Source organism: Arachis hypogaea, chromosome 18 (genome assembly GCF_003086295.3).
Source record: "Arachis hypogaea cultivar Tifrunner chromosome 18, arahy.Tifrunner.gnm2.J5K5, whole genome shotgun sequence".
NCBI lineage: Eukaryota > Viridiplantae > Streptophyta > Magnoliopsida > Fabales > Fabaceae > Arachis > Arachis hypogaea.
In genome coordinates this window covers 3884303-3936601 of record NC_092053.1, presented here as the reverse complement: position 1 = coordinate 3936601, position 52299 = coordinate 3884303, and the positions used below count along the sequence as shown (strand labels likewise).

Below are 52299 nucleotides of genomic sequence, written 5' to 3'. Positions count from 1 at the left end.
GCCCCTGCCAGTTCCCGGCGCTCACCGGAAACAGTTCCTTCGTCGCGACGGAGCTGTCGCTCCCGCCTTCCACCTTCAGAATATCGAAATTGAAGGTGTACACATCGCCGCTGCCAGTGGCGCGTGTGGAACACGAGTCGTCGTCTCCGGCACCACCTCCGTTGCTCGAACCCTCCGCATTCACCACGGAGGAATTCGAGGTCCCGGAGGACGCTTCCGGAATCTTCTCCCCGAGCAGCACGGGCGAGTCATCGTGCTGAGTGGAATCGGCATTCAGGTTAAGATCGAACATCGTTCCTTCTTCAATCTTCAAGTTATATAGAACTCTTTCGATTTCTTCACAACACTTTATCAATTTCGAGCTAAAGCAGTAAAAAACTAATTGAACTTCAACATCGCCGGCAAGCAACGATTCCGGCGGCGATAACCGACACGATCGAACACAGCAAACATAAAATACAGGTAATGTAAGCAAAAACAGCGGAGTTCTAGAGAGAGAAATTCAAAGAGCTTCTTCGCGGAACAACGATTCTTCTGCATCGAGATAAAAATAAAAATTAAAAAAGAAACAAAACGAAGTAGAATATAAACAGAATTAGAAGCTCGTCCAGTCACTATGACTTTGCCGGAAAATTTCCCGGCCACTGGAATAGTGGAAACACTAAGAGAAGATGGAAACTCACAGAACAAATCGTGAGAAAGAAGGTTCGCGATCTGCGGTTGTTGCATTTTTTGTATAGTCGGCGATTAGTTCAGAGTCGGAGAGAGTGAAAACAGCGGCGACTATCGGATTCCATGGAACGTTAGAGAGAGAGAATAGAAAGAGAAAGAGAGAGATGAGAATGGTGAAGGAACACTTTCAGAGTTCGGACCCAATATAAGAGAAGATGGAATATATAAACATTTTCTCTCTCATGGTTGAAACCGGTGAGTTCGGTGACCAGTCATCGGAGATTTTTCCATGTATTTTAATTTGTTATTTGTTATTACTGTGTGACAGTGGGGTTGTGGTCTCGTGGACGGAAACAAGCGTCCACCACTATGCACTGGCTAACGGCAGAGCTTTATGTGAAAGAAGAGCATGTTTTCTTCAATACAGATTATGAATGAGGATGAATCTCATCTCATGACTTTTTTTAATGAAGTTTCTTCATTACGAGCTCACCTATAAGATTTTCCTCCGTTTTTATTGAGTAATCAGAGTATGTATTATTCCTATTACCATTAGTACTTAAGTTTAAATGTTAGTATTAATTAACCGAAAGCAGAATTAGTTAATTGACGATAAAAAGTCAGGTAGTTAGGTTTGTGCCAAATTGGGAAGAAAACGAGTTTTAATATTTTGACTTTGTTACAGAATATGGATGTCATAATTATAAGTTTCATTTTACATAAATACACATTATAGTCAAGGGAGCTATTCAGATAAAGATTTTTAAAATGTCTTTTTTTAAAGATAGTTTTAATAATTTTAAAGATAGTTTTAATAATTAAAATTAAAATATATAATAAATTATATCGTATTATTTTTGTTAAAATTAGGTCAAACAAAATAATTTGATTGAAAAAATAGTAAATTAAATTTTAAATTAGTCTAAATTAATATTATTTTTTATAAAAAATGACTAAAATACTTTTATTATATATTTATATATATTAATTTTGAGAATTTTAAATTCTAACTCTTTACTTCTCTGCCGTCATAGGATTAGAGTTTAATTTTAATATATATATATATATATATATATATATATATATATATATATATATATATATATATAATAGAAGTATTTTAATTATTTTCTATATAAAAAAATATTAATTTAGACTAGTTCAAGATTTAATTCACTATTTTTTCGGTCAAATTAATTTTTATAGCGTAATTTTAACAAAAATAATACGATTTTATCGATTATATATGTTAAATTTTAATTACTACAAAACATCTTTAAAAAAAAGACATTTTACACATCTTTATCTAAATGACTTCCTATAATCAATAGATGTATTAAAATGTTCAAACTTCTAATTTTCCAATAAAATCTTTCTATATAAAACTCCAACAAAATCTATAAAGTAAATTTGTTTTAAAGCAATTAGTCTAGTACATTATGTACGTCTTTAATATTTTAACTCATTTATTATCTAAATATCAAATTGACTCAATATTTTTCTTTTTGAATTATTACTAATTTGGATATTATAATTCAGTTAAATGTAAGATACATCTCGAATGAAATGATTACTTTAATGTTATAAGTCGAAACAAATAAAATAGTTCATAGTCTTCGTTATAATCATTCATTTCTACAATAAGAAAACGATAAATTTACTGACTATAAAAAAGACACTAACAAAAAATACATGAGATGTGTATTAAATTCCTTTTTTTAGAATTCACTAGAAAGTATTTTTGGAGCTAACTTAAATGTTGAAACATATTTTATAGATGAATAATATACAATTAAATCTTTTTATTAAATAAGTTTTACTAAATTAAATAATAAGATTTGAATAATGTTATTCATAACTAATTTTTGTTAATATTAAATCAACTTAATTAAATTTTATTAACAAAAAAATTTAAATTTATAATATTACTCTATATACATATTTACCTAATTTTTTTCAAAACTAACAATATATATGGTCCTTAAAAATGAAGAACAAAGCCTTTTTTTTTTAAAAAAAAACATATATTTTTTTTGTTTTTGAAATTGTTAAAAATTTAAAAAATATTTTTAAAATTTTTTATTTATATTAAACATACTTTTGATTTTAAAAAAATTAGGACTAATTCAGCAACAATAGAGCTGAACTTTACCAATGTGCATTACTTCGGCTGGTTTTTTTGTATATGGAAGAAATATTGGTATTTTTTTGGGAAATGAGATTATTTTGTGTAATTACAGATAGGTGGATTTTATAGGTAAAAAGGTCAACACGTGGGGGCGTGTTTGACACGTGGCAACATCCTGGCCAACACGTGGGAGCGTGTTGAATGAGTTCCACAATACTGTAATACACTTCAAATATCAATATTCAACCAAAACACTATCTCTATTTCCATATTAAAAATAATTTCTGTAGTATGGTATGGTATGGGATAATTAAGATTTAAAGGATGATAAAAAAAAAATTGTGATGAATATTGGAAAGCATGTATAAACTGAACTGGGCGACGTAGTAGGTAACTGGAGCAGTACTAAGTACATCCCCTTTTAGCCAAACGCAGAGGTAACTGAAGCAGACTCATTTTCTCTCTTTTTCGGCTTTTCTGCTTTCTACTTTTTTATGTTTTCAGTTTTTGCAACAACCAGTCAAGTCAACCCACAAAACAAATTAACAAATTAAACTTTCCTTCTCTCTATTCTCATTTCTCACCTGAATTAACCGGATTTTGCTCTCGTATAAAGTAAAAGCTTCTTGCATAACATATTTATATTGTTACTGTAACACAAATATTAGAAACTGTCCTACAAATCATATATAATTTACAGTGATATATAGTGTAAAAAAATTATTAATTTATTTAATAATAGTATATTTTTATTATATTCATACTTTTTTTTGGATGAATAACTCTTACAAGTAATTATAATGTTACTACATACTAATTTCATTATAAATTAATAGTCTCTTAATTATTATTATTTTTTTTTAATCATCAACAACGAGCATTTCAAAATAGATATACTATTATAGATATAGTATAATAATTAGTAATTTAGTATGTATGAAAATAATTATAAACTTAACCGTGACAGACCCTAAATTAAATAGTTTGTCAAATAATTACTTAATTAGCCCTTACATCTCTTTGACAAAATTAATTTCTTTTATAATATATTTTTATTAAAAAACACAATATAAAGAAGAAAATATACTTATGAATTTAAATTATTCTCATTCGTTAAAAATCAAGAACAATATTAAAATCTACCTTTTGTATCATTTTCTGGTGGGTGACTAGAAGAAATTTTCATGAGTTTCATATGGGATTTTCCCTGTCTTCCCCCAAAAACGAAATTAAAGAAATAAAATTTCATTTTCTTTAACTATTTTTTAGTCAAGTTGGTAATTGAAATGTAAATATATATTATATTAAATATTTAATTAAATATTTTAAATTACTTATTAATTTTATTTTTTATATAAAAATATTTTTATACGTTTGACTTTTTTTTCTTATAATCATTTGAAATAAAGGGTAAAGCAGTGTGGGTAGTTTGGTAATATTGCATTGGAACTGACAATACTCTGTCTCTAGGTCAAATCACGCATTACCCGTTTTCAAAGAACAGTATACTAAAAGGGCCTATTCGAACATTCACACCCAACGCCCAATTTTGTTATTTTGTATCCTTATCTTTCTCGTGGTCCCCAAAATCCAAGATTAAAAGATCACATGCTTTGGGGGAAAAAAAAAACTTTTGTACAAGCAATATATAAAAAATTATTTTAATTATAAGAATTTAAATTTAGTTAAAAGATAATTTTGTAATTAATGTCAGTTAATTTTTTAAAAATTATATTTTTATTGTAAATTCAAAATTTGTAATCTGATTCTAAATTTTAAAGTCTAATCTTTAAATCTTTTAAAAACTAAAAATAATATAATAAAATGTTACTAATATTAATTAACTAAAAATAATTTTCTATACTTTTATTTAAAAGAAATTAAATCAACACATCAAAAATGGAGTATAATTCAAAAAAAAAAAAAGAGAGAGAGAGAAATAAAAACAAACTACAATATTAGAAAGAACTATATCAAACGTGATAACACACGAAACTTGCACCCTATATTAACAACACCTGTCGCCTATACTTGTTCCGAAAATTACTAAATACTCTTCTTAGTTATTAGCACACATGTAGTATTAGCTATGGATAATTAAACTTTATAAATGTTTGGCACACGAAACACTTTTGTATTTTATTATAATTTTTCTCGTCATATTTTAATTTTTGTTTAGAAATTGTGTGTTGACTTAAGATTGGTTTTTAAGCAATTTAAAAGAAGGATTTGAGCTTAATCTAAAAGTCTAGTTACTAAGTAGGCCTCTAGGCTCTAATACAGTAACATTTTTGAGCAAGTAACCCTGCTAATGTTTTAATTTTCAATATTTATTAGACAAAACTTTATCAAATACCATTTTTATAATTTTTTCTTATTAGAAGCAATTTTTTGTTTTATTTTATCAAGTTAATGTCACTATTAAATTTTTTGGAAGTATTTTTTAAAGAGATTAATTTTGATGCACTAATCATGTAAAGTATTTTATATAATTATACAATTACATCTATTAATTTAGATGATCATTCATGTTAGAAAGAAAAAATAATAGCTAGGTGAGAGAAAAGAGAATGTAAAATATTTTTATTATAAGAAAAAAAAATTTCACATTCTCTTCTCTCTCACTTAGTTTATTATTTTTCTTTTTTTATTTTTACCGTGTTGGTACCTTTTATAGTATAAAAGCCACAATTTTTTCTTTGTGACTACACTTACGTCGGTTCAAGATGCTTAGCCCAAAGTATTAAAATTTAGTTCTTAATGACCCTAAATTTTGCATAACAAGTACAAGAATTCTAAATGGGTTCAACATTTCTAGGAAAGTGAATCCAGAATTTGTAAGATGGAAAAAGTAAGATGTTTTATTAAAATCGCAGTTGCTAGCCTTTATGACGAAGTCGTTCACAACGAGAATGGTTTGATGTATATACAGTCACCAAATCTGAAAAAAGACTGGGAGACCATTTTGCATTACAAATTAGAACGAAAATTTTGTAGTTTAAGAATAAGTTCAATTGTATCAAAATTAAAAGATCAGTGAATGTGTTAGAGAATCATTAGCATTAATTAGGATCAATTAGTATCGTCTATATTTATGTAGTATATCTGTATATTAATTATAGGATTCTATGCTTTTATTACTCTGATTCATTTAGCACCTATAAATACCTCTTGTATATTGTACTTTTGGCACAACTCAATAATACACTTTTCATATTATTCTCTCAGTCTTCTGTTTCTAACATGGTATCAAGAGCTTAGGTCTTTTTTTTTTCCCGATGAATATTAGTTCATAGCCCCTTTGTTTTTCCTTGTCGGCAGTGTTCTTTGGCCTCCTTTTTCATTCTCTTTTTGACGCTTTGGTTCGTCACCCCCATACCCGTCCTGTTCGTCTTGTCGCCGTGATTCCAACGCAACCAGAACCGTCGCCATCCGCCTCCGGACGCACCTCCACGCGCCGCCGAAAGACGCTGCCACGACCAGGTTGCTCTTCCCTCCAGCTTCCACCCGTGCCACTTTGCTCGCAATTTTCGAGCTGTTTCCGACGCTTTGGTTCGTCACCTCCGGCATCATCGTGTTCTTCTCTCCGTCAGCTTTCCAACGCCGCCAAGATCTCCTCCAGAGACCGCCGCACGCGCCTCCACGCGCCGCTGGAAGATCGCTGTCCACCTCCATTGATCCTCCCCCGAGATGCTTCAGTAGCCGTTGGATCTTGCTGTTGATCACACGATCCTGAAGCCGCCACGTGTCACGCCACCAGCCTTCCCTGCGACCCGCGCGCCCGCTCCTGACCCGACCCGGCCCGCGCGCTGACCCGGCCGCCACCTCGACGCCAGCTCGTCCTCCTCATCCTCTCACGGGCTGCCACGTGTCTCCTTTGCCCTGACGTGGCGCTGACGTGGCTGCTGACGTGGCGCTGACGTGGCAGACAAGTGGGACCCTCCCTAAGGTTTTTTGGTGAGCTCTTTCCGATTTTGCCATCCGTTTCCTCATTTTCTGCTCCGAAATTGCAGTTTTTCTCTCCTCTCCTTGTTCTCTATGACTACTTTTATGGAAAAGTCAGATGTTTTTGCTGCCACAGACAGAAAGGGGGTCTTCTGTCGCAACTGTAACCATTTTGGGCACCCGTTCTCCAGCTGTCCCTCTGTTGAATGTCGCACATGCCACCAGAAAGGGCATATTAGCTACCATTATTCACAGTTGTTCTGCCGTTATTGCAAGCTCTCGGGACATTTGCTTACTACCTGTCCTACTCGTCCACCACGTCCTGCGCCTGCTTCTGCTGTTGCTGCTACTACTGAACCTACCACTGTCTCTCTATCTGATATTGCATCTCTTCTACAGCGTCTTCTCTCTGTTTCTGGTAATACCCCTGCTGCTTTATCGAGCCCTCCAGGTACTTCTAAATGGTACTTTGACTCGGGTTGCTTTAATCACATGTCTCCGTTGCGTAATATTTTCTCGTCTATGTCTGCAACTACAAATGGACCTTCTGTCAATACTGCAAATGGCTCCCTCTTGCATGCAACACACAAGGGTTCTATATCTCAGTCATCTCTTAATCTTCCTGATACTTACTACATTCCCAAATTAAACTTCAATCTTATTTCTGTTGGTCAACTTGTTGATCTGGGTTTTGACGTCACCTTTTCTGTTTCTAGTTGTCGTGTACAGGATCCTTGAACGGGACAGATCATCGGGACTGGACGTAAGGTCGGAAGGTTGTTTGAACTCGAAAGTCTTCATATTCCTCCTGTACCAAATCTCTGTGCTGCTTCTTCTCCCTCTACCCTTCACTTATGGCATCAACGTCTTGCCCACACCTCCTTAGGAAAACTGCGTCCTCTTGTATCTCAGGGTGTTTTAGGTCAGGTTCCGAATGAATCTTTTGACTGCATTTCTTGCCAAACTGCCAAACAACCTGCTTTATCTTTTCACAATAATTCATCCCTTGCTTGCTCTCCTTTTGATCTCATTCACTCTGATGTTTGGGGCCCCGCTCCCACTGCCTCTATGGGCGGAGCTCGATACTTTGTTGTTTTCATTGATGATTATTCCCGTTTTACTTGGGTTTATTTGATGACTAATCGCCATGAGTTACCTCAGATCTATATCAACTTTGCTACTATGATTAAAACTCAGTTTTCCAAAGCCATTAAGGTTTTCCGACGTGATAATGCTATGGAATACCGTGATTCCAAACTCTTAGCCTTTCTTGCAGAACAGGGTACTCTGTCTGAGTTTTCTTGTCCTGGTACGTCTCAACAAAATGGTAGAGCTGAACGCAAACACCGTCACATTCTTGACTCCGTCCGTGCACTGCTCCTTTCCTCTTCGTGTCCTGAGCGTACTTGGGGTGAAGCTGTTCTTACTGCTGTTCATGTTATCAATAGACTCCCTTCTTCTGTTCTTGGTAATGTTACTCCCTTTGAGCGTCTTTATCATACCCCCCCAGATTACAGTTCTCTTCGAGTTTTCGGTTGTGTATGTTTTGTTCTTCTTCAGCCTCATGAACATAGTAAACTTGAACCTCGGGCTCGTATGTGTTGTTTTCTTGGTTATGGCACTGAACATAAGGGTTATCGTTGTTGGGATCCTCTTTCTAAACGTATTCGTATATCTCGTCATGTTGTCTTTTGGGAGCACCACATGTTTTCTCGGTTCTCATCCTTTGAGTCGATTCCTACTACTCAGTCACCTTTGTTTTCTAACCCCAATGTTGATCTTTTTCCTAGTGATGATTCTACAGGTCCTATCTCGAGTGACCCTCCACAGCCTCCTGTTCCTCCGCCTTCTCCATCTCCCGATGATTCCAGACCGGACGATGATCCTGCTCCTACCGTCATGCCTCCTCCTCCCGCTCGTTCTTCTAGGGTAAGGAATCCACCTCCTCATCTTCTTGATTATCATTGCTTTTCTACTATTCTTCATCAACATGAACCTAAGACATTCAGAGAAGCCTCCTCCAACCCAAATCGGCAACAAGCAATGCAAGAAGAATTACAGGCACTTGAAAAAGCACACACTTGGGATCTGGTTGATCCTCCTTCTGATCAGGAAGTTGTGGGCAGTAGATGGGTATACAAGATCAAGACTCGCTCTGATGGCTCTATTGACCGTTATAAGGCCCGCTTGGTTGCTCAAGGTTGTACGCAAGAGTATGGTATTGATTATGAAGAGACTTTTGCCCCTGTCGCTCGTCTTACGTCTGTTCGAGCTCTTCTTGCCATTGCCGCGGTTAAAAAATGGTCTCTCAGTCAGATGGATGTGAAGAATGCATTTCTTAATGGGGATTTGAAAAAGACAGTCTATATGAAACCACCTCCGGGATATCCTTGTCCTTCTGATAAGGTTTGTCTCCTTCGCAAGGCACTTTATGGACTTAAGCAAGCTCCTCGTGAATGGTTTGACAAGTTCAGCACTACCATATGCAGTCTTGGTTTTACTTCTAGCCCTCATGAGAATGCGCTCTTCATTCGTAAAAGCGAACGTGGAGTTGTTCTTCTACTTTTGTATGTTGATGACATGATAATCACTGGGGATGATGTTGATGGTATCTCTGCTCTCAAGGCCTCACTTCACCGTACCTTTGAAATGAAAGATCTTGGTTCTCTCAGCTATTTTCTTGGTCTCGAGGTCATCTCCACTGATGATGGCATCTATCTCTCTCAGGCTAAGTATGCTTCAGATCTTCTTGCTCGTGCTGGGATTACAGATAGTCGCACTGAGTCTACTCCTCTTGAGCCTAATGTTCGATTTACCCCTATGGATGGCACTGTTTTGGATAATCCGACTCTCTATCGACAGTTAGTTGGCGGTCTGGTCTACTTGACTGTCACCCGTCCAGACATCGCCTATCCGGTTCATGTACTTAGCCAGTTCTTGTCAGCTCCTCGTACTACTCACTATGCGGCAGTTCTGCGCATTCTTCGCTACATCAAAGGCACTCTCTTTCATGGTCTTTATTTTTCTGCCCATTCCTCTTTATCTCTTCAGGCTTACTCCGATGCTGATTGGGCTGGTGATCCCACTGATCGTCGTTCTACTACTGGTTACTGTTTGTTTCTTGGCGACGCTCTTATTTCTTGGCGTGCTAAGAAGCAAACGTTCACTGCTCGCTCAAGCACAGAAGCTGAGTACCGTGCCCTCGCTGACACCACTGCTGAAGTTGTCTCGGTTCGTTGGCTTCTCGAAGATTTGGGTGCTCCTCAGTCGTCCCCTACTGATGTTTTTTGTGATAATCGCAGTGCTATTCAGATCGCCCATAATGATGTCTTTCATGAACGCACCAAACACATTGAGCTTGATTGTCACTTTGTTCGGCAACGTATCCTTATTGATGCTATTCGTCTCATTGTTGTTGGAACACTAGATCAGACTGCTGATATCTTCACGAAAGCTCATCACCCGACTCGTTTCCGGACTTTGTTATCCAAACTCAAGTTGGTATCCTTAGCTCCCACTTGAGTTTGAGGGGGGATGTTAGAGAATCATTAGCATTAATTAGGATCAATTAGTATCGTCTATATTTATGTAGTATATCTGTATATTAATTATAGGATTCTATGCTTTTATTACTCTGATTCATTTAGCACCTATAAATACCTCTTGTATATTGTACTTTTGGCACAACTCAATAATACACTTTTCATATTATTCTCTCAGTCTCCTGTTTCTAACAGAATGAATATTTGCTTAACTAGAAAAAACAATTGATGCACTTGTTTCAATAAGTGAATCGATGAAAGAGAGTGACTATGTGAGCACAATTCCTCATGGATTGATGGAAGATTATGTGCCATTAATCACTTTAGTTGTTGCTGAATCTATTAAACTACTCTTTCATCTTACTCCATGACAACAATAAAGAAATCTCGTGACCCACAAATTCAATCCAACAGAATACATAAATTCAATTCAATTAATCAAGAAATACAAAGTATAATATTCTTTCTCTCTTCTTTTCTTATTCTTTCACAATTTTATCATGGTATCAGAGTCTTAGTATCCTCTTTAAAAAATATGCATAAACTATTATCTTTTCGGTGAAAAATCACTTTACTTCTTTTTCAACCTCCTCCCACAATAAATACTTAATTTTTTTAATTTAGCTCAACAACCAATCTCTATTACATCCATCCAAGTAAAATAAAAAATAAAAAATTTAACATTAATCTTAGTTACATCTGTTCTAAATAGAAAATAACTATCATTCATAAAAAAATTCAAAAAAAGAAAGTCTGGTAGAAAAAATAAATTTAATAATTAACAAGAATATAATTTAAGATTCAACATATGTGATTAATATAAAAAATAATTATTAATTATTTTTATTGATATAATATTATATAATTAAATACATGTAAAATTATTTTATATTGATGAAATATTAAAAATAATTTTTTTTATGAGCATAAAAGAATTTTAAAATTCTCTATATATCAAATCAAACTTAAAAAACATGTTACCTCAATGTTCCCACCTCATGCAGATATTAAGAGTATCTTTACAATTTATTCAACGCTTGGAATTTAGGATGATAGATTGATAGTTTGGAAAACGTATCATTACTCGAACTATTATGATTACTAATATCGGAAATGATTACTTAAAAATCTTATGTAATAGTGGTTGGTGACCGACAGTTACCATAGAATAACCATAAAGAGCCGTACCAGTTTTTTTCTTTAATTATCTTTAAATTAATAATAGTTTATATTTTTTTATAAAATTTTCTCACCTTAGTGAAGATTTTCCAAATTCATCTTTTATAATATCGGAATAAAGACCCTTAAAATATTAGAGTAGTAGGCTTGTTAAGAGTTTGTAGTTAAGCATACGAAGAAAATGAATCCATTACATCTGAAAGAATATAGAAACTAATATGATTCTTTCTAAGATAAATTCAAATAGAGTATTTTAGTTAGAATTAATATTTCGATTTGTTTTTGAAATTACACTGGTATCTTATATGATTTTTAAATTTTTAATTTATTTAATTTGATTCTTTAATTTGATATTTATAACTTACGTTAATCGTTGAATTTATTTTCGTTATAGAATCATTCATGATGTGTTGAAATAAATTGATACTAAACTTTCTAATGTTATCTGATGTAATAATTGAAATTTTTTTATTTCAATTTGCGTCTCAAAAAAAATTTAAAAGTGAAATTAGAATTAGAATTTTAAAAGTTTTCTATGAAATAATAATATTGAGATAAAAATTTTCAATTCCCACATTAGATTATTCTTCTAATGTAATAGTCGTCAATCCATCTCAGTACGTCACAGTTATGTGACGAAAATAACGTTAAGTTGAGAGACTAAAATAATAAATCAAAATTTTAGAGGACCATATTAAAGTACATATGTAATTTTAAAGACTAATATGAATATTAATTTAGTTGATTGTTATATTTTTCTATTTTTAATTGTGATAATATTAAAATGAAAATGTTTGGTAACCAAAGAAAATTAGCTAAAAACAGTTATAATTTGTCTTATTTAATATTTATTAATTGTTGCGATAATTAATTAATACTAAATAAGATAAATTTTAGCTGTTTTTTTTTTGTCTACCTAATATTACCCATATTAAAAAGACAAAAAAAAAATCAAAACTTACTTTATCTAGTATCTATTAATTATTACGGTATTTTTGTAATTAATACTATCATACATCCCTAATATAATTCGACCTTAATTATGTGTTCACTATTAGTTTGTAATTGACGACCTTAACAATAATCGTTAACTTAATAATTGAACTGTTACAATATAAATGACTTTTATAATGAAATCGCAATATAAGTCATCTCTTATGTCTACTTAAAGAATAAGTTCTAAATTTAGAATGATGTTACTATTTTAATACACTTTTTATATTAGCTTGACTATTTGAATATCTTTCATAAATACTTATGTTATTATATTTTTATTTATCTAAGTATATATCTTTTTTATAATATTAAAGATAATATTTAAAATTATTTTATATAATATAATATTTATAATTTTATATATATAATATTTATAATTATATATTTATTATATTTAAAATTATATAATTATTTTAATAATAATTAATAAATATTAAATAAAATAATTTTAAACTATTTAAATTAATTTTTTTATTATCTTTTAAATATTATTGATATTTTTCATCCAATAAAATAACAAAATTCTTACTTTCGTTTAAAATGAACTATCTATCGATGGGTCTTAACAATAGAGAAAAAGTACATACTAATATTTAGGATTTTTTATTTAAATAAATTAAATAAATATAATAATTATCAAAATAAATAATTTAAAAAATATTTATCGATTTGTATTCTCAAGTCATATCTTATTGACAGTGTAAACGAGATACATGAAATGTTCATCTCGTTTACAGTGTAAACGAAATATAGGGGTGAGCACGAGTAGCGGATATCCAATTACCCGTCCGAATCCGAATCCGAACCAATTAAATTGGTTCTAAAACCAACGGGTAAACGGGTTCAATCCGAATCAAATCGATAACTTTTGTTAATGATTGGTTCGGGTATCGGTTTTGTGGGTGTAGAACCCGAACCAATTCGTAAACCCGATTATATATTAATTAAATAAAAAAATATATATGTCTTTTAGTGGCTTTTAGTGAGATTATTTACTATTAATATGTTTGGATTTTAATGAGTTTAGTTTTTAATGTATTTAGTGTTTAACATGTTTAGATTATTTATACTGATGTTACATTTTATTGTACTTGTTGAATTTTTAAGATAAAAATTTGGTTTTTTTTATGAATTTCAAAGTCATCGGATACCCAATTACCCGAACCGATCCAATCCATTCTTAATCAATTTGGTTTGGTTCGGATACATGCACAAAAAAACATAAATCTGAACCAAACCGAACCAATTACATTTTGGTCGGTTCGGTTTTAATTTCACCTTGGACCCGAACCAAATCGACCCATGCTCACCCCTAACGAGATATATAGAAGACAATCGCAGCAGCTATAAAAGGATGTGTAATCCTTGGTATGCTTCACAAACTTTTCCTATCATTTTTGTGTTTCATATTTCTCACGAATACAAGCATCAATGGCCAGTAATAATTCATACATAGTTGTGCTTGTTTATTCCAATTGTCGTATGAGAAATAGTGACAACGGGGTGACATTTGAGTGTGAGGATCCAATATTGTTTCGCACTCAGCGTGTAAATACGTTGTCGGATTTGAAGAGTTTGATATTGTGCAAGGTAGGTGGTACAGAAGTGAGGGAAATCGAAAGGGTGACGTATAGGTTGCTGGCACCCATGCGTAACGGAGTCTTCCAGTTTCGACTATTCCGACTTCAAGGGGACGGGCATGTGCGACTGATATTCGACATCCATGGGAGGATCATGGTGGAGCATGTAATGGAACTTTCCACAGAGGTGGGACACAGTGGTGGTGGGAGTTCCGTACACTCGACCTATATACAGGACGACCGACCTCTTGCACCACCGCCCATTCATGTCGCCATTTCAGTGGATGAGACAGAGGAGGGCGAGGAGGAGTCGGACGAGGATTATATGGCAGACAGTGCGGATAGTGACTCGTCCGATGTGGGGGATGAGAATGAGTGTGTTTCGGAGACATCTGTACAGACACCTGTTTCGAACAGTGTAAACGAGAATACGAGATAAGGTGTATAAACGAGATAGACACATTGTAGTTGACCTGTCATGTCTCGTTTATATACATGAATTGTCATCTCGTTTATACTGTAAACGAGATATGACTTAAAAATGCAAATTAGTAAATATTTTTTAAATTATTTATTTTTGTAATTATTATATTTATTTTATTTATTTAAATAAAAAATTCCCAATGTTTATCGTATATTTCGTATTTGTCAAAAACATATTTTTATTAATTATTTTTATATGATAAAGTAAATATTAAAAATATAACATAATGATTAAATAAATATATTTTGAATGAAAAAGTTGGATCCCACATAGTGTATCTCTAGTATACTAACCAAGTGTTAACCAAATAACAATGCTAATTAAAACTTGACTCATAAAGAAAAGTAGAGAGTTACTAATGGTCGCAAATTTTGACTGCGTTTGTAGTTGTTCCAGGATCCAACCAATCTCTAGCCATAGGGGCATATGGCATATGGTAAAGTGGGGAAAAAAATAAAATAATGTGCTCTTCTCTTTCATAGGAAACATCAAATATAGAAAACTGCAAGATTTGTCCTTGTGGGGCACCCCCAACTTGTTTGCTTCCTTAACTATTAACCATTATGCTCTTCCACTTTTTACCATTCTTCTTGTTTCCTACGTATATTTATTCCTTGCACCTCCAAAAGTTATCCGTTTTCTACCTAGGATCAAATATGTATATTTATGTTCTCATCAACCACCCAAAATAATAATAATAATAATAATAGTATTACACTACTAATTAATTAAGATGAGCACCAAATGATATTTGCTAAAGTCTACGCCTCGTATCAAAATTTAACAATAATATATCTTTCTAAAGGGTTTTTATAATATTTTTTCTTAACTTTCAAACAAATAATTGAGTTTTTTTATTTATTTTAAACAAAACTGAAATTTTTATTAATATTACGATCAGAAAATACTTCAGATAGACTAGATAGTTTGGTAATAGTTGAAATGCTCGCAACGAGAAAGGTTGTAATTTAGTACTAAATATATGCACGAGGAATGTGTTGAGTATATACTATTTATTTAACGAGGAAGTATAAAAAAACAATGCTAATTGTGAACAATGAATTAAGAAATGAATATAAAATTAAAATTAAAAATTAGATTATTAATTAATTATTTAATTTTACAATTTAAAAAATTAGTATTAATATTTAAATTTATTTTTACACTACGTACGGTTATTTTTAATTTTATCATAACTTTTAATACACGTCTAAAATTTGTCATCATCTTTTTTGGTCCTCATATTGCATCGCTGCACTCTCCGCCAGCCACATCGATGCCCTCACTTTCACCGGTCCAGCCCGACGTGCCTCACCCTCTGGCGCTCAGTCCAATGCTGTTGCTGCTGTTTTCACGTCACTCTCCTGGTAACCATCGTTGCGGATGGCAAATCCTCCCCGTCGCGCATCTGTTGTGCTAAGTTTGTCTCTCTCTCCCGCACCGGAAGCCAACCTTAAAGTCATTTTCAATCACCGCTGTCTTTCTCTTTCCATACGGTCGTACTTCTCACAACTAAACTCGTCAGCCCCAGCGCTGCTACGCCATGCCCCCATCCATTGTCGTTGACAAGGGAGTGAAAAATTTTCTAAGAAATGTAGGACCCTTTACCTACAATCTTTTGTGTATATTTATGGAAGAGATTGAATTTGCATGCTTCCTTCATTATCATTGCATGGAGGATATTTAGACTTTGGAATACTTAAATGGCCACCGTCACAACTGAGCATATTATAGGATGGTCATTTTAGTAGGCATGCGGATGGTTATTTTAATTGTTATGTGGATGATTATTTTGATGGGATTGGATTTAGTTATATATAACTAAAATATGTTGAATGTTCAATTTATTAGGTATGCAGATGATTATTTTTATCCTTAAGTGGATGGTTATTTTCACTATGGGTGAGCGACGCTGGTGGCAGCGTGGGGCAAACCAAGCAGCAACGGTGAAATGGGATGATTATTGATGAAGGTGGGGTGGCAGCTGGTTGGGAGAGAAGAGGGTATTGGAGTAAAATGTTTTGATAAATTAGGGTTTGAGATGGTTATTTTTTTAGAATAATTGAGTGAGTTTTTTTATTTAGAGAATTTGTGAAATATTTTTTATTTTTTATATGTATTTGGGCTAAATCTGCAGCCCATTATTCACATTATTTAGATTCTTCATTGTCTTTCTAAGAAAATTCTTAATGAATTAGTAGTAAATTACAAATTTGTCTAATTTAAATTATCTTGTCAAGTCGAGTATATAACTATTTATTACTAATAATTTGTACAATAATTTTGAAGTACCGGAAAAAAATTTGTATAATTTAAATTGTCCTAAATTTGTTGAATAATTAGGCTGTGTTTATTTTGAAATTTTGAGACTATAATTATAGAATTAAGACTCAATATTATATTTAATAGTCAAAATTTAAAATTAAAATTTTAATCTCGAAATATAAAATTTTAATTTTTTTAATATTTTCAAAAAATAAAAATACAAGAGATTAAAATTTTTGGAGACAAAGACAAAAATTTTACTAATATTTTTTCTTAAAATATTCTCATTTAAAACTTCGTATGCCCCACCTGACCTTTCATTCTACCATCGTACTTTTGTCATTACTAATTCACCACCACACTTCTGCCATAATCATCTTTAATATGTTCTTCCTTTCTATTTCTTTCATCGGAACAAAAGAAAAAAGAACATGCATAGACAGAAAAAGAGAAACAAAAAAAAGAAGAAAGAAGAAGGAGAAAAAGATAACAATAGCGATAACAGTCTCTATTTTCGACGTCGTTTCTATCTTCCTCTTTTTTTGGGGAGCATCTTTCTCTTTTCTATCTTTTTTACTCGCTTTCTCTCTCTCACAAACACGCACACATACGTCTTCGATTCTGCTTGAATTTTTTTCCTCTTTTTTATCTTTTTCAATAACGACGGTAATAGTAGTGACTCCCACCAATACTATTTTTCTCTTTTTCTCTTTTCTCTTTTTTTTTTTTGTGTTTTCTACTATGATATTATAAAAAAAATTGGTGAGATTTATTTTTTTTATCAATATATTTATAAGTTTTTTTCTTACATCATTAAAGATCCTGATTTATATTATGTTTTATAATTGATATATGAATTAATTTAGCATTGGAATATATCATAGGTTTGTAAGTAAAATCAATTATGCTGCGTTTGAAATCAAAGTTTTATTTTAAATTTTATTTTTTAGTTAATAAAAATATTTTAATAAATTTATTTATTTTAATTATTTTAAATTAAATAAAATATTAAATTAAATATATATAAAAATTTAATTTAATATCTATTTATCAGCATCAGTTTTTTTTTTTCTTCAAACGAACTCTTGAATATAGTCTTCTTCGGAATACAACCCTAAAAATGATTTGAAGAAAATGTTTAGTTTATATTTTCCTGTCCGATACTACCTGTAATTGGAAATGTTGCAAAATTGTCAACTACTGTTCTTAACAACGTGTCGCATGTTGTACCATATAAACGAGGCAGATCTGTGTAATGTAAGTGGGCTCCAAATAGATATATGATCATTTATATATCATCACATATTCACATGTGATCAAATGGTATTATTATAGTGAGATTTTTTTTTCCCATCAACAGAGTTTATTTGATTTCGTATATTTATATATGCTAAAATCATCAAATTTTGAGAACAAAAATATTTTATTTTTTTAAATAGACTTGCAAAACACTTGGTCAAAATTTGATTTTTAGAGTTTTTAAAATATGTCTCTTCATATTTAATGTATTTTTATCATACCGAGAAGATAACTTCTGGGGTTAAAATATAATTTCATTTTGTTTGAATTATTTTATCAAAAATTAAATTTTCTTAGAGGTCAAAATGATTCAGCCGTATTTTTAAATAAAATAAATCTATCTTTATATATCATCTATGGACTACATTAAATTTATTATTCAAGGGATCGCATTGATTAAAACTTTATTAATTAAAATTTATTATTTGATAAAATTGTGAAAGAATAGAAAAAGACGAGAAAAGAACTTTTATTGATTGTTGACTGATTAAATTGAACATAGAATTATGAAGGTAAAATTAAATATATATAGTACATTGCCTACGAAAGATAAAAGTAAAGATAAGATAAAATAAGAAGAGAAGATAACATAAAGATAATATAAGATAAGATAATAAAGACTAAAATTGTAATTGAATTTATGTATTCTGTTGGACTAAATTTTGGGCCACGAGACTTTTTTATTGTTGTCATGGGCTAAGGTGGAAGAGTAGTTTAATACGCTCCCGCAAGCTGATAGATAGAAGATGTCAATAATCCACAGCTTGGATAAATTCTGATGAAATTGTTGAGCGTCTGACGTGGTGATGCGGAGGAAGATACGTGCGGCGGAACTTGAGCTGTCGGCGGCAAAAATATAAAAGGAGATGCTGTGCTTGAGCAGCGATCTTAAAAAAAAAATGCGTGCGGCGGAGCTTGAGTTGCCGGCGGCAAAAATATAAAGGAGATGCTGTGCTTGAGCAGCGATCTTAAAAAATGAAAAAATAAGCTCGTAAAGCGCAATAAGATTGATTTTTAGAGGGCGCGTACGACGCAATAAGAGTGGTCTTCAAATGGCGCATATAGCGCAATAAAAGAGGGTGCGTAGAGCGCAATAAGAGAGGACGCTTATAGCACGATAAGAAAAGAGGGCGCATAGAGCGCGATGAGAGTGCAGATGAAACTGCTAAAACAAAATGCAAATTAAACTGTTGAGACAGAATGCAGACGGAACTGCCGAAAAAAGGCGCAGATGAAACTGTCGGAAGAAGGCGCAGACAAGCCATAGTGACTATTCCATAAATGATAGTTGTTTACTGTTAGAACATGAATAACCAAGACTGATGTTGGATTTTTACTTGGATGGATATAATAGAGATTTGTTGAATTTTGAGCTAAATTAGAAGATTGATTATTCATTGCGGGAGGAGGTTAAAAAAGAAGTAGGGTGATTTTTTACCGGAAAGATGATAACTTATGTATTCTTTTCAAGGAGGATACCAAAGCTCTGATACCATGAATCTTTCCACTCAGCATCAAGCAAAGATAACGTTCCACCATTTTTTGTTAATTAACCTAATACAACCAAACCCTAAATATGTGTAGAAAGCCAGAAAGATGAATGAATTTTTTTGGTTCCATCTTGAATTGCAAAGCCAAAGAGCATGGCACATGTTTTGCCTTCGTCAAGATCAACAAAAAAATATTTCTTTTACACTCGTAAAATAGGGTTTGATTCCCTTAAATAAAAGACAACTATTGATTCTTTGATAGACAATGATTCCATTTTGATTTACCAACATAGCATATATCTTTGTTATTGCGAGTATTCGCGATGGATAATATTTAATGAAATGTTCTCCTCTTTTTGATTCTGAAAGTGAGTATGAAAGCATCACACTGTAGTTAGTGTATTCTTCAAGACCTGTAACATTGGACACTAATAGATGGGGCAGCAACGGCCGCAGTCCATCTTCATCATATAAACATAAATGGAAAGATGTGAAGCAGTCAAGTTCTTCCATTGTCCATTGCCGAGTTTGTAGGTCGAAACAACACAAAACATGTTCGGACTTATTATAATCTTGAACCGAGGAAGGAAGAAATAGCTTCTTGTCAGAATAGAACCACTGTGACTTTTGAATCTGATAAGGATGGTAAACACTCAAGGAATCTTGAGTCTCCAGGAGAGTATTAAGCGGCAAGCGTTCCCACTCGCCGCTGCAATCCCAGAGAACCCAAAAACACCATTCTTCGTCGTTGAATATAAGAAAGTAAGCTTCGCCGAAAATGCAAGCAATATGAGAATTATAAAAGTCAATGTATGCCGGCACCTTCGAAATTGACTCGCACGGATTTAACTCTGTCTTTCTATTCCCGTCGTCGTCGTCGCCGGCAGCTACATGGCATTGACTTGAGCAAATTGGTATCCAATAATGAGGACGAGGTCGAGGTCGTGGAAGATCTCTACTCCTTGGAGGAGTATTGGGAAGTGAGTAGACTGTCGCCTCCGCCACTACCACCACCTTCTTCCTTCAATTTCACAATAGATCTTCCAGTTTGGGACATGCACATGTTCTCTATGGATTCTAAGATTTTTCAAGGAGGATACCAATGCTCTGATACCATGATAAAATTGTGAAAGAATATGAAAAGACGAGAAAAAAACTTGTATTGATTGTTGACTGATTGAACTGAACATAGAATTACGAAGGTAAAATTAAATCGAAAATATTTGGTAACCAAAGAAAATCAGCCAAAAACAGCTATAACTTGCCTTATTTAGCATTCATTAATTGTCGCAACAATTAATGAATGCTAAATAAGGCAAGCTATGGCTGTTTTTTTTTTTTGTCTACCTAGCATTACCCAAATTAAATATATATAGTGCATTGCCTACAAAAGATAAAAATAAAGATAAGATAAGATAAGATAAGAAGATAACATAAAGATAAGATAAGATAAGATAATAAAGATTAAAATTGTAATTGAATTTATGTATTCTGTTGGGTTGAATTTGTGGGTCATGAGACTTTTTTATTATTGTCATGAGTTAAGGTATAAGAGTAGTTTAATATTATTAATTCTAACAAACAAAAAAAATGAAGGATTTAATTTAAAAAAACAAATTAAAACTCAACATATGCCTAGACATTTTTAGCACGTGCATGGACTCTTTTGTGAAAGAAAATATAAGATGTTAACCTGTCTTAATCTTTTACTCGAGGATTCTATAGCTATCATGGGGTTGGTTCAGATTCATGGACGAAAATAATTAGAGCAATCAATCAATTGATTTGTAGTTTTTTACTTTGTTGCATTTTGTGCAGTATAAAATCTGCGTGAATGCTTGCTTCATCTTTATTTATGAATTTGCTTTCTATTCACACTTGGCATCCCTTCAATTCTATGCAAATTGGCAAAAATCATTTCGTTTTCTTGACTCTTGAGGGCCAACCCTCCTTGTCCCACTTAATTAGTCACTGCTGTTATTGCATAAAGCATATATTAAAGTTGATTTAAAGTGGGATTTATGTATACCTTATTTATAGTTGATAAGAAAATAAAGAGTAAACAAAAAGATAAGAAATAAAATTGAATAAAAAAATACTGAAATTGAAATAGAAAATAAAAAGAATAGATTGAAATTGAATAAAAGAGAATTGTTATATTCTTTACCTAATTTCTTGACCCAATAAAAAAATAACTCATCAACTTAATTTGTCAACGTCATAGTTTGGGAATTGAATCAATGGAATTCACTCAACCTTTTACCCAATTTTATGGTGTAACAAGAAAGGAACTCATTTAACCATTTACTCAATGTCCACAAGAGAATGACTCACTCAACCCTACTTATTTACATCATTGTTTCGTTACGAAATTAAAAAAGTGGTTTTTAAACCTCTAAATCACTCAATGACGACTACAATAATTTGTGAAATATTTATAACTTCTTATTAGTTTAAAATAAATAAAATCTTAAGTTCATAACATAGAGTTCAATTTAATAACTAAATAAATAAAATTAAAATAAATTAAACTAAATTGAATATTCTAAAAATATAAATTAATAAATTTTAAATAATATTTAATTTTTTTATAGTACGAACATTTAAAACACGTATTAATAATACTGTAAAAATATTTGTATTTTTATTTATTTATAGGAGAGATATTATATTGAGCAATTAATTTGTGACGATTATTCTATCTTGAGGCTATGTAATAGCATTCTAGAACTGTTTCACATTAATATTACATCATCAGAATTTTAAAATAACTGTACAAATATAATTGTATGTGGAATAAAGGTACATATTAAAAGCATAACACTATTTTCATGATCAGAATTCAGAATTCATCATTATAATAAAGTATTAATTTTGTAACCAATGAAATTAAAGCTTCGGAATAATAATACAAGATATTGAGCTCAATTTTTGTTTAAATATTGTCTTATTAATTTATTTTTAAGACTTAGTAGTTAACACATTTCTGTATATATTTTGAAAGGATTGTATATTAATTAAGGGAATAGAAAAAAAATTGTGATAAACATACTAAAATTTCAAAAAATAAAAAATTACCAAAAAAATATTTTTATTTAATGTTTTTAGTAAATGCCTTAAAAGCATTAGTTACACACCCAAACTCATATTCTAATTAGATCCTCGTATTATCATGACCAGAAAAATTAAGCTATTATAGTCCAAAATTGGGTGTAGTTAACCTGAAGTTATCAGGCACAGTTAGGAACAGTGTTTTGACAAAAACAAACATTAATTAGCATTAAATTGAAAATTTTGTTGTTAAGTGCTAGGTCAAGCATGACCTATCATGTGATATTATAAAAATAGAAATTTTTTTAAATATATTCAAAACACTAATATTTCAATAATCTTAATTATTAATTTTAATTAATATATATTATATATATTTTTTATAATTAAAATTAACGATTAAAATTATTAAAATATCAATATATCTAATACACTTAAAATTCTTTCAAATAAAGTAATCCATAAATAAGGTGTCTTGTCTAATCATGGAACAAAATAATGGTTGAAAGCTACATGCAGGTCCCCACATTGTTTCATGAACTTTCCTCACCAGTAAGGTTCTAATATGGCCAAACACACAAAAGGGACCCCTAACGAAATAGCAACTTGCCCTTTCGTAATGGCAATAAAATATATGGGAAGAAGAATATAGAAAGAGAATATTATATAATTGCAAATAATAATAATAATACTCTCTCTTTTTGTTAGTCGCATAATTAGTAGTACTTCTTCTTAGGGTAATCTTCCAACCTTAAAACCTTTTGGTAAACAATGTTTTCCAATTTGGGTAACTTGACCATGAGGCCCAACCCCACCTATCTGATTTGACATATTCCAACCGGTTATAGCCGGTTTATGTGGGAGACAAAAAATGTGCCCTTTTGGTGTCTGCCTCCGGACCAATCATTGGGGGACACGTGTCTTGCTTTCCTACACACATTCCTTACATCATACCCCCACTTTGCTGGTCAAAATTGGGCCATCCAACGGTTCTTATTTGATTTGCCTTTCCCTATGGGCTATGCAATTCGTTGGATATGTTGGTTAAATAAAACAAGGTTGCCAAAGGTAGAAAACATTAAACAAACGCCGTTAAGTAACGATAGAAGATTTGTTCGTTGTTCTCTTTCCCCACTAGCGATACAATAATTAAATGCATCATAAATCCTTCATTTCTACTTGCTTCACTCACCACACATAGAAGAAAAAAATCTCCAATATTTTATAATTCTTATGATATTGTTATTTAATTTATAGAAGGAAAAAATCTCCAATATTTAATTCTTTTATTGTTACCAAATATTTATATTGTTCTGATAATGATAAAGAAACAAAAAATACAACTCAAATTTATTTTATTTAATATTTATTAAAAAATTAATAAATATTAAATAAGATATATATTATCTATTTTTAATTAATTTTTTTGTTGCCAAATATTTTTATTGTTCGACATACAAAATATCAATATCTAAAGTTGAAAATGAATATAACATCAAGTTTATTTGTAAATTAAAATTAATAACTAAAATCAGTCACTATATATTTATGTATAAATATATATATAATTTAACTTATTTATAGTGTGTATTTTATATTTTTATATATATTTTAAATTGATGATTGATTTTAATTTACACTTAATATAATTGATTATATGTCATAAATAATAATTTAAAATTAAATGTGAGATTTGTCACTTCAATAATTAGTTTTAATTCAATTTAAATTTTATATAAGGTAGTAAAATTTAATTAGTTTTTCATTTTTTCACCAAAATAAAATTATTTCTCTATACTAAAATTGATCTCATTTCATCAATCATGTAAAGTGAAATTTGAAAATAATTCACTTGTTGTACATGTTAAATTTAAAACACTAAAAATACTATTTTATTGGAGTTGCTCTAACTTGTTAATTTATAATTATCGGTTACCGATTAAATCCTGAATGATCATAATAAAGAGAATATATCGTTTATCTGTTAAAGAATTATGATATTTATTACAACCATTTATATGAGTTAATATTCGTATATGAACTGTAATGACCAAATCATATGTAGAAGGCTAAAAGCATAATTATATCTTGAGTTCTTTCTTAGCTTCTATATATTTTGTTGAAATAATTTTCAGAATTTGGTGATATAGAAAGGTGGTTGATGGAATATTTTCGGGTGTGCGTAGGACCCTAAGTTTATTGCACCCTCCACCTTGCCATATACTATTATATAGCCACCAATATTATTGTGTGTTAATTAATTATAATGGTGTTAGTCAGTTAGTGGAGTTGAACATACATGAACTGGTGAGAGTGCTTGGTTAATTAGTAAAATCTTGACTATATTTTGTGATAGATTCAATCATTCAATTTATATATATTACAAAGCCAGCCAAGCACCACTATATATATATAATTAATGGATGACATTATAGAATAAAGTGATTCTTTTTTTTATATATATTTTAAACTTTAATTATTTTGCACTATCAATATATCATAATATAGAAAGTTTTATGATTAAAAATTTAATTTTCTTATGGAATTTCTATTGACGAAAGAATTAATAAAAAAAGAGCTAGCAGAGAGTACAACAATAGTACACACAACATAGCTATGGATGCATGTCATTGGAATAGTGTGGACCTTCTTTTCAAAACTAGAAAACTAAACCTTAGTGTCCCTCTTCATGAACTTGTGCCTGTGCCAATTTGATAGTAAAAAATAACAAGTAAAAAAAAACATGTTTTGCATGAACCTAAACTGAAACTGCTTTGCAAGTTACACCTTTTGAAAAGTTTTCAAGTATACCGGTACACCAGTATTTCAGTAATTTTTAATCGTTGATCTTAATTATATATATTATATATACTTTTTATAATTAAGATCAACGGTTGAAAATTCTTGAAATACTGATATACCAGTACACTTGAAAATTTTCCTAATTGGTTAAATATAGAAGTATCAATTTGTACATTTGTGTGTGTCCTTTCCGGACTCCAGGTAAAAATTATTGTCTTCAATTTTTTTTTTTTAGAAAAATGACATTTCTTGCTTGATTGGTGGTAAAATATAATAAAGCCTCTCTCATTTTGTGTTATGGTAGTTATTAATTAGTACTTTTGATAGATCAATTCACATACAGTTGCATTAAAATGTTCTTTACTTCAATTGAATGTGTGTATTGTATGTATTGGTCTAATTTCCAAAATGTGTTATTCGTAGTTTAACTATTTTACACAAAAACAGAGTATTATGCAAAGTATATTTATGTTTACTTATTTTGATTTCTGAAAGCTCACCAATGTTTTTGGAGAAATAATTGGCACATGTCTAAGATATCTAATAGTCCATTATACCGTTTTATTTGTGGACCTTTGTGTATTTTTGTGTGTGGACACAATCAGACAATACCCTCCAAATACATCATCACTCACAAGCAAGTGTAGTTCATTCTTGTTTAACTTTTTGCAATGATCTTATACAAGTTTGTTAGCAATATCCCCACGCAAGAAAAGCTTTTTGATTTAATTGAAAAAAAGGTAATAATTGAACAAAAATCAAGTGGCAAGCATGTGCAATTATAAATGGAAATGTTTTAATTTATTAAAAACTTTGTTATGTATGACTAGAGAGGAATCCAATTCAAATAAGATTAGTTGAAGTGGAATAAATTTTGCATACTGGTAATTTAATTTAAACTATAAAAATAATCTTTTTTAAATATTATAGAAATAATAAAAGATAACCTACCAACCAAAGGCATCTATCTATATAATCATGTAACTCCAAGACAAGAAGATAAATTTAGGTATTCGGAGCTGGATTAGTCCACCAAATTAAAACCACATCCCTTTGTTGCAGGGTACCCTCCTAATAAGTTAGTTTGTCAGATTTGTGTTTATAATTTTTTATTATTTTAAAATCACAAATCTAAAAGTTAAATTTGTATACTCATAAAATTTTATTATAAAATTTAACCCTCAAATTTCTTATCTCTACGCTAAAAAAAATTCAGTCTATTTAGAACAGTAAATAACAGATTATGTTTGTCCATTTCTAAAAAAATTAACATTACTATGTTTCAAAGAGTCGTAATAATTAATAGAATTTAACTAATATATATCCTATCTTTTCAAAATTATTAGTAAAAAAAATTTAAGTATTTTATTTTAATAAATATACAAAAAATATATTAAACTTTAAATCTTATTAAAAAATTTAGTAATAATATTAACATACCGTCTAAATCAAATTTTAGTTAATAAGCATTGATTATTTAAATGTACAATGTGAAAGATATTTACTAATTTTGTGGTTATCAAAAAGTAAATTTGCATATTTTATTATGGCAATTGGCAAGAAGGCGTTACCATCTCGAATTCTCGACGAATATAAAATAATGGACTCGGCAAAACGTGCAAGAATACAACTACTATTATGGTTTGGAAAAATGAATAATTTTCATTTTTTTAAGAAATAAGGATTAAGTTTATGAATTGAGTAATCCTAGACATGTGTATTAGGTTTGGGCTTGCTTTTGGATGTGTACCTTGTCGGCAAGATGTACGAGGTTTGAGCTATAGGGGAGACGTGGATGCTTCTTCTCCATTCATGGAAAAGCTTACTTCAACATCTTATCTCGTCGTTTTGTCAAACTTTTCCATTTCTGCCATTATTTTAGTTATAATCATTACTATTATTTTATTCTCTCTCTCATAGGAAGTAGGGTAGTACTTCCGTATTATTTGAATATTTTATTTTTTTGGCCCCTCTCCTTAACCCCAATTATTGGTCTAAGAATCATGTTGTTTATGTGCCTTGTATTATAATAATAATTGATTGATTGATTCCAGTTGTGCCGTGCAAAGTTAGAGAGGTGAAGATAAGGCGCAGTCAGTGTCAACATACCAATAAAAGGAAAGGACACCTGGCATTATTTTCTTTGGATTTGGACACACAATAAAATTTCAAGGATTTTGAGGATCTCGAGTCTCGACTCTCACAACGTTAACCCACCTTTTGTTATTGTTATTATCATGGGATTGTCAATTTTATCAAATTTACACTACTGATAAGTGACCCCCAATTTCTCTTTTATGGGGGACAAATCACAAAACTCAAAAGATACCTCATAATTTTATTTTGGTGAAAAAAAGAAAGGAAACCAAATACTCATGGATGATTAAGATGGCCAAACTACTACAATGAAAGCTATTGTATGAATTGAGATCTCCCCTTTTACTGTTGGTCAAGAATAAATCCTTTATTAGGCAATGATGATCTTCCTAAACTAGATTAGAAAAGAATAAATAAACTATTTGACTCTCACTTATGATTCCTTAAAACCAAAAATTAACAAAGCTAACAATGTTTATTTTTAAGATTTGCCAACAAATTTGAAACAGTATTCTAATAGAATTGTATTAATGCTTTTCAATGCACGTGACAACTAGGCTGCTGAGTGCTGATTGCTGACCTTCATAAATACGGTTTTACCAAAAAACTAATTAAGGATGAAGCCAACTTTAGCTAACTAATTAAAAAACATGTTTGTTTAGGAAAAAAAAAACTCTCACTATTCTAATTTTTTGAATTTTAAAATTAGAAATAAAAGAAAGTTGACTTATATTGTAATTGATTCTTAATTTTTTTTTTCTCATAAATATCATTATTTGGGTGAACCTAACACCATACACAAGCTGCCAACTCATAATATTGTTTTAATTATTCTATCCAACTACAAACTAGAACAGGTGCAGTTGATAGGAGAGAGAAGAGGGGGGGGGGGGGGAGTATAAAAAAATATTGGAGACTCGGAACATGATCATTTAAAAAAGATCTTCATTTTTATATTTTTATTTTTCTATTACGTCAAATTTCGATCAATTAATTCAAAAAATCAGTTCAATTATAAAGAGTTTTTTATTCTAAAAAAATATTGTTACATTACCGAAGAAGATAGGACGCTTTTTAATGTTTTCGTGAGACAAACAAGGCTTCAGCACATGATTTTTTCCGTGAACCTGAATTTAAAACTGATAAAATAAAATTCTTCAATCACTTGTCAAAGACTAATGACTTCTTTTGTTTGATCAGTACTGCAATACGCGAGTATAAATTTATGTAGGCACAAATTAGAACGTTAAATTTGAAAATGTAAAAAAAACAAAAAAAAAAACAGATAATTATTGAGATCTTTTAATTGAGCAAAGATGTTCAAAGTTAAAATGCTAAACTCGACGCGACACGAAAGTAAAAAAACTTAGTGACTGAATACAGCAAATCTCCAGCTCTCATTTCTGGTTCAGAAGAAAAAAAAAAAAACCCTTAAGTTTTCAATCCATTAAATACAGTGAAAGATTAAGACAAAATTCTTTCCTCTAGAGTGCTTATTGCTTAACTAGCATCATGGAGAGCAAAACCCAAAAAGTAGTTGTGTTGTTAATCGTTAATTCGTTATGAGTCCTTATTAATGCAATTGAAAATTACTAAAGATATTTATCAAATTATGACATGACACTATACTTTGAATTGAATAGCAGTTATGTTCTGAATGCTTCATCCATCAGATTGAACACGTGTTTTTTTTTTTTTTCACCAGAGCTGTTCAAATGAACCTGGTGGTATACTACAGCCCACAGGACTACAGGAGGCATGGCCATTATAATTCTGTTGCCTCATGAAATGTTACTAAACAAACGAAGGCACAAAAGAGACTTCAAAATTTGACAAAGCTTGGGAGTTGGGTCATTCCTCATTTGGAGCTATATTAAATTGTCAATCTAGCATGATTCAGGCCATTCATGTAGCTATCAGGCGGTGTTGGGTTATATAAAACCTAAGAAGAAACAAATTTTGACACGAAAACTTATGCCTACCAGTCTAAAATTTGCGACTGTCTTTTTTAGAATAAATTTCTTTTTCTTATTTTCGATGTTTAATCTCAATCTAAATAAGAAAATGAGTTTGTCCGTCACTCAATCAATCGACATTATCTTAAAAAAAAGTTTGATATGATTAAATGACAAACTAAACGAAGATCGTTTAGTAAACATCATTCGCAATTAAGTTCTGATTTTAAGTCTCTTAGACTATAAAACACAGACACTGAACAAATGGATAATATAAAAATGCTATATATACATGAAAAATCAGTCACTAATTCACTATGAGTATATGTATTATTTAATTTATTTTTATTGTATATTTTTTTATTTCAATATATATTATATACAAGAAGCTGATTTAATAACTAAATTTTGATATACATCTAACATAATTGTAGGTATATATAATATCTTAAAATTTTATTGATATTAGAGTATAAACTTATTTTTAAAAAATATTTTTATTATATACATACTATTTTTAAACTTATTTAAAAAGTATATAACAAAAATAAAGTTAAACACAATGACACAATATTATATATGGATTTGATCAACCGTGTTTAAAAAGGTATTTTTACATTTTATTAAAAACATAAATTAGACACAAGATATACACATTGAAGAAATATCCGATGCGTGTTGTGTCTAAAATTTGGCCAACCCAAACACACAATACACACCTCAACGAAATGTCTATCCTCTGTAATTCTGTTGGAATAAATCTAAAGTAACAGGAAAAATAATTTAGAAAAGTGTTTCTTTTTCTTTTTCCTCTATCCTTAGTTCCTAGGTAGACCTATAAACTACTTAAGGGTAGTAAGACTTTATGTTGAACTAAATAAAACAGAAATGACCGGAAGTAAAACATCGATTTCTGTTATTTAAGGAAGTGGGAAATGCTAAGTGGGAAACAAAAAAAGTTCAGCAGCAGGGGTATTTCTACGAACCTGGCCAAGTGAAATGCACCAAACGTTGGCAACTAACAAAGTACGAAATTAACTAAAGAAAGCGTCATCAGGCGAGGAAATAAAGAAGTATTAAAATGTTGATCATGGGCACTGGATGTGATGCCACTAGTAATATTATAATGAGATTTGAACAAGGTTGTATTCCCTTTAAACTATTTAAGAACATAATATTTCGAGGAGATTAAGATGCCACGTTTATAAATAAACAAAAGCAGCCCAACCATCAGCGCAGAGTCATCAGTACTATAGATTAATTATACTGATGTTTATTTCGGAGATCATTGTACTATTTTTTTAATTCTGACCAAGTCAGGTCGTTTTGCGTGGTACATGATTCACATTTTGCAACCGACATAGGAGCATATAAATTATTAAGGGACACCCAATTTGTCTAAATGAAATCATGTGATTATATTATACGGATAACAAGAAGCAAAAAATAAAAATTGAGTGGAATCTTTGGCTTGTTGTCACAAACACTTTCTCTCGATTAAGAAACCAAAGCTACTAGGTAGTATTCTATATTGTCCTCTTTATCCGTGGACAAGAAACTATGTCCCAAATATTTTAGTGTTATTAAGATTGAAAACGTTCCTTTCCTCGGTTCTTTAGGAAAAGAAAAGCTACTTGTAAGCTGAATCTGGATGGAGTGCATGCCAAGATATTCTTGTTAAAATTTCTGAATCAAACTAGATAGTCTTAAAAAGTTGCATCGTGATTCATATGCGATTCCTAAGATATCAAAGATCAATGTACAGGGTAGATATGGACCTTTGATCTAATCGAGAATCACGTGCTGCACCTTCTAGTTTACTACTACTATATTGGTATTTCCCCTAGGATTGTGTATTTGGGAACTTGATACCTAGCAGTCTTAAATCAGATGGCAATTGATCTTAATAAATAATAATCTATTGCCCAAATGGCAAAATGCTAGCACTAATGGTGACTGAAAGGTGGGTAAATACTATATTATCCTGGATCATGCATATATCCAGTTCTGAATCGAAATCGAAATCGAAAACTTAAATACTAGCTGAAATGGTAACATTAAGATGGATAGAAAGTAGCACTAACATGTTTGAGGGTATCCGTATGACCGTATCTAATACATTATAGGTTCTGACTAAGAAGTAATTACAACAGTAATTATTTGTATTTGTGCAATGAAGATATTGAGAATAAAAATGAAACATCAGAACAATGCATTTTTGAATATTTTAAATTTAGCATGTTTAATCCAATAAAAAAAGGAAAAACTTTTATATTGAATTTCCAGTAATACCCAAAAAGAATTGTAAGTTAAGAGCTTAAGTTGAGGTCTATTGAATTTATAATTTAGTATATGAGTATGAAGTAGTTTGAAAATAAAGGAAATGAATTTTGATTAAAATCATAATATATATCAAGAAAGATAATGTTAACAATTTTTTAACAATTCAATATTGAAACCTGAGTAATGAAGTAAAAAACAGAATCCTACTTTATTAACGATTAGTGACTCCTACACATCAAAAAGCACACACATTACGCCATATAGCTATTAGCTAACATATAGGGAAACAATCGCAATAATAACAATCCATATGCTAAATGCCATGGACCATGGTATTCAGAAAAAGTAAAGCTGTTTTACCAATTTTTATAAACTTGTGGGTTATTTTCATTTAAAATCCCTTTATCATCTTCTACAGCTGAATATCCATAACCATTTTCTACTTTATACATTTTTTCCAATACAAATATTTCTTCTGTTCAATTTCACTCCATTTTAATATCCCCTAACTAAATCTTGGGTTTGGATATTTTCAATTTACTCGATGTATAGACTATGCTAAATAATATATAGACTGTTATAAAAAGGATTCATTTTTTTTTACAAGAAATAAATTTATGGCAGATACTTTAGAACTAGACTTGTTGAAAGTCCATATTTTATGTTTAAAAATAATTTGATTCCATTGAGCAAGAAATTGATTTCTAACATGATTACCAAATTCTTGACAGGTAACTTCTTGCAAGTTTATAATCTGAGTTTGAATTCTTACGAGTTCATCATCTTAGCTTTTCAAATCGAATTAACTTGCGTAAAAACTCAAATATGAGTAAAGTAAACTCATAAGCTTAATATTTTAATAAAAATTTGTTCGGTAAAACTCAAAGTTTGATATCCTGTGCTACAATATTAGAAATCTAGAATGATCACTTTTAAGAATTGCGATATAAGTCTGAAACGTTTGACCAACTTCATATACATGTCTTCATTAGCAACTATATATTATGGTGCATTGAATATGCTACTTGCAGCTTTATATAAAAGCAGAGTTTCTGCGAGCAATCTAAGAAGTCAACCATTCTTTTTTCTTGGCGAGCCACACTTAAACATGATACCTAAGTTATTAGTCCTAGTTAACTTGACAGGTTAATCATCTAATCACGTTTTCAGTATTTTATAAGACCTATTCCCTAAGGTTGCATTGATGGTCAGTTTATCACAAATTCCTTTGTGAAAAGTATAAAACTAACCATGTCTAAATCTAAGTAAAGAATAAAAATCTACAATATCCGATTTCAGCAGAGCCAAGATTGATAACTGAAGTCATTAAACTTGTTGCGTTGCATTTCTTAGAAATTATCAATTAAAACGAACTCCAAATATTTCGAAATGCTATAAGATAAATTTCACTTATCCACCCCAATTAAACAAACCAAAAACATGAACTAAAATAACCTCAAGTATGAAAGAGTAGTCGATAATATATACACCACAAGCAAGAATTTTATATCAATTAAACCTTGTAAATTAACACAAAAAACAAATAAAAATAAAACTAACCTTGTAATGTCTTGGAGAAAGGGATTAATTGAGCAGGTTAAGGCAACTAGTCTACATTCACTGAAAAATGAAGAAGGATATAGGTATAACTAAATCAAGTGACATGACATACACTAAGATACAACCGACTGATCATTTGGAACCTTACCCATTCAGAATTGAACAAAGCTTTTTGGCCTGCATATTTGCATGAAAATTTGAATTTTGGTAAGTAATTATTTGAGATTTAATCAATTAAAGCAGATAAAGGAGAACTTAAATCCTAGGGAAAAAGTGTAACTTAAAAATTGCAATACTCAGCATAATTATTAGAATCTTGAGAAAACTAACTTCAGCAATGCTTTGACCTATGACTATATCTTATTTACATGCAGGGAGACAATTTAGACATCATGTTCAGCACATCAATCCATGTAAAACTTCCTCCAGAACGAGAAAACTTTTTTCATGGGAATAAAGCTTATTTTTGAGTTCCACACTTCCACTTCATATTTTTTACTCACTTAAAATGAATTCAGCAGGGCCTAACAGATTAATAGGAAGCTCAATGACAAACCTTGGCAGTGGATAGTGTTTATTTCTGATCCTTTCATCTCTATCCCATCATCATCCAGAAGAACCAACCCTGATGAAGTTATGTTAAAAGGGAAAGCCAAAGGAGGAGAAATCGGAGATTTTGCTAACTTGATAAATCTTTGACCTGCAAGAAAATGAGCTTCTAGAATTTAAATTTGTATGACAACAATCACATATTGCAATATTCAAATGGTGACTGACATATTTTGTTAGAATATTATCGATCATGTGTTTCTTGAGCCAGGTTATATTGTGTTAGTAAGGTTAGTGCTATGCATCACAGTCATTCAGACTTTTGAGTAAGATATAGTTATCTTGTACTCCAATCCTATCTCTCATTGCCCTTTTCATCTAATTGCTAAAAGTTTATCAGACCTTTGTAATTTTCAAGTTCAAATCACGTGTGAAGTTTCTAGCCAAAACTTATGAGAATTTTAACTGAGTATAGAGACATTCAATGAACATTCATGCACAAAATTCTTCTTTTACAAACAGAAGGGCAGATTACAAACCAGTATTGATTTCTTACTTCTTCCTCTTTTGGCTAAAATAATAGGAAATTGTAAGTCATCAAATAAAAAAATATACAATAGATGCTTGAAAGTTGGAATATTGATCTGGAAGTCATAACCATAACTTGAACTTATTATCCCTACTCATATCCCAATAATTTGATTCATGCTGAGGAGCCATCTACATGCATTTGTTACAGAAAAATGCTTTCGAAAATCAAGTGAGCACATCTACAAAAACACAGCCAACCTGATCTGGCCTCAAGTACAAGACGGATGGTCACAGCATGAGCCCAGTTAATGCCCAGAGCAGCAACAAGATGAGAATCATATGCAGCACGATCTTCTTTTTTTATAGAGTGGCTTCGTACTGCTTAGAAGGGATAGTTATATGTCAATATAGGAGTTGAAAGTCTCCAAAAGATAGTTTGTCCATCATACCTTGAAAGGAAAACGTAAGAGGTTCATCACCAATTTGAGATCTTACTTGATTTGTCACTACTATTGGAATTCGTGAAAATTCTGCAAGTGACCTAGAGACATGCATAATCAGTACAGCCTCAGAGGAATTATTGCATTACAATCTCTCTTCAGAATAATATCATACATGTAACAAGAAAGATCGTATTGGTTCATGGTTCTTACTTGATAAAAGAAACATGCCAACCCAATGCTTGTTGTCTAGAAGCTCCACAATCATGCTCACTGGATAGAAAAACCAACCAATTTCTATGCATGAGACATCCATGAAGAGGAGAACACTATATACTTAAAATTTTGATGAGAATATTTGATTCCATTGTTCACATTATTGTCCAAAAGTCAGTCTCACCCTAAAACAAGGGCAGCCATGCTATCAATGATGAGCAACTTCACTTGTTTCTGGAGGAGTGATACTTGGACATGGTGCAAACTGGTAGCATCAACACATCACACAGTACATAAACAATTTAACAGGAGCAATAAGATATGGCAGACCAATTTGCAAAATAACTAAAAAATAATATTGTGGATCAACCCACACGGTATCAGGCTTTCACCTTTGATCCTTTTGATTGTGTGTTCATGATCACTAAGCCTTGTTGTGCAATCATGAACGGACCAATCAGAATGATCAGAGGAATTTTCAGTCTTCCGTGAAGGTTAATCATGAACACCAGACCCTTCTGAACGAGGTCTAAGCTAATAGTAAAACTACTTAGATGCACAAACCCTGTCTAAATTTCTTTGTTTTTTGTCCTTAATGAGAGCTTTGTATTTGTTATGTCATCGTGACCTTCCTCTACTGTTCAGTCTTCTCCAAACTATTGCATAATCTCTTTAAGACTACACAGGTTTCTTTGTACATGAACAATCATCAGTATGTTTCTTTTCTTTAAATTCACTACTCCGGCACCTAAAATTGAACATCCTTGCTAAAGTCTTAAGGAAATTCACACCTCTCAGTGAACTCAGAAAGTGATGTGGGACGCAGAATAACGATTCTACCAGCCATCTGCAATAACTCAAGCAAAGATAATTTTCATCAGGCTCATAGAGATTATCAAGTTCAATTGGGATGAAAACGTAGTCCAGATAAGAAAAAGAGAAAGAAATAACCAGCATACCTCCTGTGCCATTCCTTTCTTGAGAAATATTTCAGGAAAATTCTCTATTCCAATCTGTATCAACCTGGAAAAAAACAATGAAATTCACAGATAAAGAATTCTGCATTTTATTCATATGATTCAGGGCAGCTAGACAGAGCTCATGTGCTTCAAATACCTTGTTGAACTAAATTTGGATTCAACATCAATATATATGACACGCCCATCTAAGCCTCCACAATTTTCCGGCAAAGATGCCAGCAGGGAGAGCTTCAAGCAAAACTGCAAATAAAAATTCACCCATCCGATTAACAATAACTGGAAAAACAATACTTTTACAAGCCGGTGGAATTGCTGAAAGCATGTAGATGCCCATATCCATATGCATAACCCCAAGAATATAACAAAGGACATGCGATACACATCTTTTCTTATAACTTAGAATAGGCACCAGATTATAATATAATGCAGGTGCTCTTTCATATGATGAAAGCATTTCCAATGGACAAAACTTCAGTCAACTTGTACAAGTGCTACAGAAAGGAGCTAAACAGATAGTGGGAGTTGAGGCAATGATTGAATTGAGCTGTATAATGGTAAATCACAACTATGCAGAGAGTTGTATGATTGTATTTATGTTTTTATACAGTATATAAGTTATATGTTCATAACTAACTGATTAGCTATAACCTAGCTTGGCAAACAAACATGTCTCACTCTGGAAAGCTCTTTCTTTTGGTACAAAAGTCTTGGCCGATCCAACAATGACAATTTAGAATAAATAAATTCATACACACTAATGAAGTCACTTATGGATATGGATATCCTGACATTGATAAAGCAGGTAAACAAACAAATAATTAAGCCCTAGAAACCCTAATAATGTACCTGCGTTTTGCCAATTCCAGCAGGACCAACCAACTCTGTCACAACACCAAAGGGTATGCCGCCACACAAGGCCTCATCTAATCCTCTCAAACGAGTTGGAAGATGACCGGCCGATCTCTCATCGCGCACTCGCTGCTCCATCAGAAGCAATGCCTAACACAATATCCACCAGTTTTTCAACAAATTGAAGAAAAATTCGTGTAAAATAATTATTAAAAAAGAAATCTAAAGGGAAAATGAGCAGCTAGGAGTACAGTTTGACAAGGCGGACAAACAACTTCACTGATATGTGCCATTGCAGATTTTACTTCTGCCATCCCAACGTCCAATTGTTCCATCAACTCAAATTCAGTCAGAGACAATGCATCCTGCAATTTATTTATTAATTAGTTACTTATTTAATTAATAATAATAACGGAGAATAGGAAATGGAGGACCTCGATTCTAGTGAAGGGGAACCGAAAGAGCTTGAAGCTAACAGAACTAAAGAATGATGTAAATTAGTTGTTCTACGAAAACAGAATCTGAAGAGAGAGAGAGAGAGAGAGAGAGAGAGAGAGAGAGAGAGAGAGAGAGAGAGAACCTTGGCGGTGATGATGTTGCGAGCAGTGAAGATGTTAGCAATGGAATTTGGCAATCCCATCTGCTTGATGAGCTTGTTCGCCATCTTTCACTCCTTCACTCTCTGCTCCTTCCCGCCAAAACCACAAGCCTCTTTTCCGGCCGCAAAAACTGAAAATCAAATATTTCGCCACTGCTGCCTGCCATGGATAAATGAGAACAAAAAAGAGGGTTCACTAATATATATTATTTTTAAAAAATATATATATTAGCGAATAGTCTAATAGCATAGATTTTTTATTCGATAAATTTTTTATTAATTTTATTATAAAAATTTAAATTTAAAAGATTATTAAAAATATTATTTAAAAAAAATAAATCAATTTATCTCACAAAAATAAATAAATATTAAAGATTTTTAAAATAATAAAAATTAATTAAAAATTAAAATATTCGATTTAAAATTTGTTAGAATTAATTTAGGTGTTTGTTCATATTTTAAGTTTTTAACGGTTTAAAAAATGTCACCATATTTTATTTTTTGATAATATGTATAAAATCTGAAATTTATCATTTTTTAGGTCTTGAAATTCAAACTTCTTTTTTTGTTATGGAAATTCAAACTTTGCTATCTATATAGGCCGTAGGTCTGTAATATTATAAAGTTTTTTTTTTGTCTTTTCGATCGGAAGAAACTTTACCCTTAAAATATTTTTTTCCTTCGATCTTCGGGTATTGATTTTTACATTTTGTCTATATATGAACCTCGTAGATATAGTAGTTATTTATTTATTTTTGGAATCGTAATAGGTTTTTCTTTCAAGCTCTCATTGGTTAAGAAGTCAACCCTCTATTTATTTTTCTGAAAGTATGACCGATTCCAACTTTCCACTCTCTGGTGAGTAAATCTGCAATCTTCCTCACAATAGTTTCAGGTGCTTAGTAATAATGTCCGGATTTTTTAGAAGTTCAACCACGAAGTTGGAGTTAGTTTTTAGAATAATTTTCCCGAAATCTAATTCTCATGTTTTTAGGCCATAAAAGATGCTCTATAGTTATTTTTACTCTCATACGAATATTATGAGGCTAGTTTAATTATAGACAATACACGTTCTTTTTCGTGTTTTTTTTTTTTTTTTTTTTTGGGGTGAGTAGTTCTTTTTCATGTAATCATTGCTTTTTTGTCATCCTCTCTTTTGGATTTAGAATTGTTTGATATTTTATTTGACCCATAGAAAGCAGTAATTTTTTTTTTCTTAAAATATCTTCTAATTCTTTATTGCGGATAAAACAGTATAACTTAGAAGTAGAATATTGGTGAATTACAACATCAACATGTAATAGTTCTTTTGTTTTTAATTATTTGGTATATATTTTTGAACATATATTTTGTTTTTGGACACACCAATGGGACAAAGTCCAAAGAAATTACAAACTGTAATATTGGTTATTGGATATCATCAACATCATGACGATAACGTATCCACACCTTTTTCTTTGTTGGGCCTTGGCCCTTCCGTGTATAAAAAGGGGTTAGGACCTCCTGCAAAACGTTTCTAATCCTTAGAACTTATGTCAATGTGTTTATTTATGGATTGGCTCATTTGAATATTTTTGTTGTTGTTCCTCATGACACCAATCTTTAGAATTTTTGTTCTTTTGCATCAACTATTGTGACTAATTAATAACATCTGTGCAAGACCAAGTTATCAAGTTAACAGATATGTTAGTCTGAGTTCTCCTGAAATTGTACTCTACTAAAAAGTTTGGTCATTTGTAATTTATTAATTTTTAAATTAGATAATCTCAAAAATTAAAGTTATAAAAAAATTGACGATTTTAAAGAGAGAACTACTCTTACAATTTTAATGTATTTATTTATTTAAACATATAAAAATTTTAATATATCTCAAAATATTAAAATGATACTTATACTAAACATATTGTGGAGAGCCAATATACCTTACTATGCTCAATAGTGAAATATTTCAGATTAAAACATTAGTATATAATCCTTGTAACTCACAACACTAAGGCAATCACACTATCTTGGAGTTAATACTTTGTGGTTTATATGACTTTATTCACAATTTCACATAAACACCGCGCACAGCATCCAGTTGGTGTTGTCATGAACAACAACAACAAAAATATTCAAATGAGCCAATCCATAAATAAACACTGACATTAGTTCTAAGGATTAGAATGTTATGCAGGAGGTCCTAATGCCTTTTGGTACATGGAAGGGCCAAGGCCCAACAAAGAAAAAGGTTTGGGTACGTTATTGTCATGATGGTGATGATATCCAATATTACAGTTTGTAATTTCTTTGGACTTAGTCCCATTGGTGTGTCCAAAAACAAAATATATGTTCAAAAATATATACCAAATAATTAAAAACAAAAGAACTATTACATGTTGTAATTCATCAATATTCTACTTCTAAATTATACTGTTTATGTCTATGATTGGGGTTGTCCAATTCACTTGACTAAAAAAAATTATACTGTTTTATCCACAATTGATCTTTAATCTATTGAAATAGAAGATACTTTAAGGAAAAAAAAAATTACTGTTTTCTCTGGGTCAAATAAAATATCAAACAATTCTAAATCCAAAAGAGAGAGTGACAAAAGCAATGATAACATGAAAAAGAACTACTCACAAAAAAAAAAAAAACATAAAAAAGAACTTGTATTGTCTATAATTGAACTAACCTCATAATATTCGTATGAGAGTAAATATAACTATAGAGCGTCTTTTTATGGCCCAAAAACAACATGAGAATTAGATATCGAAAAAATTATCCTAAAACCTAACTCCAACTTCGTGGTTGAACTTCTCAAAAATACGGGCATTATTACTAAGCACCTGGAACTATTGTGAGGAAGATTGCGAATTTACTCCCTAGAGAGTGGACAGTTGGAATCGGTCATAGTTTCAGAAAAATAAATTAGAGGGTTGCCTACTAATTAACCAATGAGAGCTTGAAGGCTGAACTAAAAAATAAAAACAAGGAAAACCTATTACGATTCCAAAAAGAAGTAAATAACTACTATATCTAGCAGGTTCATATATAGACAAAATGTAAAAATCAATACCCGAAGATCGAAGGGAAAAAAGATTTAAGGATAAAGTTTCTTCCGATAAAATAAAATAAATAAAAAAAAACTAATGTTACAGACCTACAGCCTATATAAATAAAGTTTGAATTTCTATAACACAAAAAGAAGTTTGAATTTCAAGTGACCCAAAGAAAGATAAATTCCAGATTATATAAATATTATCTAAAAATAAAATATGGTGACATTTTTTAAACTGTTAGAACAAACACCTAAATTAATTCTAACAAATTTTAAATCGAATATTTTAATTTTTAATTAATTTTTATTATTTTAAAAATCTTTAATATTTATTTATTTTTGTGAGACAAATTGATTTATTATTTTTTTAAATAATATTTTTAATAATATTTTAAATTTAAATTTTTATAATTAAATTAATTAAAAATTTATCGAATAAAAAATCTATGCTATTAGACTATTCGCTAATATATATTTTTTAAAAATAATATATATTAGTGAACCCTCTTTTTTTTCTCATTTATCCATCGCAGGCAGCAGTGGCGAAATATTTGATTTTCAGTTTTTGCCGCCGGAAAAGAGGCTTGTGGTTTTGGCGGGAAGGAGCAGAGAGAGGCAGAGAGAGTGAAGGAGCGAAAGATCAAAGATGGCGAACAAGCTCATCAAGCAGATGGGATTGTCAAATTCCATTGCTAACATCTTCACTGCTCGCAACATCATTAGAGTAAATATATCAGCACATAATTAAATTAACCTTTAAAAAATAATATATAAGATATCAATTTGATTATTAAACTCACATTCAAAAATAATTTTAGCTTATTCTAATATATATTTTTATACTAAACTAATTTTAATTACGGCAAACAAATTAATTGATATATTTTTTTCAATTAAATTATAATAACTAGAGATCAGAAACAAATCAAAACTAACAAACCCACCAAAATTAAATGACATTTTTGAAGACAACCATTTACGGATTTTTAATATATGGACGCAAATGAAAAGGACTACCAAAAAATAAGAAGCTGTAATCCACTTAACTCAAAATATATGCTATTGTTTTCTAAATTGCTAGTTCAATATTCAGAGCTTCTACGGAAAATTGAGTTAACACATGTATTGAGTTTTTTCAAAATTGCATTCTAGGGAAAAGTTAAAAGCTGGTTGTGATTCATTAGATAGAGTTTTTGTTTTTGTTCTTTTGCCTAAACTATTACAACTAATTAATGACACTAAGTTGATACATGTGTTAGTCAAATTCTCTTAAAATTATATTCTACTAAAAAGTTCAAAGTCTTTTTATCATTTATTAGATCCAAATTTTTGTTTTTAAAAATAATTAATGACACCTGTACAAAATTAAATTAACACATATCAGTCCAATTTTCTGAACTGTATTTCACCAAAAAATTCAGTCTTTTATAATTTATTAGATCATCATAGTTTTTATTTTTTATTCCTTTACATAAACCACTATCACTAACTAGTGACACGTGTATAAAATTAAGTTAACACGTGTCAATCCATCTATACTTTACTGAAAAATTTAAAGTCTTTTGTAATTCATTAGAGCTTTTATTTTTTATTCTTGTGTATAAACTACTATGACCGAAGTGACACGAGTACAACACTGAGTGTTAACCACTATCACTAACTAGTGACACGTGTATAAAATAAAGTTAACACGTGTCAATCCATCTATATTTCACTGAAAAATTTAAAGTCTTTTGTAATTCATTAGAACTTTTATTTTTTATTCTTGTGTATAAACTACTATGACTGAAGTGACTAGAGTACAAAACTAAGTTAACACGTGTCAGTCCATCTGTATTCTACTGAAAAATTCAAAGTCTTTTATAATTTATTAAATTATTAGAGTTTTTATTGAGTTTTTTTTTAATTGTATTTCATCAAAATACTCAATCTTTTGTAATTTATTAGAGTTTTTATTTCTTATTCTTTTGTTTAAACCACTATGACTAATTAGTGACATGTGTAGAAAACAAAATTAACATGTATCAGTCCAATTTTTTCAAAATTTTATTCCACTGAAAAATTTAAAATCTCTTGTGATTCATTAGTTATCAGATTGGATAATCTCAACGATTAAAGTCATCAAAATAGACAATTTTAAAGGAAAAAAAATGCTCTCAAAGTTTTAATGTATTTATTTATTTAAATATAAAAAATTTAATATATCTAAAAAGGTTAAAATGACACTTATACAGTTACACTAAATATATTGTAGAGAGTTAATACATTTTATTATGCTCCATTGTAAAATATTTTTTTGCTAAAGCATTTCATATTAGTGTGTATTTAGTTTGTTAGTTATTTGGTACATTAGAGTTTGAATTATCATAATTTTATAATATTAATTTTATATTAAAATTAATTTTAATAAAATAAATATTATCTAAATAATAATAATAATTAAAATAATTTTTAGATAAATAATTACTAAAAAAAATATGAGATTAAATTATAATGTTATCTTTTGATGCATGGTTAATTTTTTTTATATTTTCTTAGTATTTTTTTATATAATAATTTGTTTGAGTATTTTTAGTATTTTTTTTAATACGCTGTAATTTTTTACTATTATTGTTATTTATGATTAATTTTTTATTTAATTTATTCTATCTAATAAAATTAATAAATCATATTATAAAAAATATAATAATAATAATAAATATAATACACAAGAATTATAATTATAAAAATGTACAATATCAAATTAAAAAAATATAAAACAATAAATAATAAAAATGATAAAATTAGTAGGAAGAAAATAAATTTTTAAAGTTTAATGATTGAACGTTAATTAATGAAAACAAAAGTCATATTTTTTGCTTATGGTAAATCATGAATTTGAGTACAAATTTATATTTACGTTCATAAGAAAAGATGATCAAACAAAAAATTAAAACTTTTAAAAAATTTGAATATACTTTTTTATGTTTCAACCACCAAATCATATATACCACCATAAGGCAATCACACTATCTCGAAGTTACTATTTGCTTTGTAGATTTGGGATTTATATGCTATTCCTATCAATTTTCAGAATTTTTGTTTTTTGTTCTTTTGCATAAACCATTGTGACTAATTGATAACACTCATGTAAGACTATCTTAGAGTTACAACTTGTGTTGCGAATTTGCAGTTTATATAAGAGTTTTTTTTTTACATAAACTATTGTGACTAATCAATGACACCCGTGCAAGACTATTTATCTTAGAGTTACTACTTGTATTTGCAGATTTACAAATCTGTAGTTTATATGCTACTATTTTTTAAGTTTTGAGCTTCTGTCAATCTTCAGAGTTTTTGTTTTTATTCTTTTGCATAAACTATTGTGACTACTTAATAACACCTGTGCAATACTATTTTGGAATTACTCCTTGTGTTGCGGTTGATATATTACTATTTTCCAAATTTTAAGTTTCTACCAATTTTTTTTTTTATAAACTATGGTGACTTATTAACTATACTCGTGCAAGACTAAGGTATCAGATTAACACATGTATCAGCTGAGTTCTCAAAAAGTATCAAGTTAATACATGTATCTGCTGAATTTTTTTGAACGGAGTCACTCAGATAAAGACGACTAAAACGTCTTTTTTTAAAGATATTTTCTATTAATTAAAATTTAACACATATAATCGATTAAACCGTGTTATTTTTGTTAAAATTAGGTCAAACAAATTAATTTGATCGAAAAAATAGTGAATCAAATCTTGAACTGATCTAAATTAATATTTTTTTTATAAAAAAAGACTATAATATCTTTATTATATAAAATGACTAAAATACTCCTATTATATATATATATATATATATATATATATTAATTTTGAGAATTCTAAATTCTAACCCTTTACTTTTCTGCCATCATAGGATTAGAATTTATAGTTTTCAAATATATATAAAAGTAATATTATATATCCAAATTTTTTTTATGAACCAAGTCCAACGAAACTAAACAATAAAATTTAGAATAATGCTAACCATAACTGATTTTTGTTATGTTAAACCAACTTGGTTGAATTTGGTTAATAGAAAAATTTGGACGTGTAGTATTATTTATAAGATAAAAGTATTTTTTTGTTTATTTATTTATTATGTGAAAAATATATTTTTTAAAAAAAACATGTAAATTGTAGCTTCTCAAAATAGATATTTTTTTCTAGTGCTTTTATTTTTTATTATTAGAAATTTGTTAAATATACTAAAAAATAAAAAAATTAATTTTTTATTAAAAAATTTTTTTTTATCGATTTAATAATGCTAGTTAATAAACACCAAGTAGGATACCAGTAAAAAAGTAAAAAGATAGAGTGAAGACTCTGATATATAAATGTTGTGCATCTTGCCGGATTAAACTACTAATTAATTAATTATGGTTCATTACATTAGTGAACTCATTAATTTGAAGGAAAGTATTTAATCATAGTGCTCAACCGCTAGAAACTGTTATAATTTGAAGATTTAACTGAAACATCTAATAATTATGACTAGAAAATAGGTTAAATTAAATACACATTTAAAATTATCAATGACAAACATGTTTTGTTTATTTATTTATTGTTAATTAAGAGTAAACTATAGTACAACATGTCTATGATAATCTTATGTGGTATGTATTATTTATGAGAACACTTGATAAAAGAAATTTAAAAGAAAACTAAAAGAAGAAAAATATATCTACCATCCTCAATAGAAGTGTTCAAATATAAACCAATTTAAATTAAATCGCATTCAATTTAATTCAAATAAAAAATTAATTAAAATTATACTAATTCGGATTTGATTGGATTCTATTTTTGTAAACTGTTGGATCGGATCGGATTTTGGATTTATTTTTCATAATCCGATCTAATCCAATCTAAACCGCATAATGTGTTATAATATTATTACTTTATTATTATATTTATAATTATACTTATAAGTTATAATATGTTCAATTTGTTATACATTTTTATATTATTCATGTATTATAATTATTTAATAAATATTTTGTGTTCAAAATATAATTTATTTATTTATTTTAACTAACCTATAATTTTATTTTTGTTATTATGTTATTATTGACTTTTTAAGATATTGTTAAAATTTGTTATATCATTGTTGATTATTTAAAATGTGATGTTGAGACTTATTATATATATTTAACTTTTTCTAATTTACAAAACCGCAAATTTAATCCAATATAAACTGCTTAAAATTAGATCGAATTAGTTTTTTTTTTAAATCATCCAATTTAAACTGCTATCACAAATAAATTTAGTATTTAAATCAAGCGAATTTTTTATTCAAACCAATCAAAACCAAACCACAACACTGTATCTTTACGTTTTTACAGTTCAAAAGACAAGTAAAAGTACATCTTACTTGTTCAATAAACACTTTTAATTATTTCACATCATCATCACTAATGAGCAAAACCCTTCGTATTATTAGTATCTACATATTTGCTTGTTTACTTGATGCTGGAAACATATATTCCACATAAGCTTTCAAGGTTGTGGTTTCTAAATTAAATAACAAGGGTAAAAGTTAGAATTGCGGCAGTTTCTCCATTGTTTGAACTTAGTCGCAAATTAAAGAAGCTAAGTGGTGCTTACTTCGTAACTCTAAAGAAGCTGCCAAGCTTGGCTTATTAGTTATTAGGAAACAGTAGTACTAGAAGACTAGTATATTTTATGATTTATAATAATTGATTAATTATTATTAATATTTTAATAATATAAAATTACATTTAATAATATAAAATTATATATTTTTTTATAATTCTGACTAAATTTTAAATTTTTAACAAAAATATTGACTTTTGAGACTTTTTCATATTCTTATTAGTATATTTGAGAATTAATTTATGAATATTTTACTACTAGGAAAGTCGCTTAGTTCTTCTAGAAATTAGAATTAATTCATCTATCTTAATTAGCCATTATAATGCAACAAATTAAAATAAAACATACTCCCATATCTTGACATGAGGCATCACGCGACACTCTCTAATTCCAGTTTTAACCTCATCTACTTGGTCTATCATAAATTCATAATAATTTATCCTATTTAAACAGTACTAAATATATATCATCAAAAACTTAACCATGATTGTTGTTTAGATATATCCTTATGTAACATGATATTGACATCTTTATAATTAATTGAAAAAGAGAAATTAAAGTGTACATGAAAAAGTGAAAGGAATTACCTTAACCTCACCACGTACTCATAAGAAAAAATATATAAAATAATGTGTATGTGTATGTGTGTCACTTTCACGTTTAACCCCCTAATTTTCTCTCATTCAATAAATAAAAAAATATAATATATGCAGATAAATATCCCTACCATTTCTCTTCCGACCCTCTTCCTCGCTTATTCCCACCCTCTTCCCTTCCATCTTCCTTATTTTCTGTATCTTCAAATTTGTATCACATACTCCTCTTAAAAATTATTTTACACCAAATATTGTTTGGTGAGATCTATAAGAAATAATTAAAATGGCAAGTACACCTGAAAAGAAGAGATCAAGCTTCCCCCCAAAAAGAGGGCAAATCAAAGCCGAAATATTTAACGGCTTAGCGAGCTCCGTGGTGTCCACGGTGTCCAAGGTGGGGGAATCGCTTCGAAACGTGATTGGAAACGGTGGCACCTCACCATCTTCTTCCTCTACTTCTACCCCACCACCAAGTGCCTACAATTCTGAGGGCAACAACGACGATGTCTCCTAAGACCACTATTACAACATCTCATTCTACATATACCTGTGCTTTATACCAATGTTTTTGCTGGTTGAGCAAACCACACTTTTATTTGGTTTTCTCTTTTATTTTATAAATTAATGGTCTTGTTAAGTTTTTATATAAACAGTAGGTCTTGCCGGAACTCTGCTAGTTTAGTCTGTCTTCACATATTTTAGAAATAGATCGAGGACCTGGCATCTTCTATATTATCTTTAGGACCCTTGTTGTAACCCCTTTTCTTCCCTTTAAGGTTTAACGTTATCATATATGTGTTTTACCTTGTATATGAAATATGTACTACTACAGTTTGTGTTGTTATATGATCCAAAAGGATAAATTATTTTTGTTGGTTCTTTATTCTAATAATCTGGCTGTTGTGATCAATTTTGGATATACATCAACAGTAGTGTGATCTTCAAATTTATTTGGAAAATTTAAGAAAGAAGGTATGATATATCTTATTGGGAGCCACGCACTTAGATAAAAACGTTGAAAATGTCTTTTTATAAAGATGTTTTTTATAATTAAAATTTAACACATATAATCGATTAAATTGTGTTATTTTTGTCAGAATTAGATTAGACAAATTTATTTGATCGAAAAATTGTGAATTAAATTTTGAACTAGTCTAAATTAATATTACTTTTTATAAAAAATAACTATAATATCTTATTATAGAAAATAACTAAAATATTTTTATTATATATATTAATTTTAAAAATCTTAAATTTTAGTCCTTTATTTTTTTATAGTAGGTTGAAATTTAGAATTTAAAAAAAAATATATATATATATATATATATATATATATATATATATGATACAAAGGTGCATAATAGATCGATATGAACATGATGAACTGTCCCGTAATAAATCCAGCTGTTGTTGATAGTTTTTTCTTGGTCCCTTCTTGCATAATCCGAGCTCGAAGAAGGAAGAGATAAGAGGGTCCTATGGAGAATGTGCTCAGAAATCCATAATAGAGTCCGACCACGACGAATTCATTATCTTCATGCATAAATTGTTGGGAATAAGACACAATTCCCCCTTGAGAAAACACCTTTGACAGAGAAATAAAATAGACACAATCACAACACAAGAATTTAACGTGGAAACTCCAATTACCGGAGAAAAAACCACGGCCGTTGTCAAATGACAACCAGAGAATATCACTATGTGAAAATTGTTACAACACATAGACTTCTTTCTCTCACCGGCACCCCAGTACACCCACACTCTTTCAAAGCAAATATCTAACTACACCTCACAACACTCTCTAATCAAAGAGTACAGAGGAAAAGAAAAATCAGATACAAGCTTAAAGTGTTTCTGACTGGTGCAAAAACAAATGGAGAACTTAGCCTCATATTTATAGCCTAGGCCACCCACTCCATTTGCTATCCTAAGCAATGTGGGACTAATTCAACCAAATCCTAACAATCTCCACCTTGATTGAAATAGTCACACATCTTCAGCTTCCATTGTCAACACCGACAATTCTTTGCTGCCATTGTCTATACCGACAATCATAGTTCAGAGAACTATCATACTCCACCATGAAAGTATACTCACTTGGAATTAGACCACTCCAAGCATTTCGCCTTGGTACAGATCGAAACCTTGCTGAAAATTCATGGTGCAACTTCCAAATTGGCTTTTCCTGGAAGTTCTTCAGCCATCGACCTAACTCCGCCACACACCTTGCATCTCAACGCCAACCAATGCCCGTGTGCAATTGTGGACCTGATTGCCACAACTCATCCTTATCCATGGCAGTGCGGTAATACCATGAGGATACTTCTTGTCTTCTAGAGAACATCATCTTCTCTCATAGAGAGAGCAACCAGAGATCTTCTCCTTCAACGCCTTGTGCAAACCTGATTGTATCAACACATCCTTGACTTGTACTTGCCACAAGCCAAAATTGATTCTTCCATCAAATTTCTCTATTTCAAGCTTCACAGCACTTGAATATCCTGACATTGTTGCAACCGTATACTGGAATAGTATAACTCAACTGTAGACCGTGCACTAGGAAGGGTCCCCAGGAAAGAGAGGTGGGTCACAATGGACACACTTAAATACCAAGTCTTTCCTTAGCCAGAACCTTTTCCAAATTGCACTCTCACAGAGTCACACTGCCTTCCAGCAACAACAACAGCAACCAAAGATCAACCTCAAGCTACAGGACAAAATTCTTTTTTGATGTGGAAGATCAGACTAGGCTGCAACCACAGAGCATACTAAGAATAAATCCCACCGAACCGAAGCTCTGATACCACTTGTTGGGAATAAGACACAATTCCCCCTTGAGAAAACACCTTTGACAGAGAAATAAAATAGACACAATCACAACACAAGAATTTAACGTGGAAACTCCAATTACCGGAGAAAAAACCACGGCCGTTGTCAAATGACAACCAGAGAATATCACTATGTGAAAATTGTTACAACACATAGACTTCTTTCTCTCACCGGCACCCCAGTACACCCACACTCTTTCAAAGCAAATATCTAACTACACCTCACAACACTCTCTAATCAAAGAGTACAGAGGAAAAGAAAAATCAGATACAAGCTTAAAGTGTTTCTGACTGGTGCAAAAACAAATGGAGAACTTAGCCTCATATTTATAGCCTAGGCCACCCACTCCATTTGCTATCCTAAGCAATGTGGGACTAATTCAACCAAATCCTAACATAAATATACTAGATTATTCAGTATAAAAGATTGAAAAATCATCGCAAATCTCTGTTTTTTGTTATTTTCTGTTTTTTATTATCTATCGCAATATCTGGATTATTATCTAATTTTCAATCCATATATTTATATAATGATTTTTCAACCTTCCATATTTCTATATAGAAATAGAAAGAGATAGACTAGAAACAACATCTCTTATCTCACTGACACCAAAGAGGAGGATCTTAAATGAGTGAAATTTTGATATGGGTGGAATATAATGAAATAGAGCCACTTTGAGGTTCCCTTTGAAATGAGACATGTAACAGAGCATATATATATATATATATTAAGAGTATTTTAATTATTTAAAAAATGAGTTCATAGATACCGTAACTACTATACACATCAACGAAATTATAGATATAGAAACTTAGATATAGATTAACTTAATCTCAATTGTTAAGGTGATAATATATAGTAGTTGATTTTATTTTATTTTTCTTATAATTTAAGATGAGCAAGTCGTAGCTTTATATTAATGAAAATACGATTGACCTTTGTTAAGATAGCACATCTTTTTTTAATATTAGACTAATAATAATGTATTTTTGAATTGTGATTTGATGTCCTATTTTTTTAAAATGTGAGATGATTTAATTTAGGGAGTACAAATCAGATTATCTGATTTTTAGGTACAAAAATGAGACTATCCGATTTTTGTACTTAGACTATCCGAGTTGTGTTTAAAAAATTTAAAAATTTTGGAGTACACAAATCGGACCATCCAATTTGTATACTTCAAATTTTTTTGATTTTTTACACCGATTTGTGTAATCCAAAAATTTTAAAAAATTTTAAACACATAAAAAAGTTCGACTTGTATAGTTCTCATAATTTTTAAAAAATACCAAAAATTACAATAATAAAATATATCACTCATTTTAGTTTTATATCCAAATTTTATAGCTTTAAGATAACACCGGATAAGATTCTTTTAATTTTCACGTACATAAGAATGTGAACGAATTTAGTGGCAACCATTCAAAGGAATTTTGGGTGTGACGAGTAATTAAGTAAAGTTCCGTTGATTATTCGTCAAAAAGTTAGCTCCCAACAATACAACAACTGATTGTAATGTAAGGTTAAGTGGAAGAATGTTTAATTATTAAGATATGATAACTTTAAAAATAGTTGATAAAAAAATAATTATTTTATTTAATATTTATTAATTATTATTTTCTTTAGGCTGAGTTTATTTTATTTAATATTTATTAATTATTATATCCTATTGTTACGATGGGTAACCGGAGATTAATGAGCTGGATGGCGTTGGTGGCCCAAACGTAAGAAGGAGGAGGCTCGCAAGTGGATCTGCAACTCTGCAACTCGGGGACCTCCGTCTGGCTAGTGTGCGTGAAACAATGGGGGTGGTACCTGCAAAGACACTCCGATGCCTAAGTCAGCAAGGGTGTGAGCAGGTCTAGAGAGTATTGGGACTTAGAGATACTGAGAAGTGTCAGTGTATTTATAGTGGTGAACCAATAACCATCGTTGGAGTAGTGCCACTTTTTTAGGGTGTTAACCGTCCCTTTATCTTAGGAAAGTTAGGATATGGCTTGGGGAAGTGGTTAGAGAGATTCTAGGGGCAGTTATTCATTCAAATGAGTGCTTATCTGCCAGCTAACCCTCGTTCCCGACTTCTTTAGAGCAAGTCATGACGAGTACCGACTTCCTGAGACGAAGATTGGTACTGGGTGAGGCCCAACCCTTTGGATTAGGCCTTTCGCTTGGTTCTGGGCCTTTATTATTGGGTCAGGGTATGAACAGTGCCCCTACTCGAGCCCAATTTCTCTTTAAGATTTGGGTTCGAGTATTCTACTCGGGGTTGTAGCCGACTTGTTGGAGGATCGACGTGATGGCCTGAAGCCGACGTGACTTTTTGTGACCTTTTGGTTCTGACAGTTACGTCTAATCAAGCGTCGTGTCCGTTAGGGATATGCGTAGGGATTAATGGCCTTGGTAACGGTGCATCTTTAATGACTGCCCCGTTTTTACCATTGTGCCCATAACGTACTTATAAATACTTTCCCTCTCTTTCATTGTTTCGTTTCTGCGATTTTTCAAATTTCCCCTTCATTCGTTCGTGTTGCATTCTCGTATCTTCGAAGGCTTTCGTTTCCTCCAACCCTCATTTCCAGATAAAGGTTAGTTCTTTTTGGAACATGCTTTTCTATTTGCATGCCTTTATTTTGTAGATAGGTTGGTTTGTAGATTTTAGTTTCGTATTCCCTCCCTTTAGAGACCGTGTTTTTTATTT

General features: G+C 30.6%; 3 protein-coding genes across 6 annotated transcripts in view; 1 reads left to right on the top strand and 2 right to left on the bottom strand.

Annotated features, from left to right (window-relative positions):
• LOC112769381 (ethylene-responsive transcription factor RAP2-7) overlaps positions 1–1206 on the bottom strand; it is a 4516-nt gene extending 3310 nt beyond the window's left edge. For both annotated transcript variants that reach the window (XM_025813891.3, XM_025813892.3), the window contains exons 1-2: positions 684–1206; positions 1–534 (exon numbers count right to left, since the gene is read on the bottom strand). The exon at positions 1–534 is cut by the window's left edge and continues 229 nt beyond it. In XM_025813891.3, coding sequence (XP_025669676.1) covers positions 1–292 — 292 coding nt within the window. In that variant the 5' untranslated portion in view covers positions 293–534; positions 684–1206. The remainder of the gene's footprint in view (positions 535–683) is intronic.
• A 31880-nt stretch (positions 1207–33086) lies between these two features.
• On the bottom strand, positions 33087–37705 carry LOC112772941 (DNA repair protein RAD51 homolog 2). Of its 3 annotated transcripts, none has more exons than XM_025817965.2 (13): positions 37474–37705; positions 37145–37258; positions 36891–37043; positions 36181–36284; positions 36024–36087; positions 35856–35911; positions 35249–35329; positions 35062–35121; positions 34858–34949; positions 34667–34786; positions 33885–34028; positions 33477–33505; positions 33087–33388 (listed from the first exon to the last, which is right to left on the bottom strand). In XM_025817965.2, the coding sequence occupies exons 1-13, from the start codon at positions 37555–37557 to the stop codon at positions 33386–33388; spliced, it is 1104 nt and encodes a 367-aa protein (XP_025673750.1). In that variant the 5' UTR covers positions 37558–37705; the 3' UTR covers positions 33087–33385. The 3 variants fall into 3 exon arrangements, with proteins under 3 accessions (XP_025673750.1, XP_025673751.1, XP_072081635.1); XM_025817966.2 differs by having other exon boundaries at positions 33885–33953; XM_072225534.1 differs by having other exon boundaries at positions 34904–34938.
• A 9196-nt stretch (positions 37706–46901) lies between these two features.
• On the top strand, positions 46902–47642 carry LOC112771434 (uncharacterized). Its single transcript, XM_025816187.3, has one exon. The coding sequence runs from the start codon at positions 47056–47058 to the stop codon at positions 47284–47286; it is 231 nt and encodes a 76-aa protein (XP_025671972.1). The 5' UTR covers positions 46902–47055; the 3' UTR covers positions 47287–47642.
• Positions 47643–52299: the final 4657 nt, after the last annotated feature.

Excerpts from the sequence above, each read along its gene's own strand:
- LOC112772941 (XM_025817965.2), bottom strand. The coding sequence starts at position 37,557 with ATGGCGAACAAGCTCATCAAGCAGATGGGATTGCCAAATTCCATTGCT. Across the intron at positions 37,044-37,144 it reads TTTGTCCGCCTTGTCAAACT|GCATTGCTTCTGATGGAGCA; the intron begins GTACTCCTAGCT and ends ATATTGTGTTAG. Across the intron at positions 36,088-36,180 it reads TCCAAATTTAGTTCAACAAG|GTTGATACAGATTGGAATAG; the intron begins GTATTTGAAGCA and ends GTTTTTTTCCAG.
- LOC112771434 (XM_025816187.3), top strand. The coding sequence starts at position 47,056 with ATGGCAAGTACACCTGAAAAGAAGAGATCAAGCTTCCCCCCAAAAAGA.